General features: G+C 39.7%; 2 protein-coding genes across 3 annotated transcripts; both read right to left on the reverse strand.

Annotated features, from left to right (window-relative positions):
* Positions 1-2557: 2557 nt before the first annotated feature.
* Positions 2558-20987, reverse strand: cdc42 (cell division cycle 42). 2 transcript variants are annotated; one of them, XM_041979584.1, is made up of 6 exons: positions 20905-20987; positions 15123-15263; positions 13634-13706; positions 13318-13427; positions 11207-11404; positions 2558-5575 (listed from the first exon to the last, which is right to left on the reverse strand). In XM_041979584.1, exons 2-6 carry the CDS (start codon positions 15225-15227, stop codon positions 5486-5488), a joined length of 576 nt encoding a protein of 191 aa, XP_041835518.1. In that variant the 5' UTR covers positions 15228-15263; positions 20905-20987; the 3' UTR covers positions 2558-5485. The 2 variants fall into 2 exon arrangements, with proteins under 2 accessions (XP_041835518.1, XP_041835519.1); XM_041979585.1 differs by lacking the exon at positions 2558-5575 and adding an exon at positions 6009-8097.
* A 567-nt stretch (positions 20988-21554) lies between these two features.
* On the reverse strand, positions 21555-26583 carry snrpe (small nuclear ribonucleoprotein polypeptide E). The gene is made up of 5 exons (XM_041979586.1): positions 26399-26583; positions 25667-25693; positions 25525-25587; positions 23353-23431; positions 21555-21759 (listed from the first exon to the last, which is right to left on the reverse strand). Exons 1-5 carry the CDS (start codon positions 26450-26452, stop codon positions 21704-21706), a joined length of 279 nt encoding a protein of 92 aa, XP_041835520.1. The 5' UTR covers positions 26453-26583; the 3' UTR covers positions 21555-21703.
* Between the last annotated feature and the right edge of the window lie 39927 nt (positions 26584-66510).

The raw sequence follows: 66510 nt of genomic DNA on the forward strand, positions 1-66510 counted from the left end.
ACTGTTAAATATGTTTTTATAAGATATAAACACAATCAAAATGTAATACCAGCAACTCAGTCTTAAAGAGCTGGGAAAGAAAATGAAGAGGATTACTTTTATTTCTCTATTTTAAACAGCTTTTCAGTGAGTTGAATATGTGTGGACTTTTAACTTGTTTTAATGTCTTTTTTATATTTTGTAATTTGTGTGTTTTGTTTTTACTATATAGTATTTAATTATAATTATTTTGTTAATATTTATAGAATACACAAGTAACATAACTCCAATAACATGTAAGGGTGCCAGGATTGGGTATAAAAGGAGCATCCACTGAACGGTTCAGTCTTTTCCAGCAAGAATCGGTCATGGATCACCACTTTGTGCCAAACTCTATCAGAAAACCATCAATAAGATCCAAAATAATGTTTCTGAATTCAGGATTGTAAGTAGATTTCATCCTTTTACATCTATAGAGCAGAATTTTGCGGAGAAGATTCTGTGCACAGAGAAAGAGCACAGAAACCATTTCTGGATGGTCATGAGAGAAACCATCATGTCACCATGATTAGTGCAGCTACGTAGTACCAGGAGAACCATTTTCACTCAACGCGGTCCACCTCTGGATGCAGAACTAGAACCTGAAACTGGATTACACAAGGAGTAAGACGTGCACACGCTCTGCTGAGTTCTCTGAACACCGTCTCATCTCACACGGACAGAAAGACAGTGGACACGTGTCCTGTGGTCAGCTTAGTCCATGTTTCAGCTGCTTTTTACAAAAACTGATCATGTTTATTTACAACACGTTTAAAAACAACAAAGAGCTTCACTGTCAGTAAATATTAAAAACCAAAAGTACAGCGCAGGGGAGGGTGTGAGTGTGGGGTTATATGGGGTGGAGGTTGGAGTAGGTGGAGGGTGGGGGAGGGGGGTCGATGATGCCCCGGTTCCAGGGGTGTGCGACTGGAACATCAGGGTGGGTGCTGGCCCACGCCGGGTGGTTGTCTTGGGTAACCTGGTTCTCCTGGGCATGATGTGGGCCCGCTGCCTTTGGGGTCCGGGCCTTCCTCTGGGCTCCTGGGGACCCTTTGCTTGGGCTGCCCTGGACTGCCGGTCCCTGGTGATGCCAGCATCTGCCGATCTTGGTCCATCTGGGCCTGTGCCCCAAGGGGGTTCTGGCTGGGGCTCTCCTCTGCCACCCTCCGGGTGGGACTGGAGTCGTCTTCGTGGTGGGGCATTTGTATGATCTCACTCACCACTCTTCATCACTGACCACTCCTCCTTCCTCATCCTCTGCATGCTGACACAGTCACCGAGTTGTCCAGTGGGTTCATACAGTAAGAGATAACTTTTCTTTTTTTTCTGTGAGTTGTTATTTGGTTGTTGTGAAACATTTGTGACATGTCTTTTTGATTTGGTTGTTATTTAAGAACTCTTAACAGAGTTACAAACAGCAGTCATGTGTGAGTGAACAGCACCTCCTGCTGGCTGAACACAAAACAGCAAGTTTTAATTCATCAACATGAACCAAATACTGCAAGTTTCCTACTCAACATTCACAGGGTCAATAGCAGTCAATACTAATTACCACATATCAAATACTGAAGAACATTCACTCATCAGCCACTTTATTAGGCACACCAGAAGTTCAAACTGAGCATCAGAATGAGGAAGAACCTAAGTTTAGGAATGTAACTGAATTTGAACGTGGCATGGTTATTGGTCTGAGTGTTTACTGGGATTTTAACCCACAACCATCTCCAGGGTTTACAGAGTATGGTCTGACATCAACCAGACATTCTGGTCCAGACAACTGCTGCTCACTGGATATTTTCTTCAGAGGTCAGAGGAGCAGACTGGTTGGAGATGATCGAAAGACAACAGGAAGTCAGATAAACACCAGTTCCAACCAAAGTCTGCAGAACAGCATCTCTGAATACACAACACGTCCAACCTGGAAGCCATTTTTGCTGCTGGTGTAATGGTGGTGGTGGTGGTGGGGGGTATTTTCTTTGCTCTCTTTGGCCCCCTTAGTACCAATGTGGTCTGGTTTAACCAGCACAGCCTACCTGAGTATTGTTGCTGACCATGTCCATCCCTTTATGACCACAGTGGAGCATCTTCTGATGCTACTTCCAGCAGGATAATGCACCATGTCACAAAGTTCAGATCATCTCCACCTGCTTTCTAGAACATGACGATGAGTTCACTGGACTCCAACGGTCTCCACAGCCACCAGATCTCAGTCCAGTAGAGCAGCTTTGGGAGGAAGGTTTCCACCACCTGTTATCACCTATCACACCAGGAATGAAGGCAGCTCTGGAGGAAAAAGGAGGCCCAACTCTGTACTAGAAGGTGGACCTGATGAAGTGGCTGATGAGTGTACGTGGAGGTAAGATGGTCCACAAACAGATCAGGTTTTGAGTTTTCTTCATAAATTAGTATGAAACGTTTTTCTAATTTGCTAATGAGAAAAAGTTTGGAGAAAAATAACTTCTGTTCTGCAGACTTAGTTAAAAACGACAAAATAAGTAAATAAATAAAATAAAAAGAAAGGCCAGGGATGAGAGGTAAAGGCAATTAAGGTATAAGTTTAATATTTTTTAAAAGAATGCATATACAAAGAACAAAGACTTTAGACAAAGCATTTGGTTTTGCACCAAAATAACAACAGGTTATAATCATCATACTGACTTGGGCTGGATATCGACCCAACTCTAAGCCACCAGTAAAGAAAAACAAGAACCAACCAATCACAAATAATCACTAGCAAACAGTCTCTCTGCCATTGGAGGTTTTTAATTCAGCTAACCCAATCAGAGGTTTTCTTGGTACAAACTGGCAGGTAAGAGTTCAGATGAGTTCCGACCCCTAAATGTAAAAGGAGTGAAAGTAACCTTTTTATATCTTTATATATTTATATATATATTTAATAATAATACAAAAAAACAGCACAAACAGAAATAATGAAGAAAAAAAGATTTTGGTAAAACACCCGGAGTCTACATCGACACTGTGTGCCAGCTTACATTATAATTACATCAGTTATTTAGAGCAGAGACCAAGACTTGGCTACGCACCACCGCACAGTCTGGACGGGTACAACAGAAGCTCATCACTACGTGACTGGAAGGCACCAAAGTCTGACCCGCCACAAAAATCTGGTGGAAGCTCGTTTTCTCTGATCCCACTAACATGTGCAGCAACACTTTATCTCATCAGTTTGGTCATTTTAAATGTAATAAAGCTGAAAATGTTAATAACTTGCCATTAATATAATTTATTTTTACATGTCTGAATCAGTTATTTTTCTTTGTTTTATTTTAAAGTTAAGCACCAGCATAGAGCCAAATTCCACCAGCACAGAACCAGTTTCCACCAGCACAGAGCCAGTTTCCACCAGCACAGAGCCAGTTTCCACCAGCACAGAGCCAGTTTCCACCAGCACAGAACCAGTTTCCACCAGCACAGAGCCAGTTTCTACCAGCACAGAGCCAGTTTCCACCAGCACAGAGCCAGTTTCCACCAGCACAGAACCAGTTTCCACCAGCACAGAACCAGTTTCCACCAGCACAGAGCCAGTTTCTACCAGCACAGAGCCAGTTTCCACCAGCCCAGAGCCAGTTTCCACCAGCACAGAACCAGTTTCCACCAGCACAGAGCCAGTTTCCACCAGCACAGAACCAGTTTCCATCAGCACAGAGCCAGTTTCTATCAGCACAGAGCCAGTTTCCACCAGCACAGAGCCAGTTTCCACCAGCACAGAGCCAGTTTCCACCAGCGCAGAGCCAGTTTCCACCAGCGCAGAGCCAGTTTCCACCAGCACAGAACCAGTTACCAGTTTCCACCAGCACAGAACCAGTTTCCACCAGCACAGAACCAGTTACTAGTTTCCACCAGCACAGAACCAGTTACCAGTTTCCACCAGCACAGAACCAGTTTCCACCAGCACAGAACCAGTTTCCACCAGCACAGAACCAGTTACCAGTTTCTACCAGCACAGAGCCAGTTTCCACCAGCACAGAACCAGTTTCCACCAGCACAGAACCAGTTACCAGTTTCTACCAGCACAGAACCAGTTTCCACCAGCACAGAACCAGTTTCCACCAGCACAGAACCAGTTACCAGTTTCTACCAGCACAGAACCAGTTTCCACCAGCACAGAACCAGTTTCCACCAGCACAGAACCAGTTTCTACCAGCACAGAGCCAGTTTCCACCAGCACAGAGCCAGTTTCCACCAGCGCAGAGCCAGTTTCCACCAGCGCAGAACCAGTTTCCACCAGCGCAGAGCCAGTTTCCACCAGCACAGAACCAGTTTCCACCAGCACAGAGCCAGTTTCCGCCAGCATATAATAATATACCGGCTTTATTACGTCTAAACAGCCTAAATGACTCCATTATTGGCCGTGATGAGTTGCTACCATTATGGAACCACAGCTTCGGTAGGTTTATTTACACCGAAGTCTCTGCTGTACCCGTTCTGAGTGCAAGGTGACGACAACGATACAACGGTGTCCTGCGTCGCCCTCTCTTGGTCCCTGACAACGCATGAAGATTACACCGCTTGTTCTGCTAACACTGTTTAAGTTCCCTGCATCTAAAAGGCCAATTCTTGTGGTCGACTGGCGGACCCTTTGCTACTGGATGCCTTTATCTCTTCAAGTGGTTGCCACGTTCCAAATGGACTGCGACTCTGCAGCGTGGAGTCTGCACACTGGTGCGTACTGGTGAGCGATGACGACCAGCTCCATATCGTCCTCCAGGCAGCTGTGCAGAGCTATAACTGTGTTGCTATAAATGACCCAACGCTGTTACACCTACACAAGGTCCGTTGCAGTGATGAGCGCGTCGATTTGGAACATGGAATAAATATCTCAGACTTGTGTTTGAAGGAGAAAAAGAAAAAAAAAGGAGGGGGTTGGTTGGCAAACAAAAACAGAAAAGCACTACTCTGTTAGCATATCTGGTGGTAGCGTTGAGAAAGAACAAAAGGTGGTTGGGTGATGAGTGTGCTCGTCAAAGGAGGCGACAGGAACAGCAGCATGAGCAGCCACCAATCAGGCGGCTGGGAGGGGCTGGGGCAGGGATTTATATCCATGAAACCCTCGTGTTGGCTGAAAATCAGCTAAATGACTCGATTAGGCTGCGTCACATCAAGCTGTCTGAGGATTTCTACTTGTGTGGAAGCTTGGTGTTCTGGATTAGCGTCCGAGGATGTGGTGCCCAGCCCTGAGCCCATAGCAGCCCGTCGGCCACTGAAGGTTGGTCTTCTGTCCCAAACTGGGACAGGAGGCGCTGAAGCTTCTTATTATTGCAGAGAATTATCTGAAACTTTGTCGGCTGGTTTCTGTCTCCCTGTGGAGAACAATGTTGTCAATCAGCCTTAGCAGAGCAAGGAACAGGGGTGTGTGTGGAGGGGCAGGAGAAGGGGGTTGGTGTGTGGCGTGGGTGTAAGATGAGTGTATGAGTGTGTGTGTGTGTGTTGATTAGGTGGGAGCCCCTCATAGCAGCACACATTTGCGTTTCTTCTTGGGCTCTGGGGGCTCCAATGCAGCCAATATCGCCTCATCAAACACATTCTTTAGGCCTTTCTGTAAACACAAACATACAAACACAATGAGGGAAGTGCGCAAACACACACAGGTCAAATTAAAATAAGGAAATAAGAAATAATAGCATCTGAACAAAGAAAAATATGACTGAAAACAAAAACTGCTCTCAAAGAAAAACAAATTATTTCCAGGAGCTCAAATCAAATCAGAAAAATTAGTAGCTTCTATAAACTGTGAGGACAAATTACAGAAAACAAACATGCAAAGTGCAGCGGAAACCAAAGGAAAGTCAGCAAGAGGAGGAAAAACGGAGCACAACCTAAATTAAACATTTTATTCCATGCATCTGGGTTTGTTTCCCCTTTTTTTTCTTGCTCTGTTATGTGAAGCAACTACAGCTCTGACACCAAAACCAGCTGAACTCAACCTGCCAACCTCAACCACGGGAAAGAAGAGAGCCGGAGAGGAGAGCAACGTCTTTCAGCCTTTATTATTTCATTCACAAGTTATATCAATACAATTAGCTTATTTAATAACTTTCATTTAAACTTTCATATATGCACAATATGCATATATAACATTAACGTAATGTGAAAAAAAACTTGGCCAAATAAATCAGAGCAAACATCAAGTGTCTTGGTTAGAAAACAGGAAAACTATTTTTTTATTATTATTTTTTTTTTAACGTTCAAAAGGCTAAACAAGTCGTAAACATGATCCCAGTGCTTAAAAGTCCTGCATGGAACCGCAGTCAGAATCCAAGAACACAAAATACATCAGTGGGAGAAATGGAAGCTCTGGTTAGTGCCAAGATCATATTCAACCCAAAGAGATGCCACTCGGGATGTCACGAGTACCTGATTTCAGTTAATCCCAGTATTAAAAGCTTTGATTAATTTATATTAAAGATCCCTCAACATCCTCCGTTTCCATGTGGGACCACGTGAGAATCATCTCATCAGATCAGGAAGGAAAACAACATCCGTGTTGCTGCTTGTGTTGCGTTGTTTTTGGTCAGTGTTTTCATGGGAAAGTGCGGCAGGAACGAGTTATTCCCGCTAAACTAACGGATTACATCATCCTGGTGGGGTTTCTTTGCTTCTAGAAAAAGCAAGGTGTGATTGTGGAGGACGTCTCGGCAGCCTGTGAAGCAGGACATAAAGCGTCCCCACCTGCAGGAAACCAGCCGACGTTTCACGCTGAAGTAAAGCTACATTCATAGCCACTGTCCTAAAGTTCATGTTAAACATGAACATGAAATGAAATGTTTTATTCGTAATTTTCTTATCGTGTATGACTCGGGCTGACGAGTTGAGGCTGTTACATAGTCCGTGAGAAGCAAGAACTATTTTCTTGATGTTGCGGCAACGAAAACAAACGAGGTCATTTTGCTCTTGTGGACGTGAATGAGGACAGTTTGATCTCAACACGTCAGCCGAGCAGAACTTTCTTCTTGTGGGGCTCCGAGAACTACTGTGTGATTGGTCGGACATTTGAGGTGGGCGTCGTTAACACGGAAAAGAATGAAGCGGAAAGTTGAGGCTTCCGCATTTCCTCTGATGAGCGGCTGAACGCGTAGTTTTAATGAACCACCCTAATGCACAATCCCACCCTGCCATGGACGAAGTTTCTCGTTAAATATTAAATAACCCGATTTATTGCACATAAACACACAGACATCCCCCCTGCAGAGTTCGAACTGACTAATACAAAGTTTTTCTTGTTCTTGCGGTCTCGAGAACAAGAACAAAGCTCTCGCTTCTCATGGAGTATGTAACAGGCTTAAAGCAGCAGTGGCTGCTTATTTCCACTGTTCCAGGGTTACTTATGTGTCAAACAGCAGCTATTCTGCTAAAGGAAGCTGGAAGTCAAAGCTAGCTGGATGTTTCCTTCAGTTTCTAAGGTTCAAAAGCATTTTTATAATGTATTTTCCAGAAAGGAGCCTCCCAAGTCCAGGTAGAGGTCCTGTAGCTTTTTCCAGAGTTAACATGTAGGATTAATTGGATTTAATTGTTCTTATCTTAATTTGTTCTGTTGGCATCAAACAATAAAAATAAATACAATTTAAACCCTATAAGGTGTCTTCATGTAATTTTACACATTTATAAAGTTGTGAAATTAATATGTAATAATATGGACCATTTCTCTGATCCATAACACTTATAATCGTGGCATCCCCAGCTGCCACCCTCTTAGAATGGACAGACTCAATGGCACCCATTAACAACTCAACAAAACGTTATATTAACGAAAAGTTTGGACAGTTAAGCACACCAACCAAACCAATTAACCAGAAAGCAGATAAAGACCTTGAATCATTTAATTAAAAATTAGAAATGAACACTGAACACAGTAAGAGATTAAAATAAATAAGATGTTATTATCTGCAGATATAAAGAGTAGAAGTAAAACAAAGACGGTGAGATAAAGGATTGTAAAATGACGAATGGAAACCAGAAGAGAAAGAGCAGTTAAAATATACAGCATTTCCTCTGTCTTTGGGTCTCAGGCGGCTCTAGGGCTGCTAGGATAGCTTCATCAAAAACATTCTTCAGCCCCCGCTACGACGACAGGAGAGGAGAGAGAAGAGCAGTTTCATTAGCAAACAGACAGAGAGGTAGATGGAGCAGGGTACGAAAAACATGGCAGAACATGAAGGAGGCTGAAATAAAGAGAAGATGTATGTGAGTTAGGGGGCAGCTGGAAGTAAGGCTGAGTTCCTCCACAGGAAACAGGAAATTGCATCAGCTGCTATAAAAGCGTTATGTCAGGGAGAAGAGGAAGGAAGAGGTGGAACAAGGAAGTGGGGGCTACACCCCTCCCCCCTTCATCAACACTATTGTTCTCTGTCTACCTGAGTAAAATCATGTTCAGTCTGCTTCCATTAACGTTTGTCCTCATGAGCAACAGCTTTCTCAGCTCCTGTATAACCAACATAGAAAGGACAGGCCCCTGTCTTTAGAGACCACCCCTAAAACTGCAAGATATAGAGACCACCCTTATACTGCAGGATGTAGAGACCACCACTATACTGCAAGATGTAGAGACCACCCCTATTACTGCAAGATGTAGAGACCACCCATATTACTGCAAGATGTAGAGACCACCCCTATACTGCAAGATGTAGAGACCACCCCTATTACTGCAAGATGTAGAGACCACCTCTATTACTGCAAGATGAAGAGACCACCCCTATTACTGCAAGATGTAGAGACCACCACTATACTGCAAGATGTAGAGACCACCCCTATTACTGCAAGATGTAGAGACCACCCATATTACTGCAAGATGTAGAGACCACCCCTATACTGCAAGATGTAGAGACCACCCCTATTACTGCAAGATGTAGAGACCACCTCTATTACTGCAAGATGAAGAGACCACCCCTATTACTGCAAGATGAAGAGACCACCCCTATTACTGCAAGATGTAGAGACCACCCCTATTACTGCAAGATGTAGAGACCACCGCTATTACTGCAAGATGTAGAGACCACCCCTATTACTGCAAGATGTAGAGACCACCGCTATTACTGCAAGATGTAGAGACCACCCCTATTACTGCAAGATGTAGAGACCACCCCTATTACTGCAAGATGTAGAGACCACCCCTATACTGCAAGATGTAGAAACCACCCCTATTACTGCAAGATGTAGAGACCACCCCTATTACTGCAAGATGTAGAGACCACCCCTATTACTGCAAGATGTAGAGACCACCGCTATTACTGCAAGATGTAGAGACCACCCCTATTACTGCAAGATGTAGAGACCACCCCTATTACTGCAAGATGTAGAGACCACCCCTATTACTGCAAGATGTAGAGACCACCCCTATTACTGCAAGATGTAGAAACCACCCCTATACTGCAAGATGTAGAGACCACCCCTGCAAGATGTAGAGACCACCCCTATACTGCAAGATGTAGAGACCACCCCTATTACTGCAAGATGTAGAGACCACCCCTATACTGCAAGATGTAGAGACCACTCCTATACTGCAAGATGTAGAGACCACCCCTATTACTGCAAGATGTAGAAACCACCCCTATACTGCAAGATGAAGAGACCACCCCTATTACTGCAAGATGTAGAGACCACCCCTATACTGCAAGATGTAGAGACCACCCCTATTACTGCAAGATGTAGAGACCACCCCTATACTGCAAGATGTAGAGACCACCCCTATTACTGCAAGATGTAGAGACCACCCCTATTACTGCAAGATGTAGAGACCACCCCTATTACTGCAAGATGTGGGCAATGCTGTCCCAAGAGAAAATGGCAATAACCATCATTAGTGAAAATATCAGAAAATTTTTTGACTCTTAGTGAGAGGGGAAGAAAATTCCTTGTCACGCTAAAATAGGGTTGTTCTCCCTTAAACATTAAATTACCTTCACTTCACTTAAAGTTCCAGTGATTACACTGGTGTTCAATTTTTCTGACAACACTGACCAACAGGAAGCTATAGAAGTGGTCTGCAGACAGTCACAAGACAGAAGTCGATGGTAGCAACAAGTCTAAGACTACCTTCACACCAGGATGGTACAAGGGCTAGGTTTGATTGGGCGGGAAATTCAGAAATTTTAATCTCAGTCAGTAGCAGCCATGTTTTTGGGACAGGCTCAGTTTTCAGATTATGAGGCTAAAATTTAATAAAATGATTGTATCAATAGAGTTAAAGAGTTTATTACTAACTGTTCAATTTTAATAACACACAGATCAACAGTGACCAAGCCTTTTGTCATCTGCACATCATTCTCTCAAGTCTTGGCTTTCAGGACGAAAAGAAATATTGGCATAGAAACAAACACACAACAGAAACTATTTATATTTTTCCACTTCTTCCCTCCTTTCCAGATATTTTTGCTACTATTTACCTGCTATCCTCACAAAACCAACTCAGCTGCTTTGTGGCGCCACTGTGGATCAGAAACGTCATCTTGGCTTTATTCCAGCCATAGAGGAGCATTATTTTTCTTCTTTGGCTGCTCCTGGTTGGACATTACCGTCAATCTAAGCTCTCTGATTGGTGAAAATTCTGACAGGAAATGGCTTCATCATCACTGTGGATTTACCAGATAGAGTCTCTGAATAAAACTACATTTAGTGGCTGGATTGTAAACCTCCTGGATGGGATAGAAATGTCTGGAAAACTTTGATCATCGATCATCTAAAGGGTAAACTATGCATCACAATTTACTCCACAGAGTTACACACTACCATCCCTTATTTAGCTGTAATGGTTAAATTAGGCGAAACAGCACCAGTGTGAATGCCCCCTTAAATATATGGTATGAACTTGTTGTCTTGTTGGTACCATAGTTTAACTCCTGGAGAGAAAAGCTAAGTTGCTCTGGGACTAACTTTAAGTTACTGATGCTATCTGGTTGTTAAAAACTAAAAACATATTATTAAAGAATGAGCTATAGAAAGACTGCTCAAGCAAATGCAGATACACCTCAGTGACGGTACATTAAGCAACACGAGAAGTGTGAACCATTTCAGGAACTAAAGTGGCATACAGCACAACTCAACAACAACATGCACATTTAAACAGGATGTGAACATGTTCCTTTTTCCTCCACTTTCTTAGTTCTTGCCTCTGAGGTTGCAGTCAAATGAGTCCAGGAGTGTGTGTCACATTGTGTTTATGTGTATACATTACCTGTGTGAGGGCTGAACACTCCACATATTTCACAGCCTTGAGGTCTCTGGCCAGCTTCTCGGCTGTCTCTGGGGTGATTGGCTTTTGCTTGTTCTTGGCCAGCTTCTCTATAGTTGAAGGGTCATCCCGCAAGTCGATCTGAGTCCCGACTAGAAGGAAGGGTGTCTTTGGACAGTGGTGGGTGATCTCTGGAACCCACTGATGAGACACACAATGTCAATCTGACCGTGTTCATGTATGATGAGAACAGACAGCAAGTGTTCAGACATTTCATCTGTCTTTAGTTTTATGTCCAGTTGGCCAACTGTGATACTTAAGCATTAAGTGTTTTGGGAAGTAAAAAAAATATTATTAACACTTCAGGTCTGATGCTGCCGCCAGCAACAGAAAATGTCTTTTGCAAATTCAAATTACCACATCTTTCTAATAGTATACGATACATTCATGTACACGCAGGGCTGCCTTTGTGGGGGTGAGGTGAGGTTAGAGGTTCTAGTGGTGTTTCATCTGTATTTTAATGTTCCCGTGTGTTGTAAATAACAGAATTTTTTTTCTGTTTTGGGTAATTTCTTCAGTCTGACATGTTTGTGCTGTGTTTTCACAGCAATTAAACTTTTTTGCAATAATAATTAAGAATTTTATAGATTTTTGTGTGTGGGTAATTTTTTACACAGTGGGAGCAGAAAAGTCCAGGAGATGCACTGGGGACAGGAAGGAGGGTTGTGGAGGATGTACAGGACGAGTGCTGCCGCCTCAACCACAGTAATAGTTTCTACATGCTGAGGGTGTGTCCCAAACCGCGCACTTCTATACTTCGAACACTACATTTAAGTGCTTAGTGTGCTGAAACAGAAATTTCAGTAAAAACTCAGTGCACTGAAAGTACCCGGACGCTGCCCTAAACTCGGTCAAAAATCTAGTGCAAAACGATGGACACTACTCGCACTAAACGGACGCCATCTTGCTGACGTAGCAGAAGGGGAGGGACTTTCAACCAGTTCTTCAGAGCTGAATAATGGCAGCCACGACTCAGAGGTACCGATGCAGGCGGAGGCTGTTTTCTACTGTTGTAAGTATGAAGATATTTGATCAAAATTTTAATATAAACTGCAGCATGTCTTCTATCCCTGATGACAGTTATGGATCTGATCATTTGTTGGAGGCTGCAGTTTAGATAAGCGTCTGCAAAGTACCCATGAAGTACATATATATATATAATAATGTTTGCTTTTATATAAACTGCCATTCTGTGTTCACCGTAGGTCACTGTGGCATTGTGTCACTACCGGTAAGTGCAAAACGTTAGTGCTCAATTTGGATCAGCACTTACCCACGATAGTGTCACTACAGAAGGTAGAGCTTAGTTCGAACTACACACTACTTTCCAGTGCACTCATGTAAGTACGCGGTTTGAGATACTCTGAATATTTCTACCTAGCTTTGTTAGCATTCGTTTTGTTTATTTTTCTCAGATTTTTCTCTGATTGTCTTTGTCTCATACTGCTTTATGTTCCTTTTTCTGTTGTATTTATTACTTTTCCAATTCTTATACTGTTAAGCATTTTTTTTAGAAACAGAGGTTTCTTTTGGATGAATCTTTCCTGGACAGGAAGTGTTTGACTGAGAACTCCAGTTAAAAAACTACCTCAACATGGACCAAAGTAATGTGAACAATGAAAACTCTAAGTAAGCACTACTGGCTGAGAAGATGTAAAATGGGTTAAATTTCACTTTTATCATCTCAAAAATGTTCTTAATGTACATTTTAATTTTTAATAATCTCATCGTTTTTAATCTGTTTGACTTTTTTGTTACCAAACACTATTTTAAGCATTTATATTACATAATAATGTCAAATATGTTCCAGAATTTCTCTACATTATTTAGACATTTTATTGGGAAAAAAAAGGCAAAAAGGTCCAGATGGGTGTTATATTTACAATACTTTAAAGGGTTGAAAACCTGGTATAAACATTCAGTAGTGATTGTACCACATCTAAAATTACATGTAATTAAAGATTTAAACAAAAAGCTGGAAATATATATAAATATCAGTCCTATATAAATACTGCAGAAGAGAACGAAAAGCCACTGAAACAAGCTAAACTTGCCTTTTCTTTGACGTTTTCAAAGGAGGATGGAGACACAACTGAAAAACAGACGAGGAAGACATCTGTCTGGGGATAACTCAGAGGACGTAACCTGTCATAGTCTTCCTGACCTGGAAGAACCACATTAAAACAGCTGAACTCACACAATCCAGTCAACAGGTTCTCAACACCGATACTCGGGACAAAGCAGGACATCTGTCCACAGAACAACAAAGCAACGAAGAATAGCACATCTCATAAGGCTTGATAACCATCTCACTTCACACCCACCAGCGTCAGGATAAAAGGTGAAACACGGGCTAAAGAGAGACTTTACCTGCTGTGTCAAACAGGCCCAGGGTGTAGGGTTCTCCTCCAATCATTACAGTTACAGCATAGTTATCAAACACCTGTAACACAAAAAAACACAGGCTGGCCACTCAGTTCACAGAAATGAAGCTCGTACATGTTTTATTCTCAGCAGTTTTTAAAGACCTTTCATTTAAAGTGACTATTATCATTATTAATCATATCATATGAAATGACCATCACAGGCTCTATCTCCAAAAGACACAATGTTTTCGTTAAAGACCCACAGTGCTCCACAACTTGTTTAAATATTTTGATTGCAAAGCACAACAGAGTACAATTAAAACTGGCTTTTCATATATTACTTCAAATTATTTGATTTTACAAATTAGAGTATTAGTATAAATAAATTAGAACTGACATCAAATTGCAAGAACTTCAACAAAAAACAATAACACAGCAAACAGGCACAAAAAATGTTAATATATTAACCGTACAAACATTAAACAGCCAAGCCCCCGCCCACCTAAGCACCTGTTATACTTCTCCTAAAACATATCTAAATGCATAACTTCTACCTATTCAAATATATCAAATACTGACTTCAAATATGCTTGAAATCTTCAAATCTATCTGAAAGTGTGTATCTTATTCTTTCTAGATAAGAGTTTGTCATTGCTGCCACCCACTCCTTAACAGATAGAACTTCTTTCTTCTTCCATTTCAAACAAATGTTTCTTTGCACAGATACTGCTGTACGACATGAATAGTCTTTGATTATTTTGAAGAGTATTTACTATTTCTAAGCACCCCAGAACAATTAGCTTCCAGTCTGGAGTTATCTGGGTTTGAAAACAGCGCTCACAACTACATAAATGTTCTGCTAGAGTTTAAGCTAATCTACCTGAATAAATGATATAACCAAACTATATTAAAGATCAGCTGTATAAAACTAAGCAGAGCAAATCAGTTTATACACACTTCTATGCCCTCACGCAGCAAGCTAACACACGCTCACACAGCAAGCTAACGGCAAGCAAACACACGCTCACGCAGCAAGCAAACACACGCTCACGCAGCAAGCGAACACACGCTCACGCAGCAAGCGAACACACGCTCACGCAGCAAGCGAACACACGCTCACGCAGCAAGCGAACACACGCTCACGCAGCAAGCTAACGGCAAGCTAACACACGCTCAAGCGGCAAGCGAACACACGCTCACGCGGCAAGCTCACACACGCTCACGCGGCAAGCTCACACACGCTCACGCGGCAAGCTCACACACGCTCACGCGGCAAGCGAACACACGCTCACGCAGCAAGCGAACACACGCTCACGCAGCAAGCAAACACACGCTCACGCAGCAAGCAAACACACGCTCACGCAGCAAGCAAACACACGCTCACGCAGCAAGCAAACACACACTCACACTGAACCTACAAAAGTGGGACATCAATTCTTAAGTTCGATCATAATGAAACCAAAACACTTCCACTTGAGCGTTCACACACATACCGTAGGTACATATTCAGAGGGGAACTTGTTTGTAGTGTAAGAGATGAGCAGGCAGGTTTTACCCACAGCACCGTCTCCAACTACAACACACTTGATGGTCTGCATAGCTGTGTTTTACAGTCTTCACTATTCATTCAAGATCTGGAACAGAGAAAAAACAAAGAAAAATGCATTACTTGTTACTACATCCTTTATTAATTAATTGATTAATATCTTACAAATATTTACCAGAGGACAATATAAAAAAATACAAATTTTTTCCCCTTTGACTTTTGTTTATGTTTTTCAGTTTATATAAATACCACAATTGCAGAAAAAGTCATTTGGGATAGTTAAAATTACCTAACATCCGCCCTCAAGAGTTGGAGTGTTACAGCGTATTGTAAAAATGGGGTAGGGCTATATATATATACGTTTATACTTCTGCCTGCTCCTTTTCAGACATGAAATGTAAGAGATGTAAATATTGTCAATGACAGAACACATTTGAAATGAACTTTGAAAATGAAATTAAATAAATATAATCTGGAAATACAATATGGACATTTAGTGAGCAGTACACAGAAAATAAAACTGCGGACAGATAATCTTCTAGAAAACCTTTAGAGCTGAACACAGCTTTGATATTTTCACCGGCTAATAATGACTAATAGTTAAGGGAGGCAAAATAACTGTACAAGGGGCTTGAATTCACTAAATGTCCTGATAAAAAACATCATTATGACACCGGTATGTTTTGGGCAGATAACTGTTGTGTAATAAAATGGTCCTGTGGCGGGGCGGGAGTGGAACGGTCCAGATAAGGTTTTCTAATTTAAGGGATTGAAGGATCGCTCAGAGCCACAGACGGAGACCCGGCCTGAATCAGTGTCAACTGAGGCTGTTTATATGAAAAGCTTAATATTTCCAATGTAGAATACTGATGTTTATTTGATTTTTGGGGGGTTGCGCAATGAGAAACAAAATTCCTCAAATAAAAAAAAAAAAAAAAAAAATCACTCTCTTCTAAGATCTTTTTTTTTTATCATTTAAATTTTGTTAACTTTTTAATACATAAAAGTATTCACTAAATAAATGTTTGTTTTTGGACATAATGTTTGACAGCAGCCACACTAAAAAGGCAGATTTGTATTTATTTACTGTTTATAAAGACATGAAGTAAAACAAAAGAATGTCACTAAAATCCACCAGTACACACTGAAACTGAAAATGTGGTGAAACCTGATTCAGACAAGAAACATTTTGACTTTTAGTAAGAAGGGAAACTATAGATGTCATTACAGTGATGCTCAGCACAAGCAGCAAATAAAAAGGTTAACTGCTTTTTGAGACTACACTGTACTAAATGAGCCATATTTTTATCCTGTTTCTTCTCCACTCGTTACCGTACATCAGCACTAAGCCACTGCAGAGCTCTGCAGCAGTGTGTGGGGGCAGGGTGTCCACAAGACCAGCAGAGACAAAACTGCAGGCAGTTCAACACGAGAACAGAGTATATGTGCAGAGCTAGCGGTTTAACAATGAAGACGATATCATCGACACCACCAACACGTCATTTCCAAGCATGGTGATATAATCTTAGACAGGCCCATTATGTTGCATTTAACCGAATGTTTCATTTAAATGAAAATTTTAAATAAGATTTGAGCTTGTTCACACAGTTTTTACAGACTACAATATTGTAAATCGGTGCTGTTCTAGACTCTTCCAGCAGGAAGATAATATAACAACCTTACTCCTACGCAACAGACTGCACCGCCAGCCACTAGGGCTGAACGATTAATAGTTTTTTAATCGAAACTGCAATTTCAGACGTTACGATTAGCAAATCACAAAGAGCGTGATTACTTTAGCTGTTACATGGCCTAACACCTGCAGCATCGCCGGTTTTACAAATCCACTGACTTTAGACGTTTCCTCTTCTTGAGAGTTTAAAATGTGTCCGGCTGTGAGCCTCAAATATGTTCACATCAGATTTGCGTTGCTTTTCGTTTCCAACACTCCCAATTAATTTCAAATCTCTCACCGCCAGTGGCGGGACAGCCGAAATGCAGAGGAAAGTAACTGGATGTTTTAGCAAAATTGCGGAGAAAGTGCAAGTTACTCTCCCTCTTGATTTTCCTGGGTGGGCTTCACACCCATGGCGGATGTGAAGCCCATCAAACTTTTTCCCGGTGAGAGGGTTCAACAGCTTAATAAGACAAGGTAGGTGTTTACATTAAACAGCATGTGACAGCTACACTAAGTTGTGAAGACGCGTCTTAAAACCTCCTTACAGACTTTCATAAATGACTCAAACAGTGAAACAAAAAACACAAAGGACAGACAGCTGTCCAACTACTGAAATGTCCTGATGAAGTGAAATAAGACTAAAACACTCTTAAAGTTCTGATCTCAGATAATGTGTTGATGTTAGTAAAACCTACAAAGAATACTGAATCCATTTTAAGCTGTAATACGACTCAAACTTCCACAATCAGGGCATGAAATTCACTGCAGGATCACACAAAATATAATCAATTCCAGCAAACCTAGCTCTTTTAATGCAGGAAAATCCTGCAAACAATTAGAGTGGTGTGATAAGGTGCACTGAAGGTTTGCATCGAAGCCATAAAACTAAAAGGAAGAAGAGGACTTTGCTACAGATTCAGCGCTCTGAGCTCCCTCTGCTGTCGCAGCAGTGCTCCCGCTGGCAAACCAAAAGTTGTCTACGTTTTTCCAGTCGACAGGACGATCCATTCATGGACAGCTGGTTTAAATGCAAATCTAAGGTCACATCGTCAACGCTAGTAGCAGTGCTGGTGTCAGTGATGTTGCAGCGCCGGTGCCGGTAACGTTACCGAGCAGCCCAAAGAAAAGTTTCTGGCTAACTGGCTCAGAATATATCCGTGGCTTCAACATATCAGTGGCGACATAAACAGTACAATTTGAAGTCTCGATGCCGTTTCTAACACAGCAGCGCGACATGTAGGACATGTAGGACATGTAGGTGATTCCGGTTGGGGAAGCACCTACATGGCCACTCTGCCTTTTATGTTTAGGTTTTTAATTGTGTTGTTTAAGTTTGATTTTCCTGAACTGTTAATGTTTTCTTATTTGTTTTGTACAGCGTCCTTGGGTGCCCTGAAAGGCGCTTTAAATAAAATGTATTATTATTATCATTATTAGATCCATGACGCAACATAACAGAATACGATTAAAAAAGATCAGGCTGTTTAGATTTTTATTATAAAATGAATATAAAGTTTTTCTAGAGAAAAGGTAACCCTAGATCATTTCTGTTATGATCTGGTGCAAAATAGAAAAATTAATATAATAATTATATATATATATATATCTAGAGTACTTATAAAAATAAACCTGGTCTTCTAGGGGTGGTGGGGGTTGATGTTGGGGTGTCCCCCACTATAATGGTTGGAGAAACATAGTTTTTTATTAAGTTTATGAGTGCAGGTCCCTGGTTAAAAATAAAAGAGAAATGAATTGTGTATCGGAGTAAGGCAAAAAAATAAATAAAAACTGGGATAACGGTTAAAGGCCATATCGCCCAGCCCTAACTGGAACTCTTATCTGATGGAAAGAGATTAAATAGAGGAGACAGAGGGTAGAATTGAGCATGGAGGGACATGAGTAGGAGCATGAGTAGGACACGGAAAGACCTGTAGTAAACTTACAGCTAATATCCCCCCAAAGTGTATAAATCCCCCCCTATGACGCATGTGAGGGGGAGGGGGGTCAGCCCTAACAATAAACATTCAGCTTGTTCATCTTCACCACCCTCAGAGAGTTAAAAAAAATAAAACAGACAACATTTCTGTCTTATTTTTAGGTGGTTGAAACCACAATGTATTCTCTGCTGGTTGGCGTGTGCGCGCTTGTGTGTGCACCCACGTCTGTGTAGCATCGGGGTGAAACTCCACCGTGTGCAGTACAGAAATCATGGAGAGAGAAATAAGGAGCTGTAGTTGTTGTAGAGACAACTTAAGTGTTCTGGCCACAGCTTGCACCATGCAAAAATGTCTCTTTATTGTGATTTTACCCTTTCAACAAACTTTGTTCTGAACCAGGAATCGTCACTCAAAAATTTAATAAAACCTAGTGTTTCTTCGACCACTATAGTAGAGGGACACCTCAACCTCCAACAGCAACTTTCATCAGCCCTAGAAGAGCAAGTTTATTTTATTTCTATAATTATGCAATTAATATGCAATATATTTTTTCATTCTATTATTTTATATTAAAATGTTTTTATTTTATTATTTAGGTTATTTTACCATTGCACCAGATCACAACAAAAGTAATTTAAGGTTTCCTTTCCGCTAGATCAGGTTTATATTTTGTCCTTTTATTATAAAAACTAAAGAGCCTGGTTTAATTTTTCTTATTCTCATGTTGACATGTAATTGTGTCAATATCATGTCTCTACATGCCAAGAGCACACACAGATGACCTACACTCCCACAAGCAAAGAGAGACATTAACCACCTGTAAAACAGACAAATATCTGGTATATGATCAGCTCTTATTTAGTAATACATGCAGCCATATATATATGATACATACATACATAAACATAAAACATACAGTAAATCAGTAGCATTGAACAACAGAAGGTGGCTGCATCAGTAATAATGCTTCCAGACTTAATCCATGCATTTGTGTTTGTAGGCCAGCAGTCACTTTAAGGGTTAGCCAGCTAAATAGTTGGTAGAGAAAACAGCTGAGATTCCAGTTAGATGAGGCAGCTTCACTTAAAGATGCTCATGAGAAATTTCTTGATAACTCGAGTAATAAATACTTAAGAAAACCTGGTAGACATCAGGATTAAGTAATTCATGTCCACTAAAAACAATTCTTTAACCAACCACATTTTTTAACCTTCACAATTCATCCAGAACAAAAACCAAGAAAAATCAGCTTTATTTAAAGGTCTCGGGGAAAATACTTTTCTTCGAATTATGTTGGGATTAGTTAAATGTTTTTACGTCGACATTAGGATTCAAAAATAGGAACTTTAAAGATTATTTCATCTATTGGTAATTCAAAATCCGTCTGTACGACCGTGAAAAGAGGCGAGATCTGCTACCCATGACTTATCCGTGTAAATATTCCGAACATTTGTAAATCTAATCTGGGTTAATGCTGATATCAGGACTGATGGCTGCCTTGTATTAGCCTCAGTTGTACTCCGGATCGGCCACATCCCCGGCCTCAATCTGGCCTATTTCCTGCCGGTTGACTAAACAATAAACTAACTTCAGCTATCTGTCCTATTTACAATAAAACTACTGCTCCTAACCTTTCTTTTGAAACCTAAATATGTTCTAAAACTGAGGGCCATGCTTCAAATCAAAGAGACAAATAACCTAGCGCTTATGTTTTCTTGTCTTTAATCAGCTAACCGCTAGCTGATAGTTACGTATTTATCCATTTACTTGTTTCATTAAATGTCGAGGATATAAATATTATAATTCCACAAAAGCTACTTAAGTTGATACGAAATAAAGTTGCTAAACACTGTAAGTGGTTTATTCACTGGCGGTCTGTTACGCAAAACCTACCTGCTAGCTATGCTAGCAACCTACCATCCTCCCCAATTAGCTTGAAGGCTAAATAGCTCAGTCAACCTTAACGGATGCTGCTGCTGAATTGCATGTCTAAATTGGCAATAATAATGGATATATCACAGATGTACATCCTACATGACGGTGACACAATTAAAACAATCCAGTGACCACAGTTACATTCCAATTAGTAAAAAGAAATACATTAATTTTCTTACCGTATTCTCTATTGAGTCTCTACGCCGGGCGTTGGCAGCTCCGTGCTAGGGGCTTCCCAGTCAACAGCACAGGGACACGTTGCGCTGCGCTCTGAGGTAGTACGTAATTACGTTTACCAATTTCACCACAAGATTGTGTTAAATGAGACAATATTTGTATTAAATTGTGTCTGGTATGTGGTTACTTGAGAAGAACTTATCAGTTGAACACACTTTTCTAAATTCAGAGTGTAAATGTCAAAATCTGAATATTAGAAATACCTTTTATGTAATGTGCAAATTTAAAAGTGCAGTAGTTAAAATATGATCCAAGTATTCTTTACATGCTGTAAAGCCCTGACAGTTTTATCCATTATAAACAGAGGTCTTATACAGCTGTAACAAATATTACAAAGTAGACATAGATTAGAAAATGCACGATCTGGGTACATTATTTAACTTAATCACCTATATTTTGTTTGAAAAGTGAAGAACACAGAGTAGCAAATCCTTTGAAGAAACTGGTCTTTGTGGTGTTATGCTGTACTCTGGATTTGACCTACATTAAGTGTTGTGCATTAATGTCTGCCACTAGATGGCAGCGCAGCCCCGTGACCTAAATACACAAACTAAGAACAACAGCATTTAAACTAATCACACCAAACACATGCAACATTTGTAAGAAAAAAAAAAGTTTATTCTCAAAATGAACTATGTGGAGGCAATTACAAAATCCATGTCATATAAACACAAATTCAAAATAAAAAAGAAAAACATTTCTTTCTAGGAAAGATGAGATTTGTTGGCGTCCCCTCCGTCACTAGTTGGACACACTCTGCAGCAGGGTTATGTTGTCTCCTTTCAACATGATCCTCCCTGAAAGACACAAAGACAAAGTTGAAGAAACCCCAGTATTGTCAGATCAGAGCATCCAGCTAATCCACAGAGATGCAAGGTGTCCCTTCACTTTTGTCGGAAGCCAGGGGTCTTCAACTAAAATTTAAGGGGTCCAGTTAGAAAAAATGTGTTGACGCAAGGGTCTGGAAAAAGATGTCTAAGACTATGACACTGTCTATCAGCTAGACTCTGTTTAGTGTGATGTAAATCTGAGTTGCATCATATGTGTATCAACATGTGCATGTAATCAATACCTGACAGTCAAATCAAATGAATTCAGCACAATTAAAATAATTTTGACAATATTTATTTACATAACAGAGAACTGAACCTCAATTTATGACTGCTGATATGTATGATCTTCTCCTGTTTATGAAGTAAGAGCAGAGCATAAGTTTGAAATCAGAGAAAATGACAAAAATGTGGACACAGAGCTTAACTAAAGAACAATAAAATAGTGGATTAAAAGCTTGAGTTTCTCCTTTTCTGTTTCACGTATTGACTCAAAAGTCTGAATTTTACAGATAATTAATCAGAGGCTTAATCAACGGCTACGCTTTAATCCAGCTCACCCTGCCAGGCTTCTAAACCTGGACCTGGAGTCAGGGCCATTATCACATTTCTTTCGGAGTACGTATGTAGATTGTGACGCAGCTTCCAGTTATTTTTCAAACTATCTGGCCTTTAACACGGCAGTGACCATGGGTTAAGCATTAGCTGCTACGTGGGAGCTAATAACCTACAAAATAAGCCACACATGAATGTTTGACTTGGTTTATACACCAGCTGCTGCACGCCATCATGTTTTTCTTTTGTTCATTCACGCTGAGATGGCATCACTTCTGTCTTTTTAACAGAAGATGATGGACAGACAGGAGCGGGACACACACAGTCAACCTCCAGGTCAATGAACAACATGCTCAACCATCTGAACCACTGCTGAGATATACGGGCCTACATGCATGAGGACATCGCAGATTAGGGAGAAATCTTGGTGTTAATCTGATTTCTCATAATAATTCTCAGTAATTGTCATTATCTGATGAAGCAGGTCAGATTATGCTGTCTACATGATCACTGGAATTAATGATCAGACTTGTGGTGTGCATGTAAACGGGAAGACCAACGAAAGTCAAACAATTTTCTACATCAAAACACTGAACATGCCAACAGACGAGACAAATCACCATGACAACTACAACATGCTGATCTGCTGCAAATGATGAAGAATTCAGATTTTTTTCCCCCTTTTCGTTTTAGTGTTTGCTGTTTCAACAGCAAGTTGCAGCTCTGCTGAATGTTGAAAAACTCTCATCATCCACCTCCGTTAGTCCTGTTAAATGACTGCTGCTCTTGCTTCACCCTTTCCTCTGAACTAACAAGCGAGTATTTAGACCCTGTTGTGACACTGTCGTCCTGAATGAATGGACAAGATGTAAAATCAGCAGACGGGGATCTCCACCTCTTGACACAAAATCTTCAGTTTATAAATATAAATGTAGTGCAAATAAAGGAAAGGTGCGTACTAAACGCATACAAATCAGTGCACAACAATATCCAAGCTTCTCTTACCCAGTGGCTTCCTGTTCTTAGTCTTCATGTGGACCTCCTCAGCATCATCTAGAACCAGGTTCATGTACTCATCAAAACCCTAAAAAAGAAAAAAGAAGAAACGGGAAGCAAAGGATTAGCCAGACAAAAAGTGTCACATTATACAGAACATTTTGGTATCTGATCCCTAATCCTTCATTGTTTTCGTGTTTGCTCTTGTTTCATTTGTCAGCTGCACAAATCACCACTGAGTAGATAACATGGCAATAATGAGCCTTTTCTCATCTGCACATCATTCTCTCAAAGCCAGACAAACACAAAACAACTATTTCCAGATTTCCACTTTTCCAGCTGCGTTTTATGCTACTTCCAGTTATTCCTGCTACTATTTACCTGCTATCCTCACTAAACCAACTCCAGCTCAGCTGCTTTGTGGTGCCACTGTGCATCAGAAATGTCTTCTTGGCTTTATTCCAGCCATAGAGGAGCATTATTTTTCTTCTTTTCACACACACATAGAACTTTCTGCTCACTGGTTGATCTTTGGCTGCTCCTGATTGGACATTACCGTCAATCTAAGCTCTTGATGGGTGAAAAGTCTGACAGGAAATGGCTTCATCATCATTTCCAGGTGAAAATGGAAGTCTCTTAAGCCTAGTTTCCACCGACAGGAGAGGGTCGGGACGGTTGGGGTGTGATATGATTGAACTAATCTTGTTGCGTTTCCACGGGAGGTGACTTTTTTTCTCAACCAATCAACGTACTGCAGTGTGTCAAGTGCCACCCTTTTGGGTCAGAACAGTTGGATGGTACCCCAACGAAAGGGTCCCAACAAAGTGGGACGGGTCGGGTCAGATATTAGGGTAGCCTTCCTAATTTTGAGCGTGGAAACAAAAAAGTGCGCCACGACCTGCTGGGGAAAACAGGACTTAAGCAACATAGTGGGCTGCCAACTAATGACTATTCTGACGGTCGATTAGTCATCGACTATTAAAACACTAGTCGGCTTATCAGATTTTGTGTCTCATAATTATTAAATGGATCTTATTCACTTTCAGTCAATCTTGCGTGAGGTTGTTAAGTCCGACGTTCCTCCTCTTTAAATGTTCGAGCATTGCAGTCGTACTTCTGTGGTAAACAAGGACCGCTTTACAAATCTCACATGTATTTAATTTTTTTTGTAAGTTTAACGTGAAGTTATTCAGACTTTTTTTGGGGGAAGGGGGGTAGATCTAGAAGAGTTTTAAGGGTCAATGTAATTTGAAAATCAGCTATATGAATAAAAAAGTGACACAAATGCCCAACTTTGCCATTATTAAAGTGTGTTATTTACTAGCTTCCATTATAATGTTAACAGGAAACAATACCTTCAGCTGGTACTGCTCTGTGAACAGGATGCGTAGTCTGGTGGGTCAGAAAGTGTAGAGACTTTATTTTGTTTTAAAATTTTTATTTTATATTTATTGCATGCTTAAACTTATAACTTATATTGTTTTTATGTCTGCACCAAGCACCGCAGCATTTTCCTAATGAAGTGAACCTGTTCACTCATATGGCAATAAAAAAACCTTTCTGATTCTGATTCTGATTTAGGATAACTAACCTGTTGTTGTGATCAGCTGGACAAACTGTACTTTTATATTCCACCCAGGTTTCAGGCATTTTTAGTCATTGTTCTATTTAGGTGCATAACTGTTTTCCTTCATATCAAGTCTCCAGTACAGCTGTACTGTAGCATGAGCAGTTAACTGTCTCTGAAACATTAAACACCATCCAGAGTTCAGCATCACATCCTGTTGGCCCAAGTTTCAGCAAAGTGAGGGAAGAGAAAACTTACCTGTATTACATATTGGCATAAAGGTCACTACAGCACACAGCCCCCATCTGAGAGCCACATGCAAACTCGCATCCATGAAGGATAAATTGATTGTGTTGAGTTACACTTCCTGCCATATCATTGCTTTTACAAGCATTTAGATGATTATACTCATATGAAGACCAAAGTCACATTTTAAAAAGACATGTTCTGAAATCTAAGCACCATTTGAAAAAATCCTCAGACTTTCAAAAGTATTCTGTTCTAAAAATAGAACAATAATGTCAATTAAAACCTGTATTCCTCAGCTCCTTATCTTTAGACACTGGGTTGAACACCAAATACTTAATAAAATAAAACCACAACAGAAAACTTACAATGATGCAGCCTTCTATCCGCATGTTCACCTGCTCATACAGCCAGACCTGGATTCGTGAACGCTGGGAATTCAAGGGAAATAAATTAATTTTATCCAGACTTTCCCTCAAATCAGAATAAACCAAAAAGAGTTTTACTTACATTTTGAAGGTATCTGAAAATTAGGTTCTGACACTTGGAGTCAAGAAAAAGGTATATATACACATATATAAACAAAAAAACAAAAACAAAAAAAGGAGGAGAATTACTGACAATTAATTATCAAAACAGTGTATACAAACATGAAAAAAGTTGTCCTGTTAAAGAATTATCAGGAATATTACTAATAAAATAAACTGTAAACAAAAGGCACAAACTGTACAAGATAAATGAATTCTGTCTCAGCCAGAATTATGTGATATTTATTGGTCCCTTAAAAACACAAGCTATGAAACCAACCTGTGATATTGTCTGTGGCTGGCTGGAATTGAACAGTGTTTCATAATGACCCTTCGCACCAGTCCTCTAACTAGAGGTTAATTCTGAATCTGAAAATAAACATTTTTTGAGTGTTTGTACGCTTAATCTTTGAACCCACCAGGTGTTGAGCCGTTTCCCGTGCTAACACTGCGAACATAGCCGGCTCGGTTCATAGCATCCGTACACTCCGCATGTTTCTATGAATGTTTTAAGTGATACGGAACTGACACTAAAATCATCATAACATCCAACCAAAGAGAACCAATGACTCGCCGGAGTTCTGATTAGGTTAACTCATACAAAATATAAGATTAGCTAGCAGCGAGTTAGCTAAAGAAAAGATTAGCTTAGCTGCTAAGTTATGCTAGCAACCGACTGAAGCGTGCACATCCTCTCCTGAAATTCAAAGGATACAATGGGCTGGACCATAACCTTCTGGACCTTCTGTCCTTGTCCTCTGTACGCCATTCCTCCAACGAAATACAAAAGACAGGTTTGGGACTAAAAAAATTGCACCTTTTTAATAGAGTGCACCACAACGTACCGCTCACGTTAAGCTTGATTCAATGGCGGGTTTCCTTCCGCGTGCAGTGCCTTTGGCAATTAAAGACTCGTGCGTGATGTGAAACAGCGCCTCTGCTGGTAGGAGGTCGATGCTGCGCCCAATTAATTTAAATTTCATTCAATAGACTTTTTTTCATCATGGACTTGTTTTTTAAAACTCTATTTATTGACAAAACCAACAAAGTAGTACAAAATTTCCGAGAAAACCAAGACTTCTGAAACACAGAAAAAAACTGAGCAATAACATTAATAACAAACAAATAAAATAAAGACTGATTCAAATATTCAAATAACAGGGGTTTTGATAAAATTCGTGTTTTAATGCAGTTAAAACAAAACAAATAATTATTTTTAAATGCTTTAAGAACTAGAGATTTTTTTAGGAAATAAATGCAGAAATGTTATGTACAAAAAATTTGGCATTTAAATTATTTATCCAAACTCTTCAATTTTATCTTCCAGGTGAAAGTGAAACATTATTATTTGAAAGTTTAAAGATGGACACGTTTGGGTTTTGTAAGCTATCCAGTGCTGGAAGTGGATCCAAAAATCGTTGGATTGGTTAAAATAAAAAATCACACTAGATTAACATGTTAAATAAAATATTAAGGCAATAAACAAAAAAAGGGTATCATCAAATCATGTTAAACTGTACTTTAAAAACATTACTTCTCCTAAACAGAATTGGGAAACTTTCTTTTGACAGTAAAATCTTCAGCATTTTCTTACATTTATCGCCACAGGGCCTCTCACAGAGAGACCGCAGTACGTCAGACTAAAGGACACCACATCTGACACTGTTATTAGCAGCACAGGAGCATCCTAGAGGACGGTGCTGGCCCCCCTCCTCTTCACACTCTACACCTCAGACTTCAGTTACAACTCAGAGCTGTGTCACATCCAGAAGTTTGCAGATGACACAGCCATCGTGGGGTGTATCAGGGATGATGGAGAGGACGAGTACAGGAATCTGATCAGTGACTTTGTCTCCTGGAGTCAGATGAACCATCTCCAGCTTAACACCTCAAAGACTAAGGAGCTGGTTATTGACTTCAGGAAGTCCAGCCCACAACCACGTCCAGTGACCATCAGGGACGATAAGGTGGAGATTGTAGACAACTACAGGTACCTCAGGTTGTGGCTGGATAACAAGCTGGAATGGACATGCTGTACAGATCACCTGTACAAGAAGGGCCAAAGCAGTCTGTACTTCCTGCGAAGACTGGGATCTTTTAACATCTGCAGGAAACTCCTGTGGATGTTCTATCAGTCTGTGGTGGCTAGTACGCTTTTTTATGCTGTTGTCTGCTGGGGGGGTAACATGACAAAAAGGTGTGCTAACAGGCTGGAAAAACTCATCAGGCGGGCGGGCTCTGTGGTTGGCATGAAGCTGGACTCCCTGGTGACAGTGGCAGAGAGGAGAACACTAAAAAAACTACTGGCTATTGTGAATGATGCCAGTCACCCTCTGCACACTGTCATCAGTGCACAGAGAAGCCTGACCAGTAACAGGCTGCTCCTCCCCAAGAGTAGGACCAACTGGCTCAGAGACTCCTTTGTCCCCCGAACCATCAAACTGTACAACTCTGCATTAGGCAGGAGGGGGAGAAGGAGGGGGAGAAGGAGGGGGGAGAAGGAGTGGGGAGAGGGAGGTGTGCAGTCCGCCTGATACAACACATGCACAATAACCCATACAAACAGTTGCTATAACTTATACGTGCAATAGTGAACTGGGAATCTGTACCACCTCTACTGTGTGCAATGCTTGTTTATATTGTTTTATTTAACTTATCTTATTGTTATTATTGTTATATTTATTGCATTCTATTTGCCTCTATTTTGCTTTGTACTTGTATATATTTTGTCTTGTGCTTGTCCTGCTTTACTGTTGGGGTTGTATTGCTACTGGTACCCAAATTTCCCTGAGGGCTCTCTGAAGGGATTAATAAAGTATTTCTATTCTATTCTATTCTAATTCCTTCCATTCACAATGAATTCAGTCCTGGAGTTGTGTCTGAATACAGCACACTTTCTTTTATCAGAGCAAGCTTGGGATGGTGTTCAAAATACTTTAAATATTATTTTTTTGGCACGTCATTTGGTTTTTAGTGCAAAACATATAAAACATTTCCTTCCTTCTCCACCTGTTGTTCCAAACAGAAATGTTGTAAAACTGTTAGTTGCACATTTCCAGTGTAATAACATGTCCTGCGGCCGTGGTTGGTGTGAACATGACCCTTGTTTGGTATTTCTTAAGCAGGTAATATGAGCTGTTGAGGTTGTATGATGTATTTGGCAGCATTGCTCTGTCTACCCACCGGGAGGCGGCGTAGGAAAAGGAGCTGATTTTAACTCTGACGCTTTTTTCTACCATCTTCTTGATATTTGGGGTCTGGAGATCTTTTTAAAGTGATCATATCTTTTATGTATATTCTTAGTGAAATAACAGCATGAAGCAAATCTGTGTATATGTAAAATAAATAAAAATAGAATGAGAAAGTTTTAGCAGCACATTTAAAGCCAGTGTCTCAGAGTCCAGTTGACCAGACCTTCTTGTGTGTTCATATTTTCATAAATAAGCAGCGACTCCGAACTGAAATAGATGTCAGACCCGTAGAAAGAAGACTGTCATGCTGGGATTTATGAAGAGAAACTAGAAAATACTTGAGACTAAATTAAGTTTTACAACTAATTACTTTATGAGGTATCTGTTCTCAATCAATCAATCACATTTTATTTAAAAAGCCATTTTCAAACAAAAACATGATAAAATACACACACAAGTGTTTGCAAATATAAAAGAATAAAAAACAACACTCTAACCCTGCTGCTGGCCAGGACACTCTTGGAGGAGAGATTTTAATCTGAATGAGACTCTTCCTGGTTAAATAAAGATTAAAAAAAAAGAAGTTGAACATTTCTGGAGCAACAAGAAAGCAATTGTGTTTCATGAATGTCATTATCATCATCATCATCATCATCATCTCTGAAGTATCTGGCAGAAACTTAAAGTATTTGGACTCACATAAGTAATAAGGTCCATTTTCACATTAAGAACCACAAAAGCTGAGTATTCCTTAAAAAAAACAAACAAACAAACAAAAAAAGAAAACATCTGAATGCACACAAAAGAAATCCACGACTCTGTCTGACATTTCTAAAAAGAAAAACAAAAAAATTAAAAATAAAAAAACTAATAAAAAACCATTTACTTTAAACCATATTAATAGTTATTATACTTTAAAATGTGAAATTCAGTGTATAGGAGAGAAAAACAGATGACAGATATGAAAAATAGTGGGAGTGAAGAAGGAAGTTAATACATAAAAACTCATAATATTCAGTGTAAATTCAACCCTGGGTTGTATCATATCTTCACTTTGGACACTTTTTAGAAAGATGTTTATTTACACAAATGATACTTAAAAATATGAATACTTTTGCACAAACAAAGATGCACTGAAAGTTATTGCAAAGAAGAGACTCATTCATGCTGCTCACATCTCTGATCAAAGCAGTTAAAAGAAGAAAATGATGTCCTGCTGCTTGGTAGAAAACTTCAAAACAATCTCAAAGAAGCATTTCCAACAGCAGACGTTCAGATTCAAACGATCACTTCCAGGTGTTGGCCTCTAGAGGGTGCTGTGCCCCGTCTCATATCAAAACAACTCTCCCAGATGTGTCAAAACAGGGTGTCACACACATGGCCAAGAGGCCAAACAGGCCCGTCAGAGGGTCCAACCTGGTCCAGAAGAGGGTCCAACCTGGTCCAGAAGAGGGTCCAACCTGGTCCAGAAGATGAACTTCACAAATGACAAATTAGACTTTAACTGCAATCTGTTGATAAAAGCAACTGTAATTCTTAATTTGTGCACATGAAGTTTTTTCTGTTTGAATGTAAAATGTCTGGGAATGTAAAAATTGTTTAAGGCAGGAGGAGAACTTGTTCCATCTTTTCTATCTTTCTGCCTTTATTGATGTGACTTCAGTTTGTCTGATGAGGTGAGTCAGTTCAGGGGGTCAGGATAGAAATGTGTGTACATTTAACCCAAAGATCAACAAGAAAGTTGTATGTGTGTGTGAAAAGAAGAAAAATAATGCTCCTCTATGGCTGGAATAAAGCCAGGAAGACGTTTCTGATGCACGGTGGCGCCACAAAGCAGCTGAGCTGGAGTTGGTTTAGTGAGGCTGATCCTCTTTACTGGTCTCACAATTCAATTCAATTACAATGATCTAGTCCATCATTTGATTCGATTTAGCGATTCATCAGTGTGTGTTGCATCCTCAGTTTTCTGTATCACTGCACATATCACTTTCTTCATCAATGAATGCAAGAAGCCAGATAATTATGAACTCTCTGTTTATTTGTAATATTTCAGAAATCAATATGAATGTTCTGAGATTGACAAACATCATATACATGTAACAATAACATTATTTTCAATCTGATCATTGGATGTTATTTTTTCATTATCGGAAAGTTAAGAAACGTTACTACACTGTGACATTGTTTTAAACTTTCTTGCAATACAGCAGTGTGTTCTGTCCCTTCGGACTTTCCGTAGTCAGTTCAGACTGAATATGGGAGTTAGGTTTTTTTTATATAGATTATCTATTCAATCAGTTTCACGCCTCTAACATGAACTTTAACTGCTGACCTGTAGCTACAGAAGAACTGGGAACTGAGCGATGTTCAGATGGATGTTTTGTATGTTTCCAGAAGATAAACGTAGGAGGCAGCATGGGTAACAGCACTCAGGAGGTTTGTACCGAAGGACTGTTCAGCCGTCTGCAGCGTCATTTTAACCCAGAGGACTTTGACAGGACTGGACAGTCCACTGGTTTAAAGGAAGAAGTGATACCATCCATTTTTAATTTTCCAGACCATCTTTGCAAAGTTAGTGTCATGATAATTTCTCACGTAATCATAATATTTCACTAACACAACAGAGTCCCCTCTAAATGATAATAAAATACACTATTAGAAATGGTTCCTTTTTTGTATGTGTGTGTGTTTTTTTTTTATTATTTTGCTTGTTAACTCATTCCTTTATTTTTTATTTATTTATATTTTATATTATTTATAAACACAAATATAACTCCATATATGAGCATCACCATTATTATTTCTCTGAGTATAAGAAAAAATTACGTATGCATGTGTGTGTGTGTGTGTGTGTGTGTGTGTGTGTGTGTGTGTGTGTGTGTGTGTGTGTGTGTGTGTGTGTGTGTGTGTGTGTGTGTGTAAGCGTATGATATAAATTAAAAATGAATCTGTTGTATTATAAATATGTGTGACATTTCTAATAAACCAAACCGATTAAAAATCGTATGAAAATTTAGCGAGTTATGGTGATTTTAATCGTCGATAAACCTCTGCCTCTGTTGACTAATGCAGGAAGTAGATGCGTCAACACGCCCAAGATGGCTGCCGCGTTGACTCATCGGTCCAATGGACAGCAGCGTCAGAGGCGCATCTCCGTGTAGATTTCTAACAAAGGGGTTGAACTTCTACATGGTTAGCTTCATGGCATTTTTGTCTGAGTCATATTCTGGCTCAGTTGTGATATTTGTCTAACTGTACTGTCCTAATATTGGTCTGAGTTTAACAACAAGTATTTTACATAAATAAAAAAATAACACAGGCCAAAATTAGCACACAATAGCTTTAATGTAAAACACTATATTTTCCAGTTCCAGATACCTCGGATCAAATATTTTGTGGATTCAATGTGATCTTTGGTTGCAATGAACATGTAAATGATGAACTGAGACAAAACGTTGGTGAAATGTGAATATTTTAAAAACAAATATGAATATGTTTCTCAAGAAACTTCAAGTTGTTCATAAGATGTTTTCTTAAAGGATAGTTCATTAAATATCTATATTAAATTAACATCTTGATAAAATCTGTACTTTTTTTTCTTATTATTTTGTTGTTATTTTACAGGTCCGACCCACTGGAGATCAAAATGTGCTGTTTATGACCCCTGAACTAAAAACACTTTGACACCCCTGCTCTCCAGCAGATAAATAGAAACCAGCATCTATTTCTGATGTTGCACCTCTCTTTCACTTTTCCCGGCTCTTTTTACAGTCATGGAAAACATCAGGAGTCACCACAAACCAAAACATCTGCTTCTTCAATTCAATTTTAACTTGATTATTATTTATTTAAAAAGGGGGCAAGATTAAAACTAATAACTAATTTCCATCTTTAGTCCCTAGGTAGTAGATAGACCTAAAATTGTTAAACAAGGCATAATACATGGACAACATATAGTAACATAATATAGAAACAGAACATAAGACATGGACAACAGCATACATGCCCATGAAGAAAGTCTTTAAGTCTCCTGCTAGACAATCAGCCTGCGTCTAACCATAGTTGGGCAAGGCATTCTCTGGGATATTTATAGATGGTTTTATATAAAGCAGGATTGTCAATTTCTCTGTTGTGCACAATATACCTGTAACATGATGAGCTGAGTCAGGGAGGTCAGCCTTGAGTGTGCAGTTAACAATAGTATTAATAACATGCAGCACAGCCCTGGTTCTCCCCACCAAACCCTCCCTCACCCCCTCCAGAGGAGAAAGTGTGACGGAAATTAGCAGCCGAGGACAGACGAGAATCGGCAAGTGGGGGGAAAGAAAAGATGCAAGGAGCCTCGGTGGCGCAGGCCGAGGTGTCGCCTTACAGGGCAGGGACCCCTCGGCCGCATCTTAAAAGGCAGGGCTGCTGCGGCTCGTGCGTCGGTCACCGGGCATCGCTGCCGAGTGCCACATGCTTTGTGTCTGCACTATGAGCGCAGGAATGGGCTGCTGACTCTCAATGCCACATGCCAGCTCACATTCTCAAGGAAGAGCTAGGGAAGGGAGACGGTCCAGACGCTGGTACTCCAGCTGGCTGCTCCCCCCCCCTCCCCAAGTTAAAATAACAATGATGGAGGAGGGTGTGGGTGCTTTACACTACTGCTGTGGCTCTAAGTCACTATGAAGGCCTCATGGGCATCTTCTAAAATCTATCAAGAAAAGGAGTTTGTGTTCATGGTGATGATATTTGGCAGGATGGGATATAAATACAAACAGAACAGGATGCTGATCTGTTCATCTTTTCTCATTTCTGCATCTGTCTTTCCTACCGTCTCTTTCCTGGACTGATTCAGCCAAAAGGAACTGGCCTGGTTAGATCAACCTCCTCTCCACATCACTTCCTGTTCCTGCTGGCGGCGATTGTTCTGAGGGGAAAGGAAGGCAGACGCAGGAGGGTGGGTTGTTGTTAGCTGTGAAGGTTCTTTGTTTCCCTTTGTGCCTCACCTGCCTGACCCCCCATCTGACAGGCCTGACCCGTTCAGGCCTGGCAGAGCCAACCACAGAACCTGCTGGCTATCTGTTTCCTTCCTATCTGACTGGAAGGATATTCATAGCGTGCTTGGACCTACAGGTCGACTTACACGAGCAGTCGACCTTTTCTCGAACATTTAAACACAAATATTCTAAAAACTATTTAACTTTTACACACCAACACAAAACATTTCATCCTGATTGATTTTCTGAGGGAATCTGATTATGACTCATTTCCCTCAAACTGTCCAGTCCTTATTAAAAAGGAAAACTTTGAAATGCTTCTTTAGACAAAATGTGGATCAGGGCACGTTTGCTGGTGTCACGTTGCTAAAGATGGAGGAGAAGAAGGAAAACTGCTCTGTAAACCTCCAGAAACAAAACCTTGAAGAAGAAGAAGCAAACGAAACTTCAGTCCTGGTCATGTACGTGAGGAAAAAGAGGTCTTCAGGAATTTTCTTTCACTTGGACATGCTGTGATTATTTCTACATGGTAGTTACTGTCCATGTTTCTACTGAAGCAGCAGAATAAGCTTTTTTCTTTTTGCAGTTCTCAAAAAGGTGGGACACTGGAAACATGTGAATAAAAATAAAATGAGTAAATCTTATAAGTCCATATCTTATAGAACATAAGCAACATATCAGATAGAGAAACTGAGAAATTTAATTTTTTTAAAAAGTGGATGTGACTGTCATTGTGCATGTGCCGGTCTGGAGGTGGATACAGCTTGGATCTGGACCATCTTTGAATCAACAACTGTCCAAACTTGAAGGAAAAGCTAAACATCAGAATGAGGAAAAAAGGGGATTTGAGTGATTTAACCTGGTTGTTGGTCTGAGTATCTACTGTGATTTTCACACAACCATCTCTAGTGTTTCCAGAGAATGGTCTGAAGAAGAGAAAATATCCAGCGAGCAGCAGTTGTCTGGACCAGGATGTCTGGTTGATGTCAGAGGAGAATGGGCAGACTGGATGGAGATGATGGAAAGACAACAGGAAGTCAAATAAGCACTGGTTCCAACCAAGATCTGCAGAACATCATTTCTGAACACACAACACATCCAACCTTGAAGCAGATGGGCTACAGCAGCAGAAGACACACCGGGTGCCTCCTGCCAGCTGAGAACAGGAAACTGAGGCTACAATTCACATACACTCACCAACACTGGACAATAGAAGATGGAGAAACGTTGCTGGTCTGATGAGTCTCCATTTCAGCTCCACATTCAGATGCTAGACTCAGAATCTGCAGGAAACATCATGAAAACATGGATCCATCCTGCTTTGGATCAACGCTTCAGCTGCTGCTGGTGTAATGGTGGGGGGAGATTGTCTTGGCCCACTTTGGGCCTCTATGTGCCAACGTGGCCTGGTTTAACCAGCACAGCCTACCTGAGTGTTGTTGCTGACCATGTCCATCCCTTTATGACCACAGTGGAGCATCTTCTGATGCTACTTCCAGCAGGATAATGCACCATGTCACAAAGCTCAGATCATCTCCACCTGCTTTCTAGAACATGACGATGAGTTCACTGGACTCCAACGGCCTCCACAGCCATCAGGGGCCTCGTTTGTCAAGCTGGCATAGGAACAAAAACTGGCATATGCAAAGAAATAGTAAACTTTTGGGATTTATGAAAACCAAACTTGATGGTAAAATGTTCTTACCTCCACGCAACTCTGACCCAGGTGCACGCACAAAATCTAGAAAAATGAGAAATGTTGACACCAACAGTACAGAATAAAATCAAGGAAATGATGTGAAATGTGAGACATTTCTGCACAATCTACTATTACCTTCCACACCACAGGTTCGATATTAAAGAAAACATAAATAAATAAAGATATTAAAGCTGTATGCAGAAATGAATAAAGAATTAATTCTCCTAAGAGTGCACGCTCGGGGAAAAAAACAAACGAGGAGATGATATTAACAAGAACCTCAACCACTAAAATATCTTCTGTCATTGTGAAACAAAACTTCCATGTTATAAAATCCATCCAGCTAAATAAGGTGCCAGTCTGCTGCCAGCATGTAGCAGTCAGTGTGAAAAGTAGCTTTGGTCCTTCATTCAGCAGAGCGGGACCAGACTGGAGGCTGGAGGTCTAGAAGTGATGCTACGCTAATGAAACACACAAGGCATGGATTTCTAACAACTAGAAAGCAATATTATTTAACACTAAATAAAGTGATGTATTTGTACACATTTATTTTATAAATTAAAATAAATGACTAAATTACCAGCAGTACTGTCATTTAGCAGGCACTTTTCTCCAAAGCGATTCACCACTGCGGTATTCGAACTTCGACCTCCCGCATGGCAGACGGATGCTCTAACGGCTGAGATATCCAGCCACATGTTCTGATGCCTCTGGTGTATCTTCCCTTCTAACACTGTGATGACAGCATCTGCCACCTGCTGCCACTATTCTGTCTTTCTGACACCAGTAATGCCCACGCCGTGCCCACCAATTAAACATTTTTACTTTTTCAATGTGGTCCATCAGGATCTCTGTCTCGCACCCTGAAAAATCCGCTTCTTCCCTTTTTTTCCCTTCCGAGCCATCATGGAAATGATGTGATGAATGTGTTTTACAGGCATCCACCTGACCATTTATAGCCACCGTGTGGGCGTGGGAAGGCACTCCCTCACGTTGATTCTGATTTATAAACGGAAACAGGAGTAGGACATGCACACCCTTTTATAAATCTGAAAGTTGAAGTGCGCCGCAGACGCCACCTGTACTCTGCTTTGCTATGCACAGTTTGATAAATGAGGCCCCAGATCTCAGTCCAGTAGAGCAGCTTTGGGATGTGGTGGAACGGGAGATTCTCATCATGGATGCAGCCGACAAACCTGCAGCAACTGTGTGACACCATCATGTCAATATGGAGAAAACCTCTGAAGAAGGTTTCCACCGCCTGCTTCCATCTATGCCTAAACATATCCAGAATATTCGACCAGTTAAAATGGTCACCATTAGGCCTTTTATTTTTTTACCCCCGTGTATCTCTGACATTAAGCATCTAATCTGTGGTGTTGGTGAACATCTTTCTTAAGAACTTGGACTCAAAGAACCCCCCCCCAGCTTGTATGGAACTCCTATAAATACTACAATGCAATAATACCAAATTTGATTGTAATTCACAGATGAAACGGTGCTAACTGCTGGACAACGGATTAAATATGGTGTGATACAGTTTCCTGCTGAGACAAATGTTCACACCTTGCAGATACGTCTGAATACGTCTGAGTCAGAGCCACTCGTCTGGTATTGGGTTGTTTCAACTTGTATGTGAACTTTAATCATTGTTGCTTCCATTCATGATCGGTGTGAATCACAGGTTGGTATTTGTGGTGCTGTTTTGTTTTTCTTTTTTGTTTTTCCAGTTATCACTCAGAGGCATGACAGCAGGCAGTGAACCAAACAATCACAATAACTGATGTTTTAACATTTTTTTTTTTTGGTTTCAGTGCATGATGGATTGAAATCTCATAGCACAAACCTGGGATGCAGGAAGTAAACCAAATATAGAAACGTGCATTGTTTATATTATCTGTGCCATAATTTTTACCAAATATGGACTTTCAATGCAAGTGATGATATAATTATCTCTCACTCAACTTATTTTTGCCACCCTTTTTACAGTAGGTGCAGAAAGAAACCAGGTTATGGTCTGTGGTGTTGAGCCTTACAGGCTATCATGTAGTGACCTAATTACAAAGCCATTTCATCATCATGATATGATTCTACACTGTAAGGTCTTTAAACTTTGAGCTCATTCTGAAATGTATGCATGAACCATCTACCAGTTAACTTCTTCTTGACTACAGCCTCCTGTACAGGGAGCAGCATGAAATGCTACAATACAGAAGATGTTTGCAGACACCAGAAAGCAGCAATGCTAACATGTAGCGTAGCAGCATGACAGGGAGAAACTCTGCTAAAAGACTCTACCAAGCATCAGCATCCAAACCAAACACAATTTAAACCCCAAGCAGTTCTATGGGAAAGTAAAAAAAACCAGGAGAACATCTCTGTCCACTTTAGAGCTTCTGCTAGTTTCTCCACTTCAAGCAAACCACACAAACAAGGAGTCACATGACAGCAGAGACTCTGCTGGTTACAAAGACGTCTGTCTCATCACTGTGGGACAGAAACTCTGGAGCTAGCAGCCAGAACCAGAAATCATGTCTTACCTTTGCTGTTTGTGGTGAAAAGTTTGATTTCAGCTCTAAAAACTCTGTTAATGTTTCTCCTATGACTCTGCCTTGTTTGAAATGAACCATGAAGGTCCTGCTGGTTTCCATGGAGATGAAGGAGGTTTATAGTGAAGGGTTCACTCTTCCTATCATAGACTATCTTGGCTTCACTTCTTCCTGGACCCTCATGGTGTTTCTAAGGTGAATGTGGGGCTATCCCTGGATCCTCCTGACTCTGACCGTTGATAGAGGTGTCCATCATCATCATCATCATCATCATCGACCAATGGCTCCCTGAGATATTTACCTGCGCAACACCTCAATTAAACACCTGGAAACCTGCTCAGCTTCACTTTTTACCTTCTACTGTAGCACATTTCCTCACCAGATATTATTTTACTCATTCCTAGGACTACTTTACTTATTCATATGATTACTTTACTCATTCCTAGGACTACTTTACTCATTCCTAGGACTTCTTTACTTATTCATACGATTATTTTACTGGTTCCTAGGACTACTTTACTCATTCCTAGGACTACTTTACTTATTCCTAGGACTTCTTTACACATTACTAGGATTACTTTACTCGTTCCTAGGACTACTTTACTCATTCCTAGGACTACTTTACTTATTCATATGATTGCTTTTCTAATTCCTAGGACTACTTTACTCATTTCTAGAACTACTTTACTTATTCACATGATTACTTTACTCACTCCTGGACCTACTTTACTCATTCCTAGGATTACTTTACTTATTCATAGGATTACTTTACTGGTTCCTAGGACTACTTTACTCATTCCTAGGACTACTTTACTTATTCCTAGGACTTCTTTACTCATTACTAGGATTACTTTACTCGTTCCTAGGACTACTTTACTCATTCCTAGGACTACTTTACTTATTCATAGGATTACTTTACTGGTTCCTAGGCCTACTTTACTCATTCCTAGGACCACTTTACTCATTCCTAGGATTACTTTACTCATTCGTGGATTACTTTACTCGTTCCTAGGATGATTTTACTCATTTCAAGGACTACTTTAGTCATTCCTAGGACTGCTTTACTAATTTCTAGGATTACTTTACTCATTCCTAGGACTACTTTACTCATTCCTAGGGCTACTTTACTTATTCATAGAATTACTTTACTGGTTCCTAGGACTTCTTTACTCGTTCCTAGGATGACTTTACTCATTTCAAGGACTACTGTAGTCATTCCTAGGACGGCTTTACTCATTCCTAGGATTACTTTACTCATTCCTGGAGCTACTCTACTTATTCCTAGGATTACTTTACTTATTTCTAGGATTACTTTACTCATTCCTAGATGAACTGAGCTGCTGTTCTGTTGTTTTCACTGAAAAAGGTTTTCTTTTAGGAGGAGATAATCATTTACATTTTCTACCATGTTCCAGGTGAATTTACTCTGATACAGTAACACACATCTGGATTCTGACACTTCTGTAGTAATCTCACATGTTTCAGCTTTCCGTAGAGACTAGGTTTATACTACAGCCCTTGTAGTTGTGAAGATATACTTCATTTATTTTGAGTATTTCCTTTCAGACAGGAGACAGAAAAGCAGTTAAAAAGCAGGGTTTGCTCACAACTTCGTTGTGTGAATGACAGAAACATTGACATCAGAAAACCTGGAGATCTTCTTCAGACTGAATTACACCCATTAAGGTTCCGTACTCACTGAATGATGACTCGCATGTCACGGGTTAAACCACACCCATCTTCAAACTAAGCTGTCAGCCTGAGCTTAGCACACCTGTAAAGTTTTGTGACAACATACAGCATGAATGTGACTGGATGGTGTTGACTGAACCTGCCCCCAGATTTAGATCCAGGGCAACATTTTCCATCATCACGCGCGCAAACACAGACAGAGCAGCTTCACGATGGTGGTTGATAATGACATCTGCCCGGGGATTACCAGACTAGTCACAACCAACAGAGAAAAATATAAAAGAGAAAAATAACTTTCCAACTTGTTCACACTTTGTCTATTAAACAATTCATTGAATGGCCGCTGCCTCGGACCTGCGTGGTTCTTATCTTGTTTTAACAGCACCGTCAAGATGCACAATGCCTTTATTTTCCCTCCAATTAACACGAAGAATAATACGCTGCTCCGATAAGAGCTTTGTGTTTATGAAACCGGGGAAATATGCGGGCATTTTTCATTGTGAGGCTGTTTGGCTGCAACACTGAGGATCTGATGAACATGTTGGAAAAAGCTGCTTGACAAGTAGCTGGGGTCAGTGAGAAGGTATGGGTGGGGGGGGGGGGGGGGGGGGGGTCACTAACCAATTCACAGGACATGGACTGAGACTGGCAAAATCTAAAATAAATACAAAAACATAAAAAATTATTATAAATTATTTTTATAATTACACCAAAAAATTCCTATTCCATTAAGTAATCTAGAAAATGTGACATGAATTGATTTAGTTAGTTTCGGCTGTTTTAATTTAACTTGGTATTAAAGGGGTAGTGCACCCAAAAATGTGTTTTTTTTTGTTTTTTTTTTTTTTGCTGCAAGAAACACAGAATTGTTTAATTGCGATGAAAAGCATATACTGTTAAAATTTGCATTTTTTTAGTTAAACAGGATTTTATGTGTAAAAAATGGCTCATAACGCCCTCTACTGGGTAAAACCAGGTTATGTTTTTCATGACACAGAGAAATTATCTACGTCATGAGAAATTTTTAAAACCCCCACGGCCCCTCCCTCCTGATGCAGATAGGCAGGACTTCACCTTGCAGGTATAGTAAACCACGCCCACCAACGCATATAAAGGGAGGTGAACTTATATGGTGTAGATTTGCTGGTTTCCGCGAGTCCCCACAGCTTTCCAGAGCTGGTGGAGCTGCTGACAGGCAGTTAACCACGTTAACGGCTCAGACTGATACGTTCAGGACCACCTGGTTCATGTGTAGCTGAGGAGATTCTGGAGGGGAAAGTCTTCCACCTCAAAGCTGCTCTGTGGCGTAGCTGCTTGTGAATCTCGCTTTGCCAGTGGAGATTAAACTTTCACCAAATGTAGACATTTTTAAATCCAGGTTAAAAACATTTCTTTTCTCATGCGCCTATGCATGAAATCTGCACAGAAACTTTTTAACTTATCTTGCTTTTAATCATTTTAATGTAATTTGTTATTTTATTGTGATTATGTGTTGATGACTTTTACTATTTCTAAATATCTGTAATGTCTTTGTTTTATGTAAAGCACTTTGAACTGTCCTGTACATGAAATGTGCTATACAAATAAACTGCCTTGCCCTTGCCTTGCATTTGCATCTTGCTGGTGAGCTGAGCTGCTGTCTGTCAGTCATTTCTACCTGTGTATCCCATCCCGCCCACTCTCCGCCTCCTGATCACCCCACACCTCCCACCCCAACCCTTGCAGTTTCAGACATTTTTCAAATTTGGCAGTGGGTGCAGTTACGCAAAAAGTAGGGGTTGTAGTTATACTTTAAAGGTAGGGTAGGCGATCCTGGAAAAAAAAACTGAGCAAGCTACATTTTGAAAATACACAATTTAAAAGTTCAAACTCTTTTATTCAGAAGCCACACCTCCAAAGCACAGAAATGATGAACCTGAGTTCATGAGCGCGCGGCTGCATCGGTTCGCTAACATTCGCCAACGTTTTCCTCATAGCTCATTCACAGGTAAGAAAATACCTGACAACATCGTAATGAACCTAAACAATAAATTATTGTTTCAAGTTATATTTATAAGTGTATTAGATTAGAAGTCAGGCTTTTCATTATTATTTTGATAGATGTTCTAAGTAACCTCTGGCTATAATAATAATAATAATACATTTTATTTTAAAGCCTTTCAAAAAAGGACACTTTACAATTCAGATAAACAGATCAAAGTAACATGAAAAAATAAATAATGAAAAAATAAATAAAACAAGCAAAGTGCAATAAAATAGAGCAGTTTCACAGATGTAGTAGTAAGATACAGTATACATAGTAAGAACATCTGATTGCAGTAAGACTGATGCTAGCAGCTCTCAAATGTTTGCTTTCTGCGCATTTCATTATTATTTTTGTCAGCAAAACAGCCCCAATTCATCCCTAGCCGGCTAACGTTACATTCCCTAGTGATTCATGTTCGTGACAACAGAGCTCGCCAGCGAACTACACAACCTAACTAAAGTTAGCCCATCAGGACAGTTTATTCAAATTTGTAATCTGGAACTGATCAAAGAAAGTGTGATTGGTTCGACTTTTAGTTGTGTTATATATTATTTATGTATTCAGAGCTTCCATGTCGAGAACCTCGCTGCCTCTTATACTCCGGAGCCATCCACATCCAGAGGACAGCAGCCTTCTCCAAAACAGCTTTTCTTTCTCACTCGATAGATGCACCTTTTCTGCTTTATTGTCCGCTACATTTACATGTGTACGGTAATTTGATGTAGTTTGCTAGCTATGCTCCAGCTCTCGCTTTGTTAGCTCTACAAGTCCAAGCCTCTGAGAACGCTCGATTCGTTCATGAAGCGGGGTACGCGGGGACAGGGACAGGGACAAATGGCAGTTCACTTTGATAGACATGTCACCAACCAGTCTTTTAGACAGGGTCACATAAAATGACTGGACAGTGTTTTTTCAGTCCTTTTCATTTCTCTTATGTTTGTGTTTATTTGGCTGTAATTGGGGTGTGAAGGGGATTTTAATAGTAATAAATGCCCCTGGAAAACGTGTCCTACCATACCTTTAAGTTTCAGTTCTATTTATTTATTCAATAGGTTTATTTATTTATTTATCCCTGTATTATTTGCTTTTTGCATTTTGTCTCCCCCAAACTGTTTTTTATGTATTTAATTTTTATGTGACTTTTAAATTTATATATTTATTGACACTTTAAAAAAAATCTGTCATATTTACTTTCCTTATTTCTAATTCTGCATTTCTTCCTCTATTTCTCCAAGAATATTTATTTCTATTTCCTTTTTACATTTCCATATGCGTGTCTGCCCTAAATGAGACGGTGGTCTTTCAGGGCTGTTGTAAAATATCATAGAAATATCAATTTATGCCCCTCTCACAAAATTACTGAATAAAAAAATTATGTCTTGCATTTTTTTTTTACTTATTGGTATTTAATGAGTTTTTTTGAGCCATTTTTATATTTCAGTATTAATTTTGTTTTTTGGCAGTTTCAGACCTCCATAACTGGATGTGATTATTCATATAAATGTTAGGAGGATGCTCTGCGCATTAAATGCCCACGGATGGGATTTAATGCACAAGAAGACAGAAGTATCGACCTCTCATCCAAACTTAAGAGCTTCAAAACATCCAAAAGAGTCAACTTTGTTTTTACAGACATAAGTAAAAGAAATAAGTTAACTTGATTTTTATTGCTATCTGATCCAAAATAGAAATGGTAAACTGAGTAATTAAACTTCTTTATGTGAGAAAACCCAAACTGAAAGGTTATAAATCAAACATATACTTTATACTGACTAAGCTGCTGAGTCGAAGTTTATTGATATAAAAAAATTAGATTACAGTGCCTATTAATTCAATTCATAAATTCTTACATTAGCTTAGGTGAAAGATTTTAGTGAATCTTAATTTTTAAAAAGTTTTTATTAACACTCATTTAAATCAGCAAAAAGGGTTTAACAGAACAAAAAGTTGAATAAATAAACCCCATGATGTCTACTTGTTTTTTTCTTTTGTTGGTTTTTTGTTTTTATTTTTGCATTTTTTTTTATATATACCTATATATTTTTCTGTCTAATCTATTTCTTTTATTAACATGTATTTTCTTATTTATTCTTATTCATGTATTATTTTTAAATTATTATTTATTTATTATTTTTAATTTAATATTTAATTGTGTTTCTTCCAGTATTTATTTTTTATGTATGATTGTAAATAAATGTAGGCGTTAAGGGTTTAATACACTTAAGCTGAATCATTGTAAACAAGCTAACATGTAAAAAATGGTGATAATGGTGAGGAACTTGGGTCAGTAAACAATTCTATTAACTTTATTTAAAGGCAATAAATTGGGGAGATATTTCATTGTATGAAACTTTGTGCTTTTAGTTCAGAAGCTTAAAAACGGGTGTCATTACCCAGTAGTTTTCAATTTTATGGCTTATTTAACAGTCCTTTAACGCTTTAGTCATTTAGGAAGAATAAAATGTGAAAGCCAAAAAAAGGCCAGCCCTGATGATCTCTACCTCCAAACAAGTGGGTGGAAGAAGGTACGCACATCAGTCATGACGTAAAGTTGACTCATGACACATTGCTTCTAATTCACACCACATCAAGTCTCTTGAACAACCTCATATGATTGCAGCCTACTCAGATTTATTGACTTAATTTTAATTTCTACAAACTCAAATCGTTCTGAGTTTGCATATTTTCTGTAAAAAAAGCCAACTTGTTAGGTTTTATTGTGCAATATGATGCAACTGATATGATGTGATATGAATTCAACCATCAATATGAGACGATATCGCAGCGGATTTCACACAATCACTTTCCTTCACATTAAAACATTAAAACACTAAAACAACTAAACAATATAAAATCTTATTTTAATATTGAGCTCAGTCAAACCTTTAAGTTAGTAATAATTTGTTGTTTGAACAAAAATAAACTGAACCACATTCTGGATGTTCAGATTTAAAATATTTACTTCTTGGAAAAGAATAAATTTACCACTATGTGCAACATGCTGCAGTATTACATGCAATATCTTCCTTTTTCTTGACAGTGTAATAATGTGTTTGTATCATCAAACCTTTACTTTACTTTGTCTATTTTAGTTCTATTCCAACTTTTCATATACAGCATTGGTTGCCCTGATTGTGTATCTTTTTTTAATATCCGAGCCTCAGTATCGACCCTTTCACCTTCATGGTAAACGTGTTTAAATAGAGAAGAACAATAAAGAATCTTGAGTCTATTTGTAGACATAAAAGCAGGATATAGTGTAAACCTTAAACCTATTTAGAGTTTCAAACTAAATATTTGTAGGTCTTAGTCATAATAACCAGCAGACTTTATGTAGTTACACACCACAGCTTTAGATATTCACATTTACCTCATCAGTCTTGTATCCATGTTTGACATTTTTATGTGGATCAATGCTTTCGGCTTGTTGATAATTGAGTTGTATTCCTATTACGTGTCTTGTTATCGCTTCAAACCGCTTCTAAAACTAGTTTATGCTTTCTTCCATCAGGCCATAGATCATAGAACTGTATGATGTCATATGGTGGGACGTGTATGCACAATATGTTTATATGTTTTTATTCATTTATTAAAAGATACAATCAAAGAACAATGATAAGGTTTGTGCAGCACATGCACTGTAAAGCACTTCGAGTCCAAGACAAATTTGCCGAAGGGGACAATAACATATATTTTGCTCTTCCACAGCTAGCTTAGCTGAGCTTTATTACCTCAATTTACAACCATGGGAATGAAGCTGAATTATTGACCTAACAGGTTTTGTGTTACTGTAAAGACATTCGCCAGTACCTTGACATGAGTTTGTCATGAACTGGTGCTGAACTGAATTTAATTGAATCTATATTATATGAAGTCACTGGCTTCCTGTTCAGTACAGGATCCAGTTCAAGATTTTATTGCTTGTTTTTAAACGTCCTAATAACACAGCACCGCCTTATTTATCAGAGCTTTTAACTTCTCACAGTCCTCCACAGTTCTCCACAGTCCTCCACAGTCCTCCACTGTCCTCCACAGTCCTCCACAGTTCTCCACAGTCCTCCACAGTTCTCCACAGTCCTCCACAGTCCTCCACAGTCCTCCACAGTTCTCCACAGTCCTCCACAGTTCTCCACAGTCCTCCACAGTCCTCCACAGTTCTCCACAGTTCTCCACAGTCCTCCACAGTTCTCCACAGTCCTCCACAGTCCTCCACAGTCCTCCACAGTTCTCCACAGTCTTCCACAGTCCTCCACAGTCCTCCACAGTTCTCCACAGTCCTCCACAGTCCTCCACAGTTCTCCACAGTCCTTCACAGTCCTCCACAGTCCTCCACAGTCCTCCACAGTCCTCCACAGTTCTCCACAGTCCTCCACAGTCAGTGCACTGATGTTGTGAAGGACCTCACTGAGACAGAGCAGAGATTAATGAAGTTGCTTGGAGTAATACAGGTTCAGGGTTCTCAACACCACAGTATGTTGATCAGCCAAGTGAGTCGGGACCGGGAAGAGGAAGAGGAAGAGGGATAGTCCATCGATGCATGAACAAGGTCCGACAAGGAATGGATGAGGAACCGGAGCATATAAAGCCTTGTGGACCAGATAGTTAGCAGGTGTGTTTAATCAGTACTCTGGAGAGTGACAGCTGTTAGGGTTCTGTTATGGTTACTGGGTTTTTGCGTTTCTTGGTTTATTAGGTTCTGATTATAGTTTGGGTTTCTGGGTTTTTGTCATGTCCAGTTCTGTTTTCCCTCATGTGCTCTGGTTTCTGTTCCTAGCTCATTACCCCACCTGGTTTGATTTGTCATTCACGTCACCTGCTCCTTGTTACTCCCTCTGCCTATAAATGCTGTAGTTTTTCCAGTTGTGCCTTGTCAGATCCTTGTGTGTGGCTCATGTACCTGTACCGTGTGTTTCGTGCTCCTCAGTTTCAGTTTAATAAACTCATTTTCACCTGCACGACCTGTCTCCTGCCTCGACTGCCTGCAAGTGGGTCCGCACCTCCGACAACACACTCATAACAGACAGCGGCGATGAGTGGCAGGAGTGGGTGTGTCCATGGCAAGGTCTGGTGCGGGCGTAACAACTGAGAGTCAGCTGCTCTTCACAGTTCCTAGATCCAGGTTAAGAGGCAGAGGTGACCGAGCTTTTTCTGTCGCTGCTCCCAGATTCTGGAACATTCTGCCCTTTAACATTAGATCAGCACAGAGCGTGGGGCATTTTAAATCATTATTAAAACACACCTTTTCTCACTGGCTTTTCCTCCACCTTGAGCATTTGAATTGAGTTTTTATTGTATTATGTGTTTTTATGCTATAATAATGTAATTTACGTTATTTTATTTTGTAATTTGTTTTATGAGTTAAATTGGTTTATTTTATTTTTAAAATGACTTTGGTCTTCTGACTGCTCTGCTTTGTGCAGCACTTTGGTCAGCTGAGGTTGTTGTAAATGTGCTTCATGAATAAATTTGAATTGAATTTAAATTGGATTGAAATGTTTTGACTCTTAACAAATTCGGACTTACACCTTTATAATAACACAAATGAACACTTTAAACACAGATAAGTCTCTTTGTATAACTAAGCCTTAAAAAATAAACAGCTCTGTTTACATGGAGCACTTCTGATTGACCGAACATCTAATCAGAATAAAAATGTGTCGTGTAAACACCTCATCTTATCTGATTGGCCTCGATAGGATTTAATTTTCAATCCAATCGAGAGGGCTGGTTTAAAGATTTTCGTGATCAAAGCAACAGGGAAAATAACCATGTCTACACACCCACAGCCGTTCCATGCTTTGTGAGGTGGATTTTCTGTGCATGCTTCAACCACATCACGGGTTGGGTAATGTGACGATTTTCTGGAAGGACTTGAAAAATGGTGTCAGCAACAGTAGTGAAAAGGAACGAGGCAGGGAAGATACAAGGCTTTTGTTGGAAACTCTGAAAGAGTTAAGGAATATTGAGCATGTTGAAACAAGGAGTTGTTCACACAAATATTTGATCTGATTTGATACAATCTTCTTTTTCCAAATTAGTACAAACCATGCATGTCAGGAGGGTTAAGATCATATTAAATCTTTCCATCATGTAAACACACAACTGATCGGATCACCCATGTAAACGTGTCAGCCCGAATCTCTGATCTGATTGATTTCTGCAATTCAGATTCCAGTAAATATTCTCAGATTTAATTATCACCGATTTACTGAAAAGCACAATGTCAGCTGGGAGAAATAAGGATTAATAAATGCTACTGTGGCTGAATAATCATGCCATTGTCACCGAGGTTTGCTGAAAGTGTGGAAGGATGCCAGCATCCTGTACTCACTCCGCCGGGTCAAAAGCTCACAGAGCTGCAATGTGTTTGATGATCGCCGCCTGATGTGCTGACAATAAAGAAGCGCAACAGAGGGGATAATTATCATTGCCCAAAGCAATTCTTTTGATGAATGTGACATTTGTGGCCTGACTTGTTAGTGCACAACAGCTACTAAATAGGTTTGCCACACTTGCACTCCCCTTCCAGGAGAGACACACAGGCCTTCTGTCTTCTCTTCTGTTTGTTTGTGAAGTAGAGAAATTCTAGCAGGAGATCTGTGTCCTTCTAAACATCTTAGACACGAGCAGGAATTTTGTCTTAGCTGGATTAATTGTAGTTTTATTCTCTGACTGAATCTATATATGTCACTGTGCAGGGACTGTTTCTACATTAATGAAAAGAAAAAGTCATCCAGTATATCCAGTAAAATCCCCCCAGGGCTAAGAAAGCTGGAGAACTAGTAAATGTGCCAAGTATGTTCCACTATTCTAGCACGTTATTCCCGCTATAACGTTTACCATATAACTTAGCATTTTAATGCTAACTTTTACTTATCAAAACAGCAGGCTGATAGAGTTTTACGATATTTACTGCTTCGTCAAATGCTTACAAGCCCGATCATCTACATGATGTACCGTTCTACAAATAAACCATGCTAACAATGAGATCAGCCAGAATTGATGAAAGAAACTTTTCTCTCTGTCCAAAAATTACTGTTCCACTTCATATTTATAGTTGTATGTCATGTTTCATGGTCTTGGTTTATATTCTGGCGTTTGTCATGTTTAGTTCAGTTTGTAGTTTCCCTCATGTGTTCTGTTTTCTGTTCCTGGCTTGTTAGATCACCTGGACTGGTTTCTCATTCACTTCACCTGTTCCTCATTACTCCTCTGTGTGTATATGCCCCTTGGTTTTCAGTTGTCTTTGTCGGGTCCTTATGTTCATCCATGTCGTGTTTTGTGGATTAAATCTCAGTCAACAGCATCATTCTGCCTCCTGCCTTTACTGTCTTTGTGCATTGTGACAGTTTTATGCTGTTTATTTATTTTATTGTTTTCTACTACTGTCCATGTAAGATGGGATTTGTATGTGATTGTATATTTTAGGTTAATCTATAGACTTTCTATTTGCTGCATATGTTATGAACCCTTTTAATTTAATACCCTGATATTTTAATATATATATTATATATATATATATATATATAATGTATGTGTGTGTGTGTATATAGTATAAAAGTTGCACTGGACTATAAGTTGCATTTATTTAAAAATTGATTTCACAAAATCCAAAACCAAGAACAAACATCATCAGGCAAGTTATTCAACTACATAATAGCACATGGAACAACAGGCCGAATGTTTCCGGTATGTTAACGTAACAGTAGGGTTTCCTCCAGGATTCTTTCTTGTGAGGGAGAACGAGTCTCCGTGTTACACTTAATGAACAGCTGATTGAGGCGTTGAGCCAGTACAAAAATGTGTACATCACATTTAGCATTTAAAGAAACCGACACCTCTGTGTGCACAATCCCGCCCTGCCACCGACGAAGGCTCACGTTAAATATGAAATGACCAGGTCAGTTGTTCATTGCACATATTTGGCCTCAAGAACAAGAACAAAGTTTTTGTTTCTCATGGAGTATATGACAAGCTTTACTCCGCTCTGTCACCTCTCGAACTGAGCCGCAGTAGAACCAGACAGGAAGTTGAGACTCCAGTCTTTTCTCAATCACATTATTTGCAGAGCAGTGTCTCAATTTCACTCGCTTGTTATGGTCTGTAATTGTGTGACAATACAGACTTTATGTTCATATGGATCCATTCATACAACATAATTTACATTTGTTACATCTAAAAACAAAAATCATAATCATAAAGCATGCATCTTACCATAATGGTGCCCCACGATCATGATGTAGCAGAAACCCTGAACACATTCGGCTTCATAATAGCATAAAGAACATACCTGGGAGGCTGAACTGGCTAAGTTAACATAACAAGCCAGCAATCCCAGCAAGCAAGTTACGGGTAAGCAAGCTCCCGATCTCACTCCACATCACTGAATCCAGTGAATTTTTCATCCTTGGTGTCGTTTCTGAACAACTCCGCTAACTGTTGCATGATTACCATTTTCAGCTGCGTATTTTACTACTTGCAGTTTGTAATCTGCTGAACAGGATTTTCTTTTTGTTGCCCTTAAGTTAAGGTTTCAGTTCATTTTTTCAGTGTTACAGGAGAAGCAAATACCATGGTTATCACAAGCCTTGAGCACCCTCTCTTTTCTGTGGCCTGCAATACATTGCCAGTCTCTGCATGTGGCTGCCAGATGTTGATACGGTTGGTGATGCACTGTTGCAGTCTAACTGCTCATTTAAATAGATGTGTTCTTAGGTTTTATGTGTTAGGGTAGTTAGAATAAAAGAAAATACATGCCTATTTGTTTTGAAGCCCTGTATTATAATCTGATACAGAAAGTTACCATTGGACATGATTAAATTGGTTCAGGTAAGTGCTCCAGTGTGCAGTCTAATTACTTTTTGTAGGAAGTCCCAGGACGCATTTAAATTGGTGCTGTTCGCTCTAAATGAACCCTGGTCCACTTCCATGTATAGCACGGTTTGTTTGGAGCAGTGTGAACCCTCATTCATACTCTGGTGCAAACCAAAGAAGGGAACTCTGTTCAGCTTTAAAATGGTGGTCTCGGTTCACTTGAACAAAGTAGCTGCTCATACTGGACAGATTCTTGTTAATATAATATTAGGTTTTAATACCAATGTTAAAACTACGGAAGCTTGGAGCTGTCACCAAAAAAAAAAAAAAAAAAACTGGGATTTTATCATGTTATAACGTGATACGTTTCATGTTATAACGTGATAAGGTCCCTTTTTTGGGGGGGTCACAGCTCCATGCGTCCGTATAAAACAGAAATCAGACTGCAGAAGTTTATTGTTGCTCCATTGCTTACTTGCTTTGAACTAACCATTTTCAGTATACCCAAAGAAAGAGTAAAATTATTCGGAATTCCCTGCCTAATTTTCCTCTCGAATATCCTGGTATGAATGCGCCAAACAAACATCTGGATGAAAACCAAGGATATATAAAATAAATCAAGGATTTTCTAAAATAAAAAAGCTGATAGTATCCTCTGCTCTACCATCGTTATGTTGTTTAGTCACATTAATGAAAAGGCAAGGCAGCTTTAAACAGAACAAGCTAAAATAGATAGAAACACACAATAGAATACATACAAAGAGGTGCATATAACACAAACAGATTTCAGCAGGAAATAGATCAGGACAAAAAAGACAGACCACTAAAGCTTATTGGACAGGTAAGATGAGCATTGTTTTAGTCTATTTTTTTTTATTATTGTATTATGCATTTATTTTCTACTTTATTATGCATTTATGTATTTATTTATTTTAAATACTACCTATTCATGTAGCTTTCTCTATTCTGTTTGTATTGTTTTGTTGTACCCAAGTATATTGTTTTTATTAAATCCTTTATGTATAGTTTTATATTTGCTGCTTTAATTTGTTCTTATTGTTTTATGATTATTTGTTAGCCTATTTGGTACCAAATAGGCTAAAGCTAACCCTGAAGAAGCTGCAAAGCTCCAAAGTAAATTTAAATTGTAAATCAAAGATCGTCTTTCAGGAAAAGTGACCGTTGTTTTAAGATGGTTTTGATTTTAGCAAAGGCGTCGGACATGTAATTTAAGACAGGAAGTGACGTAAAGACCAACATGTGACACAAACCTATTATTCTGAGATCATCACCCCAGCTGTGAAGCACGGCTGTGGCAGTATCATACTGTAGCAAAGTTTGCTATGTGGTAAACATGTTTCAAGAAATTGAGACGAGATGTAAATGTTTAAATGTCTTGATCAGACTTGAGAATTGTTGGTATGACTTCAAGATTGTTGAACTCATCCAGCTTTGAGAATGGCCCAAAACTCCAGCGGTTTGCTGCGCAAAAGGAGCCTCTATGAAGCTTAGATATTGGGGGGGGTGGAGTACATATGCTCGCTCAAGAGAAATGCTCAAGGGTTGGGTACTTTTGCAAGGCACAGTACAAGGTATTTTTGCTACAGGGTGCAGTTTCTCAGCCCACTTGTGCCAGAAACATGTCATGTTGAAAACAAAACTGATTTTAGACTGAGCCTCATTCCTTCCAAATATTTGTCATTATTGTAGTAGTTCGTAGTTTACTGACACAGGCAGTGTCATTAAAAGGCTGTTTGGGCAGACTGTAATTCGCTCAGGACAATGGACGTTGTCCTCATAGCTGCTTTTCTGAGGATGATGAAACACAAAGCCCAAAGGCCGCGTTTCATATTACCAGAATCAAGAGCTGCGTATGGATAAAACCAGTCTCTCCCTTCTGTGAAGCCTGCAAGTGCCTCATTTCATCTCAGAGAGCTATTCTATCTTGCTTCCTGTTTTTATCTCCTCATGAAACTGACACCTGCTCTTTCTCTCTCTCTTGGATGCACACACAAAGACCCACATTGGCAGCAGATCCCTATGAAGTGCCTAAATATGGCGAACAAAGGGTCTGCAGGGGAGTGAAAGGAGAAGCGGAACAAAAAACAAATAAGTAATGAAATTATAACAATACAGAGACAGGGGGGAGATAGAGAGACAGAGAAAGAGAGGGAGAGACTAGGGTTGCCACAATGGCGAGGAACAATCGTGCCGCGTCAATGGAAAAAGAGAGGTGGTGGGGGGAGAGAGGGCTATCTGGACAATAGAGCCGGTGACAGGAGCACAATGGCCGCAGTGTTTTCAATTAGACATTATCTCATAGACAGAGTGGCAGGTCTCATTGTGTGAGGGGGCTATTTCAGGGCTGCCTTTGTGTGGGGTAGTGCCATACTCCCCCCACACCACCTCTCCTCCATCCTAAACTCCCAACATCCCCCTCTCCTCCATTGCCACAAACCCTTGTTCCAGCAGAGGTCTTGTTATCTTGTATATGTGTGTGTCCACGGCCTTTTATGCAGCTTGTTATTTGCTTTCCATCAGCGGAGGGCAAAGTTTGGCCAGCTATGTAAAGAGATGGAAGGAGAGAGATGGAAAAAATGGAGGCAGGCTGGAGATGGGCAACAATGTGCGAGAGCATCTGACCCATCCTGGCTGACCTGTGATGTCCTGGCTCGCCGTTGAGTCGTGTTCGCCAAACACGTATCCGAGCCCCTCTCTATACTCCGGTGACTTTCTGTGGAACATTGTGCACTTCGCTATCGCCTCAATCGGGTCATTGTGGTCTTCGTATCTCTGTAGGTTAATGTTTGCGAAGAGCAGCTCTCGCCTCCGACAAACTTCCGCTGCGTTGTTTTGCTGCATTCAGCGGATGAGGGCTCGGAAAAAGAGGGTGTTGCGGTCCGCTTGCTTCTCAGAAATAATGCGAACTTTGCTTATCGGGCAGGAGAATCTGTAGCGTGTTGACACGGTCACAAAAAACGGTTGTTTCAACAAGTCCTATTCAGCATCTCCTCTGCGGTTTGCAGCCTATCGGCCTGTGTGTGTGTGTGTGTGTGTGTGTTGTTTTTCACTTTGCCTGTTTTTTTTTATACGTGTTGGTGAAAACTCCATCTGTCTAAATGCCCACATAAGCAGATCTGTGCTATCACTCTGATATTGTGTCACCTAAGCAGAATAATCTTGTGAGGTTTTTTCCACGGCTGGGGTTTATCTCAGCGTTGTCAGGCAGCCTCCCTCACCCCCCCACACACCCACCTCTCTCTGGTGAACATGGTGTATTCCACATTTAGGCTGGATGTCATCGGTCACACTGTGGTAGCAAAATGTTTACAACACAAACTACACAAAAAGTTTTTTCTTTAGATTCTTTCTCTAAAATAACTTTAATAATTTAAAAAACCTTCTACAGCCAAACCTCACTTTGGAGTATGGAGAGTACCTATAACTGGGTGTAGTAGGACATTATTTACTAGCTTTCAACACAGAAATGTTAAAACCATCATGAGTTCTCTTGGCTTCTTATGATTTCTAAGGGGCTAATAAGTACGCGCTCTTAGTGAAGATGTGTTAAAACCAACACAAACATATAAAATCCTTATGAATCAGAGCATACTGTGCTAGTTTTACACTCACTGTGTCAGTTTAAGACGACTGTGAACACAAAGAACAAAGAATGTTGAAAATATATATTCAACATGAATCCAATTGTTCTCCACATTGTTCCCACAATATACAATTTATTACTCAGATACTCAGATTTTCTATAACAGCATATCCCTACCATCAAAGAGCTTAAGACACAATTTAATATGCTTTTCTGTATTTTGTGAAGGAAGTGTAACAAATCTGCATAAGACCAATTTCTAAAACTAAAGTTATCTGATAACTTTTTATCCCTGTTGTGCTTGTTCTGATCTAAACAAGAATAAAAAAAATCTGAGAGGTCAGCGGGAAAGTTTCAAAGTCGAAACTCATTTTTATTTTCATTCAATTCTGTTTAGGATCTATGTTTAACCTATCAATAAATAAAATAAAATGTAATCATTAAGAAAGAAAATGATGTACAGACAGGGTTAGAAAAAAACTAAAAATTACAATTCTGTAATTTATAAAAAACTTATATCAATACTTTTTTATTAAAACCTCTGAATGACTGACATCTAAACACATTTACATCTATCAAACATTTATTTATTCCACCAATAAAGCATAAAATACTAATACAGAGTACAGACCTTTGTAATTCTCCTGTACTGAGTATTTTTTATGTGTGTGACACACTGATCTGTGACTGGTGGGATCTGACGGTCTTGAGGCTACACGTGGGTACAAAATGAAAAGAGTAATCTATATTTAGTTTAGTTTAGAGCTGGTTGGAGAATTAGTAGTTTCTAATGGTCTGAACAACGCTCCTCATTAGAAATGTTCCTGTCTCTTCTCTGTTATCCAAGTTTAAAGTTTTTCTTTACCAAAAAGCACAATTAAAATTGGACAAGCCAAAACAAAGTGTGTTTAATTCAGTTTAATTCAATAAGTGTTCGTAAAACAAACAAAAAGATAATCAGTTATTTATCTTTACACTCCAGTGGAAACCTAGAGACGTTAGCTGGGCGAACAGTATGATATAGAGTGAGGGTGAGCATGAATGATTAACATCCATATTAACATTTAATCAGAGTTAGTGGTTTTCTGTTCATTTAACTGCAGCTGTGGCCAGAAACACCTTTTTCTTTTTGGTCCTGTCTCACCAGAAATCATGTAAAACACACATTTGTCCCAGTCGGTGTTTGTATGTTGTGAGATGGCAGAAATCACCAGAAATTACTAGAGAAATATGACCTACCGCAGCAAAATTCCACATATTTTAAGTGAATATAATGTTTATAGTGTATATTGTGTATGGTGTGTATATTTTGTGTTCTTTGATACTGAGAGCTACTAAACTTAATTTTTGTTATGTGTGTACATGAGAAAGAATTATTGAGAAAAAGCTGACATATCGTCGTACTGTCTCCTGATTGAGGTTTAGAGCCACAGCTGCATCATTCCATAGAGATGAGCATTTTCATCTTGTTCTTTTAGGCAAGCCTGAACTTTTTTCCTTTGTGCTAGATGCCATTTTCATTTACTACACATATACCAGTATTTACACGTCTTAATAAATCTCACCAGTGCTGCCTTACCTGTTACTCCAGAGATACTCGTTTCATTATGGGGAACTTAATTTTTGAGCAGAGGTCTATAAAATAGGCCGAAGGCTCCAACGGTCACAGTGTAATTGTAGGAAAATGGACTAGAAAACCTTTACTGCCTCTGAGCCGTTGCTATGGATGAGTCTCACTGGTTTCTAATGCAAAGGGATGACATATAGGAGTAGTTTGTTGGTGATTCTCTATGTTTATTTACTACTAAGTGCTAAAGATAATTGATGTGGAGTTTTGATGATGTCTGTTCTGTTACATACAAAACGTAGCGCATCCTTTCTATAGATGATTGCACGCATTACAACAGATTTCTCTGCTTGTATTTTGATTAAATATCTGCACAAATGTTACGTATCTCATCCTGGACACAGCTGCTTTGAGTTGTTTAGTGTATGTATGTGTGTGTTTGAGTGTGTGTGAGGAGCAGAAAGTATCAGTGGGTTTGCTGTGCTGTCAGCAGCCTTCAGATTGAAGAGATATTAATCTAATGGCTGAGTGGAGATAGCAGCCAAGTGACCTGATTCCAGTCTTTACCATCAGGGTTTGACAACATGAGAAATGAGGGGCAAACTGGCACACAGGAAGGCAATGTGGGCAGTTGACTTCAGTTGAGGTTGGGGTTGTTATGACATGTTGTATGTAGATTACGTTGAGCTGATTGAGCACAACAAGCCCCCCCACCCCGTGCAACTGTCACTGCAGCCAGAGAGACTTGTGTTGGTTTAAATAAATAAAAAAAAACCTTAACAAATTTGATCTAATAACATATTTTTCTTACTAGTCAGAAACCACAGTAACAGTAAATATGAAACCCATGAAACGGATTATTAGAAGTATAAACACACCTCCATCCCCATAAATGCAAGATACCTTACGTTTACTGGCCACTTTATTAGGTACTATCTAATTTTCACACATAACCCTCTCTAGGGTTTACTGAGAATGGTCCGAAACAGAAAATATCCAGTGAGCAGCAGGTGTCTGGACCAGAACGTCTCGCTGGTGTCAGAGGTCAGAGGAGAATGGGCAGACTGGTTGGAGATGATATAAGACAACAGGAAGTCAGATAAGCACTGGTTCCAACCAAGATCTGCAGGACAGTGTTGTTTTTGGCAGGCATGTCAGTTTTAGTCTTAGTTTTAGTCGTCATGACGAAAATGCTTATTATTTATTAGTTTTAGTCACATTTTAGTCATGTCTAAGTTTGATAGTTATAGTCTAGTTTTAGTCAAATAAATTTTTTTTTACTCTTTTACCAAATTAATTCAGGTCAATAATACGTGTTAAAAAGTGGAATCAAGGTTGACAGTTTAAAACAAGTATTGTAATTCATAAAAAAAGTTAACCTTAACCTTTTAGTTCTATATTTCAGCTTTTTTCATGAACTGATGCCCTACTTCATCATACAAAAATGTCCCACAAGAAAATAGCTGATCTATAAGTTCAACATACAGCAACACATTGTGAGCTTGTTGTTTGGTGATTTTCATCAATAATTACAAAATTAAAAGGAATGTTTTTAAACTTAGAAGGTTTCCAGCTAACAGCTAATACCGTAATCAATTACTCCAAAAAAGCAAAGAGCAACAACATCCTGACTTTGGTAACTGTGGCTTTATTTCTGAGAATTTTCTGAAGTGTAAAACTCCACCCTGAACACACACATGCCAAAATATGAGCAAAGGATGAGGAACACATACTCAACTTGACCTGGTCTGTCAGTGAAATTATGATGGATTAAAGTTAAAATATTTCCATATATCGTTTCATCACTTCCACCAAACCCGTTCGTCGACGCTGCCGCCATGATTCATCTGTGTGTTATGGGATGTGTGTAATGCTGTGTGTGTGGTAAAAAGTATGAACGAGGTCTTGTAATAAAGCCGTTACTCAGCACAATAACTGCCTTTCCTTGTGTTTCACCCTGTTAACAAGTGTAGAGAGGAGCGTAGGGAGTTAACCCCGAAGAGAAGGCTGCTTGTCCCTGGAGAAGAAGGATCTCCCCGTGTCTTCCTACCACGGTCAGATGAGGACAACAGGAAAGGGTAACATATGAATGAATAAACTACTTGTCTGTGTGCGCTGTACGTCTGGTGGTGGGCGTGGCCAAGGTGCAACAGCATTGCTGATTGACAGGTTGTGCTCACAAAAAAATTTTAATGTTGTACAATCAACACTTCAATATTTTCATCTCGTCTCGTCAACGAAATCTCACAAACGTCTCGGCATGTTTTCGTCACCAGAGAGCCATTTTTAGCTCGTCACCGTCTCTTTATCGTCATGAAAAAAAGGTTCGTCAACAAAATAAATTTGTCATCATCATCATTGACGAAAACAACCAAGGTCTGCAGAACAGCATCTCTGAACACACAACACGTCCAACCTTAAAGCAGATGGGCTCCAGCAGCAGAAGACACACCGGGTGTCTCCAGTCAGCTAAGAACAGGAAACTGAGGCTACAATTCACACACACTCACCAACACTGGACAATAGAGGATGGAGAAACGTTGCTGGTCTGATGAGTCTCCATTTCAGCTCCACATTCAGATACTAGCCTCAGAATCTGCTGGAAACATCATGAAAACATGGATCCATCCTGCCTTTGAGGAAATATCCATCCATTCCATATCTATACTGCTTTGGCCATTAAGGGAGACTAACCCAGCATTTAGCAGGTGGGAGGCAGGTACACCTGGACAGGTCACCAGTCTGTCACAGGGCCAACACAGAGAGACAAACAACCTCTCACACTCACTCCAAGGGAGGATCTTGAGAGACCAATTAACATGCATGTCTTTGGACGGTGGGAGGAAGCTGGAGTACCTGGAAAAAACCAGGGAGAACATTCGAAAAACAAAGTTCTGGCTTCACTTCCAGTGAACTGAATACAGGAAACGGACTACAACGCAGAGGGTATTGAATCTCAGAAAAGGGGTAGAACTTGATAAATCTTTTATTTCTTTCACTCTTTTTGACTGTGTAGAATTTTTTATTTTTGTTTTGGGATCTTTTGATTTGAGTTTCTCTCTTTTTGCTGTTATATCTGATTCACTGTTATAAAGACACACTACAGAACTTTAGTAGATTTTCTCAGTGATGCACCCCCATCGACAGTTAATCCAGATCTGTATGAGTCTGATGTTCTCTTGTTCTGTCTCCTCTTTTCATCTCTTCCTCTGATGTCTTCTTGCGTTTCTTTGCTAAATCAGCCACAGTGTGCGTTCAGAAGGACCAGTGTGTTGATATCGGCTTGCTAGCACGTGACGCGGTGCGTAGAGCGAAACCTGGATGCAACGTCATGCTGAGTCCCGGATGAAAAAGTTGCATGTCTGGTGTCTCAGCTTTGGGACGCTGCTGGGCTGTTTGTGGCTCAAACGATTCAGAAACACTGAGTTCTAGGGTTGGAATTTTACATAGTGCATCTTTAACTACATGTTGAAGCAAAGATTAAATTCATTTATTCATTCTTTGATTAAAGAAAACAATGACCGGAAGAAAGTTGCGGCACAACCGAACCTCAGTCATACGGAGTCTAGAGGACCATCCTGGTGTGAATGCAACTCTTTTATGATTTCCTCCACTTTTTTTGGTTGAAATGGGATAAAAATCAGTCAAGCTGTTGGAGTTGATTTTAGGAGGACATAAGCATGATGATCCAGGTCCTGAACTTGATGTGGGGACACTAACCGCTCATTAAATTGCCTCAATTTAAGTTTAAATTACAACTTAAATTCATTACAGGTCAGGACAGATAGATGTTCAGGAGCAACTGGGATTTGGAAGGTTTTCATCCAATCAGCAGCAAATAAAACGCATGCATTATCATGATTAATAATGATGCCAGAGAAGGACTGCTTTGCATCTTTTAGCTTTAAGTTTTAAATGTGATGCTTGTCTCTATAGATGTCATAGCATATGTAGAGATTTGTTTATAAGCTCAGATGGGCTGATATATTAGACCTTTTTAACTTCAGTTAGTTGAAGCTGTTCCTGCTGAGAGCTTCAGGTGTAACCAAATCACAGCTCAAAGCCAGAAGCCGCAGAATTGAATAATTATATTAATGGAATCAAATTATATGTAATAACTCTGTCAAAATCTTTCTGAATGAAATGAGCCCTCTGATTAATGTTGACAGGTACGTTTAAATTGACAAGTCAGTTTAGTGCTCAGCTCTTCAAAGTGTCAGACAACCTTTAATAAAGAGACAAACAGCATCTAACTTTGCAGAGAGCGTGCACGTGTTCACACGTAGTCGTGCATGCTAAGAAGAACGGCGGTGCATCAGTTTGAAAGTGGAAAAAAAGGGGGAAAAGATGGAGAGAAAAGAAATGTAGAAAAGGGTTTTGTAATCTTGGTCTAGTGGTGTTGTGCAGTCTCCATGGCGACAGGCACAAAGGCCTGTGGTTGGCCATTGATGGCTAATTGTATTCTTCACAGCTCTTTTGTTAATTGTTGTCTGCCCAGCTCCCACTTCCTGCTGGGCCACGGCACAAAGCCACGAACAGGAGGGATTAGACATGGCACACCAGCTTTCCCAATGCAAAACCAAGCTCTCTCTACCTCCCTCTCTTTCATTCTTTCTCCTTTCTTTCTGTAGCTCTGTCTGTCCTCATACAACGTGCCTCCTTTCATCTCCTCCTCACTGCGTGCACTCCTATGACCTTGCCAATTCTTTCTTTCTTCTTTCCGATATGAGGACTTCACTTCTTTTTCACAATGTTCTGGCGACTCTTTTCTTCTTTGCCTCTTTTCATTGCTGCAGCTATTGGTGCAGATGTAGTCAGCCTAACTGTAAAACATGAGCAATCTCATGCAAACAGCATGCATTTAAAAATACATCAGTAAGTACCATCACTTCATCCATAAACTGTTTTCTTCTGTGGAAAACTCTTAACTTACATCAGTGTTTGAAAAGCAAGATTTCTGTGTTTGAAAGTGTGTTTGTACGACAGTCCGGCGACACCCGTCTCCAGTCACACCTTTCACTGTGAGTTATGTACTAGTCTGTCATTTTTCCCTCATATACCACTGCACCTTAATTTGACATCTTAATTCCCATATTTCCCATATCTTCTTTTTTTTATTTTTACCTATGTATTTGTTTGTAAATAATTATAAATAGTATGTTTATCTTTTTTCATAGTATTTTGCATCATATAGTTTGTTTAATTTTTTCTTTCATGTAACACTGCAATCTCCCAGTATGGGGTATATACATATATATCCCATCAAGTTTATTTATAAGCCCGTTTAAAACCACAGACATGGACCAAAGTGCTGTACAACTGAAAAACAAGAAAACAACACAGAAGAAATGCAGACAAATACAAGAAAGCACAAGTTTTTAAACAAATTTTTAAAATGTCCGTTGCTGGTGCGGTCCTGACGTGGAGGGGAAGTCAGGTCCACAGTTTGAGAAAGCTGAGTCAACCTGCGGTTTAACCTGGACCTGGATCAGCGGATCTCATGGCTCTGAAGGAGTGGGTACAGTTAAAAGGTTGGAAAGATCAGAAGTTGATAACCCATTTAAACACCTAAAATATTAAAATCCACTCTAAAACGTACTGGGAAGGCAATGCAGAGAAACTAAAATTGTCTGAGCGTTTTGAACAAGTTCCAGGTGAGACAGCAGAGACCGACTAAAGGCCCATTAATGCTCAACGCAGAAGACGGACAGTTTCATCCGTCTTCTGCGTCGGTTATGCTCACAATTTGGTCCGTTTTCAGGGAGCTTAGCCATCTGTCACTGGACGCAGAAGACAGAGTAATACCACTGGAAATTGTGGGGGCACTGCTGAGCAGAACAGCTGACATGCAACCAGCAAAAAAACAAACCAGAGAAGAAGAAAAGAATCAGGAAGGGAACAAAAAAGAGGAAGAATGAAGACGAGCACAACTGTAGAAATCGTGCGTGCTTTTGAAGAAAGGATTTGCGCGTGTTGGCCGGCTGGAAACAACTTTGTAGCGACGCGTTACAGCTGCCAAACGTCTGAAACTGACGTCGGCTCGCAGGAGTGAACTCTGAACTCAGCACTGCCCACTAGTGGAGGAATTGACTTAACAACTAAGGCAATGCAAAAGACGAGTGGAAGCATGAAAACGGCGACGTATGCCATTTGAAACGGGCGTCCCTATTTACGTATGTAAGGCAGAATAAATGGGCCTTTACACCTGAGTACAGTGTTGATATATTACTCTAGAACATAGATATAACAGGGATCACCGACTTCAGACCCCTTGGGCCACTGTCCTGCAGGCTTTAGGTTTCCCTGCTGCAACACTCCTGACTTAAATAAAAAAATTCTAAACAGCTTGTTGTCAAGTTCTACATCGGCCTCTTAATGATCCGTTAATTTCAGTCCTTGATATACAGTACAAAGTACTACACCCACCATATAAAAAGGAGGAGGAGTGAGGGAAAATGCTTGATCTTCTTGCAAAAATGCACCTTCTGCTGCAACCTTTTAGAGCTGAAGTGGACTTTACATCCAAGAGATGATGTTCATTTACAAACCGTTTGATCTGTAAAATGCACACTGTAGGAAATTTAATTATGACCAGGACTGTGTTTGCTGTTAATGTGTTTTGCTTTGGATACATTTTCTAAAATGGCTTCAGATGCAGGGAAGTGGTGGGGTTCACATCTTAATGCTTTATGACGGAGGTGTTGAAGGACATCTGTTCACCTCTTCCATTATTCACTCTGTTGTAAGCAGAACCGGGAAAATCAAACTTTCAGGGTTGTCATTATTTACCTGTTTCAGGTAGATGCTTGATGTTCTTTGATTTCTTAAGTGAATTTAACGGAATTCCGCTGCCTTGTTATGTTATGAGATGACGGTCAGCAGTACATGATGTTTTACTTTCAGCCTTTCTGATGTCCATCCATTCAGAGGTAAACAAAGCACTGTTTACATCCTGGCAGAAGAGGTGGCGGTGGGGCAGGAATAGCTGGAAGTATCAGTCTGTTCTTATTTCAGTGTTCCTCATTCAGCAACTGTTCATACAAACAAATTTGTTCTTAAGTCCAACGAACCAAACCAACCCTGGTTGTGCACCCTCAGCGCTGTAAAACAGGGAAACACTGACCTCATGCCCTCTGCAGCAGACAAAAGCCTGACATACTAAAATGTAAATGTGACTTACTACATTTAGTAAGGATGCGAGTTTGATCCAGCTGCAGACGAGGCTTCAGAGACACACACCTGTGGTCAGACCAGATGACCAGGGGCAAAAATCCCATTTCACTTTTGGGGGGGGACAACACACAGCCAAATTTAGAAGAATAATTCCTGTGGGGAGATGAAAAAAATACTCTCTCCTGCTCATCTGCAACTTCCCTTGAAAGGCTGAGCCCTCAGCATGTTAAATAATGCTAATAAAACTAATAATAGTAGTTTTAGCATCGTTTTGTATTAGTCCGTATTCTATATTCTGTTTGAAGGTTTTTCTATTTTCAACCAGTAATATCAACAACGTATTAGGTGGAAGGATGCATCCAAAGACATGCTGGTTAATGGGTCTCTCCTGTAAATGAGGCTCAGTGGGACTGCCTGTAAAAATAAAGGTTAATATTAAATAATAATGATACAACTTTATGACCACATCTAACAGAATTTCTTTGCACCTGCTCTAATCAAAATAGCTTTGCAAGGAATCAAAGCTCAAGATAAGTTCCACAACTAAAAAGAAACCTTCTAGAATATTCCAGTTACATCAGCCTACTCTTCAAGAATTTACATTTATTGTGTCAACCAACAAAAATACAAGATATTACAAATATGCCACAAAATGTGGCAACTTAAAAATATACAGCCCTCATACGTTTAATTCTAACGTATAAATGAAATGATTTAACCATCCATTTATCAATTTCTCTCCTGTGTGCTGTCTGATCCATCGGTGGAAAGCTGACAAGCTGACCTGACTTTGCCTGATAAAACCATTATGAAACGTTTTCATAAGCGTTTCATTCCTTTCTTTATCACAATGTCTTGCTTTTACTGAGACCTTTCTACTCACTTGGGGTTTTACAGTTCGCTGAAATTTCCTAAGTCTTCGACTGTTCACGACAGAAGTCACTAACAAGCGGACCGCGGTTCAGATCTGGACCCAGAACCTGTCCCATATGGACCTGGAGTTAAAATTTAAAATCTGGGGTGCTTTTATTTTAACTGGCGCAACTTTTGCAGTCTTCACGGTAGCGGTAAGGAAACATGTGGAGCAGTTGCATGCGAGGTAAGCCATCCCACGTGATGCACTCAGCCAATCGGTGTGTGAGGCTCCCAGCTCGGCGGTAAACTGCCTGCTGGATCAGATGAAGCAGGGATAAAGACGACTGCACCGGAGAAAGGCAGCAGTGTTGCTAAATCTGCCTGTTATCAGCAATTTTTCTGTTAAGTCTCTTGCAAATATTGTCAGTTGTGGGTTTTTGTGATTGTTTTCCAGAGTGTAGTTGCTTATCTGGGCTGGTCCTGTTATAAAGCCCTCCTGATTCTCTCACAGCTGTCCACAAAGTAGCAACTCCTTGGATGCAGAGCGGGAAACATGTACTGGAGGGCCCATCATGCAGCTCCAGAAAAACCTTCCTATCCGTGAGACTGATGGATCAGTTTCACTGCGAGACGAGGAGAAAGTTTTTATTTGTTTTAGGTTTTAACCCAGGTCTTTCTGAGATGAGTCATGTATTTCCAATTAAATTAAAGTTTAAAAGTTCAGTTCATTCAGTGAATATATATATATATATATATATATATATATATATATATATTAGGGCTGGGCACATTAATGCGTTAATCGCGCGGTAACACAATGATTAATTAAAGCAGGTAGGTTTTTGGGGGTTTTTTTCTGGCCGCTGGCTTTGACCACAAAAACATGGCGTCCACGTCTCCCTTCCCTGCTGCAGCGGTGTGGCTGATGTAATTAAGAGAGAGCAGGTTTATTAACACGAAGAGACGTTTTCTGTCTGGAACTTAAGAAAGAAGAAGAACCAACGTTTCTCTTTGTCTAAACCCATGCAGATGGCAGAACATCGTGAGATTTGGATGGGAAACTGCTCCCAAAAGACAATGAAATTTTTTTTATTTATTTATTATTTATATTAATAAATGCTTTATGTTTTAATTTAGGTAAGACAGCAAAGGTAAGACATGTTTTCTAACTTTTACAAGCATAAAGCATAAATCGGGTCTTCTTCTGCCTCTGGTTCGGTGAATCTTGGTCGTAGCGAGATGAAACTTCCAGCTGTGGAATCTGTGAGATGTGAGCTTTCAGTAGAGGAGCCGTTTGTTCGTGTTCATGAGGAGACATCATCTGTGTTTACATATTGATAGAAATGGTTTTGCTGAGCTGGTAGCTGAGATTCTGGACTTTCTGTGGATACCACACATGTTTATAGTTACATCTACAGACCTGACGCTACACCCGGAAATGAGATGTTAATCCCTTAACTTCGGAGGCTGCAGGTGCAGAGGTGAAGCTAAACAGTCAAGCTAAGAATGAAAGTTTAGAGAATTTATATCCAGAAATCTGGATAATGAAGCAGTGAAGGTGCATGGATGGAAGTTATTGTGCATATTGTGAATATTTCTCTCTCCTCACCATCTAGAAGCTGTGAGATTCTCATCCTGCTTTCTGTCTGTTCACCTGATGCTGATATTCATCACATATTGTTCCTTCTGTGTTTAGAAGGAAGCAGCTTCACAGCTTTAAATTCATCCTGCTGACTTTTTACCTTTTAGTTAGTAAATCCTGAACATTTCATCCTTCTTTCTCATAAATATTTGATCTTATAAATATATATGAAGAAATATTTTAACTGTTGGTGTTTAAAGAGAAAACTGCTGCTAAACCTGTTTATGTGTTTAGTGCAGGGGTCTGCAGCCTTTCCAATCCAAAGAGCCATTTTTCCCTCAGCCAGCTAAATAAAACTCCTTTAGAGCGGCAAATGTTACCAGACTTTTCAAAAAGGAAACTTAATATATATTTTTAATAAAGAGCCACCATAGGATATTTGTTATATTTGAAAAAACACATTTTTATTTCAAATTTTAGGTTTTTAAATAAAGAAAAACATAAAACCTTTATAAAAAGAGGATAAACAGACTTTCTTCTCAGGGATGTAGATATTTGTGGAAAATAATGTAAAGTTAAAAAAAAAAGTCCCTGGTTTCCAACCTAATGACAAGAAAGATAGATTTAAAAATATATTTTGGCCAGGTATTTAGAGGCATTGTGGAAGGTCCAGAGTTTCGCAGGTTGGAGACCCCTGATGTCGTGTTTGTAGCCATAGGCCTTGTTTTAAAGGAAAGAGACATTTTGCGCATAACATAACATAATAATGCGATTAATCGCAATTAAAAATTTTAATTGTTGCCCAGCACTAATATATATATATATATAAAAGTTTTTCTCTACTGGACCTCTTTAAATTTTGGTTGAATACCCCTCGTTTATGCTATCCTCGTAATATAAACGGACTCTGAACGCTGAGAACTGTGGTGAGATAAATGGCTTCCTGGCTCCTACACATTGCTGTGGTTCCCTTATGTTATGAGACAGAGGGTAGCCCCGCCTGTTGGAGCACAGCAAGTGGACCAAACCACTTTGAGGAATGGGGGGGTCATAGTCTTTCAACGATTAAAAACACATCTTTTTACGTTTATAA

Source organism: Melanotaenia boesemani, chromosome 3 (genome assembly GCF_017639745.1).
Source record: "Melanotaenia boesemani isolate fMelBoe1 chromosome 3, fMelBoe1.pri, whole genome shotgun sequence".
Classification (NCBI taxonomy): Eukaryota; Metazoa; Chordata; class Actinopteri; order Atheriniformes; family Melanotaeniidae; genus Melanotaenia; species Melanotaenia boesemani.

What these genes read in the sequence shown, in the direction of transcription:
- snrpe (XM_041979586.1), bottom strand. Translation starts at nt 26,452, where the DNA reads ATGGCGTACAGAGGACAAGGACAGAAGGTCCAGAAGGTTATGGTCCAG. An exon ending in TTTTCAGATACCTTCAAAAT is followed by an intron (nt 25,588 to 25,666) that starts GTAAGTAAAACT and finishes TTGAATTCCCAG; the next exon opens with CGTTCACGAATCCAGGTCTG. An exon ending in TAAGAACAGGAAGCCACTGG is followed by an intron (nt 21,760 to 23,352) that starts GTAAGAGAAGCT and finishes TGTGTCTTTCAG; the next exon opens with GGAGGATCATGTTGAAAGGA.
- cdc42 (XM_041979584.1), bottom strand. Translation starts at nt 15,227, where the DNA reads ATGCAGACCATCAAGTGTGTTGTAGTTGGAGACGGTGCTGTGGGTAAA. An exon ending in GGGCCTGTTTGACACAGCAG is followed by an intron (nt 13,428 to 13,633) that starts GTAAAGTCTCTC and finishes TGGTTCTTCCAG; the next exon opens with GTCAGGAAGACTATGACAGG. An exon ending in TTGAAAACGTCAAAGAAAAG is followed by an intron (nt 11,405 to 13,317) that starts GCAAGTTTAGCT and finishes GTGTCTCATCAG; the next exon opens with TGGGTTCCAGAGATCACCCA.